The 71,566-nt window shown below is 50.4% G+C and overlaps 3 protein-coding genes across 7 annotated transcripts in view; 2 read left to right on the top strand and 1 right to left on the bottom strand.

Moving 5' to 3' along the window:
* Window positions 1–3,737, top strand: part of Surf6 (Surfeit locus protein 6) — an 8,880-nt gene extending 5,143 nt beyond the window's left edge. For all 3 annotated transcript variants that reach the window (XM_037223824.1, XM_037223823.1, XM_037223822.1), the window contains 3 exons: window positions 483–618; window positions 1,262–1,342; window positions 2,813–3,737. In XM_037223824.1, coding sequence (XP_037079719.1) covers window positions 483–618; window positions 1,262–1,342; window positions 2,813–3,447 — 852 coding nt within the window. In that variant the 3' untranslated portion in view covers window positions 3,448–3,737. The remainder of the gene's footprint in view (window positions 1–482; window positions 619–1,261; window positions 1,343–2,812) is intronic.
* A 1,752-nt stretch (window positions 3,738–5,489) lies between these two features.
* On the bottom strand, window positions 5,490–28,383 carry LOC119100731 (N(G),N(G)-dimethylarginine dimethylaminohydrolase 1). 3 transcript variants are annotated; one of them, XM_037223826.1, is made up of 7 exons: window positions 28,198–28,383; window positions 21,320–21,795; window positions 15,741–16,029; window positions 15,210–15,312; window positions 7,635–7,831; window positions 6,881–7,009; window positions 5,490–6,295 (listed from the first exon to the last, which is right to left on the bottom strand). In XM_037223826.1, exons 2-7 carry the CDS (start codon window positions 21,382–21,384, stop codon window positions 6,173–6,175), a joined length of 906 nt encoding a protein of 301 aa, XP_037079721.1. In that variant the 5' UTR covers window positions 21,385–21,795; window positions 28,198–28,383; the 3' UTR covers window positions 5,490–6,172. The 3 variants fall into 3 exon arrangements, with proteins under 3 accessions (XP_037079721.1, XP_037079722.1, XP_037079720.1); XM_037223827.1 differs by lacking the exon at window positions 21,320–21,795; XM_037223825.1 differs by lacking the exon at window positions 21,320–21,795 and having other exon boundaries at window positions 15,741–16,318.
* Window positions 28,384–48,256: 19,873 nt separating this feature from the next.
* Window positions 48,257–58,782, top strand: LOC119100175 (U5 small nuclear ribonucleoprotein 40 kDa protein). The gene is made up of 7 exons (XM_037223285.1): window positions 48,257–48,337; window positions 49,029–49,164; window positions 50,636–50,809; window positions 51,396–51,604; window positions 51,765–51,968; window positions 52,346–52,511; window positions 58,456–58,782. Exons 1-7 carry the CDS (start codon window positions 48,257–48,259, stop codon window positions 58,503–58,505), a joined length of 1,020 nt encoding a protein of 339 aa, XP_037079180.1. The 3' UTR covers window positions 58,506–58,782.
* Window positions 58,783–71,566: the final 12,784 nt, after the last annotated feature.

Below are 71,566 nucleotides of genomic sequence, written 5' to 3' on the forward strand. Positions count from 1 at the left end.
TCCCATTGGACCTACCATTCCTGTATCATAATCCAACCTAGCCTAACAAAGACAAGCTTCGATGGACATGGTTGTGTGCTTTCTGGAATGTAATTTTGCACTGCAATGTTTGCTCAGATGATTTCAACTGTGATTCTTTCATGTGCATCAATGCCAAATTAGCTTTTAACAGCAGGCATTCTATTAATGGTAATTGGCATGAACAGCCAACTATGCCCAATTTGTGAGTCACTGTGGAATGTGATAAGCTGATGTATGGTGCACTGTTGGTGGGTACAAAGCATGCAGAATTTAATTCCTGGAGAATGACAGGATTATAAATATTTTTGATTCATACTGGTTCATATAAAGATGCATAGCTTTTGATGTGCTGTTTTCTCTGTATTACTAATTTTTGTTTATTTAATTGAAGGGAAACCTGAAGTTTTCATATTTTAGTTGTGTTTTGTATTGTGGCATACATAACCATGTTGCTTTTTCAGTCCAGCCATGGCGACCAGACAGAAGCCATAGCTATGTTGACGGATGACAGTGACTTTATTTGTCGGGTTCTCAACTTTTTACCCAATGAACTGAAGACAGGATATGGGAGTGATGATTCTGATCTAGCTGAGCATGGTAAGTAAAAATTTGCTGCATCTTTAGGAAACCCTAATGCCTTTAAGGAATAGTGCATTGAGGCTGGATTACTTTGGTATTTTGTTTGAATTGCTTGCAACAGTTTTGCAAAGTTGCTGTCCAGGTGGGGTGCTGTCTAGAGTAGCAGTATGATACTGCAATGTGTGGTTGATGCAATAGGCTTGGGGCACAACAGCCATGTGGGGGTTGGACACACCCAAGGAAAACGAGAAATTAGGATATAACTACCATTGGATGGTTATGTTGTTGCATTGCGTGTGATGCCAAAAATCCCTGGTTCTCTCTGGCTGAGGCAGGTTCACAGTTTGGACCAGTGGAGTGGCCAGGCCGGTGTTTGCACATGCAGCCTTGCTAAGTGTCGCTTCTGGCCCCAATCCTATTACGGGCCGCAGTTCATGCGGCTGAAGCAGTGTGCGGAGAACAATATCACTGTACATGAAGTGTTGTTTTGGAATATTTAGCCGTAATTTGTTATAAGCAAAAAATTACATTTCTTAACTAATGTCACATCTTTTGACTGATTCCATCTGCGCTGAAAACCTCGTGGCTTAATCGTCAGTAGAATTGTGGTGTCCTTTTCCTGCTTGTTTCACATTTCTTGACAGCCTCTTATTATTTTCAGAAGATGAAGCTCCCAAATTTGACGAAGATCGGCAAGCTGAATTGCGTGACAAGCTTCAGGCCAAACTGCAGATACTGAGAGGTTTGTTCTTTTGCGCTTCCCTCACCATCTCTTAGCTGATAACTAAAGCTTTGTGAGGCGGAGGTAATTATTGGAAACCTATCCGTTGCTTTGAAACACATTTTGTCTTTGACTGGCGCCTTTTTGGTTTGAAAATGTCGATAAGTATATTGAATAGACAAGATAAGACTACCCGCGGTACCCGTCTTTCTTGCCGGGGAGGAGAGGCAGGCGACGTCACATAGCCTCAGCTGCTGAGTGCGTCCTAAAGCCCCAATGACAATGGCAACGACTGACTGGAAAACTTCGACCCTTCCCCTGACCGGACCCCACCCCACCCACCCGACCCGAACGGAGCCGAACACATCGAAACAAACGGGACCAAACGGATCCAATCCTATCAGGCCCAAACACAATAGCCCTGACCGATTTGGCCCTAAAAGAGTAGAAACAAAACTTTCTACCATGTGTCTAACGACTGGCATTTTCGTAATTGCGAAAAAGTCGACCCAACATATGTCATCAGAGAGTATCACGAAGCTGTAGGAAGTGCTGCCGGACAGAGCTGCCCCATCTGCTTTTGTGAATGCTGACCATAAACCATATGTTGCTGCTTGAAAAAAATAGCTGAAAAGGCTGTGGGTTACCCTTTGGTGGGGAAGTTCTTTTGCCCCTTGACCACATTTTGTAATATTGTCACTTGTTGGTAGATATTGGACTTGGAAAAAAAAAATATTGGACTGATTCATTGTGACCTTCACCCATGAGAAATTGACTGTACGGCGATTAAATTGCCTGCAACGATATATTGTACTGAACACGTATATTTCTGGGACATCAGTGCTGTCAGAAAGCCACATGCCAGCTGGTCGTAAAAATTCAGTCCGGTCGCCATGACGAAGCGTTGTATAGCGGTATAATTGTCGTTATGACGAAGCGTTGTATAGCAGTACAATTTGGGTAAAAGTGCATGTCGTTGCGCCGGCGTGCCCGTAACACTGGCAAATACTTTGCTGTTGCGCTCGTAACGTTCCGTGATGGCCAGTTTGTAATGGACGTTAATGGAGCAGTAAGCCCGTTGCGAGGGCAGTTGTAGGGTAATGTTTGATAGAAAGCATGAACCCTGTAACCGAACGTTTCCTATTCGTCACAAGATGGCAAAATTGAAAAAGTGTGCTTCTGATGCTGATCTGATCGTGCTGTTGCTGTGCGTATGATGCTGATCGGCATTCTGCAGTTACACGTGCAAGTGAACAGCACTCATACCGTATCGGGCCCCGCCTCCATGTGGATGTGCCACTTGCAAGCCTGACACAACCGACAAACTGCCATTCATAAGCAGGGAATGCCCGGCCAGATTCGTGACGCTGTCCTGATGTGGGTTTTGTTGGGTGTGTTTTACGTTGCTCAATTCCTTGGCTTATCTATGCCGCCCGTCAGACCGCATTGTGGCGTGCCATTTTGATCCTAACACATCTATTCGTGTTTTAGCCCGGAGTGGGAGTCTGAGAGCACAAAAGAATATTCGGAAGCGGCTGAATAAGATGGAAAAAAGAAAACTGAACCAGAAGCAACAATCTGGCAAAGGTGGAGCCGTCAACTCTAAAATAAATGCCGTTAAGACAGCGAAGAAACGGAAATTGATAGAGCGACGATCGAAGCCTGCGCTGCCTAGTAAAGGCATGCAGTCAAAGCCCGTATTCAACACCGAGGGCAAAATGGTTTTCAGCAAGTTTGATTTTGCCTCCTCGGAGGATCCCGGGAAGGGCAAAAGAAAGAAAATGAGCTTGAAGGCGGAACTATCCCTGGCCAGAGAAAAACGGGCGAAGAAACGAAGCCAAGGGACCGGCGCCGATGACAATGAAGCCTGGCAGACTGCCCAGAAAAAGGCAAAAGGTGAAAAGATTCGAGATGACCCCAAGCTACTAGCTAAAAGTCTGCGCAGAGAACAACAGAAGAAGAAGCTGAGCGAGAAACGGTGGGAGGAAAGGATCCAAAACGAGAAGCAGAAAAGGGAGCAGCGACAAAACAAGCGGCTTGGCAACATCAACGACAGAAGAGATCAGAAAAAGAAGAAAGTTGTAGAGAAGCTGAAGAAGAAAGGTAGAATCTTACCCGGTTTTTAGCAAGATGGCTGCCGTATGCCTCTCGCTCATACCATTTATGCGCACCTTGCTTTCCATTTTACTGTCTTGCGTTCAACCATGTGGGTTGTGTCAATGCTAATTGAGAAGGTACCTGCGTGTGCGAGTTCAGTGTTTGGACGGTGCAGCGGTTCTTCATCGGTGCGGTGCAGGCTGGTATTTGGTATACAGCTGACCGGTCATGTGTGGCCGGCCCTCTGGATGGCAGGTCATTGATTGGTGCCCCCGCCTAAATGCTGACTGACGACGAAATATGACAGGCGTGGACGAGAGTCGGGTGCTCGAGTGCCTGAGCCGCTGGCCACGGGCGCCAGGGGAAGGAAGCGTTTCGCATCGGCATGCAGAAATCCACTGGCACTGGCCAGACACTGGCGAGCGTGGACGTTAGGTTTGGCAGGTTCTCTGACCGGTGATATCAGTTGGTGTCGGGCTTCCAAACCGGAGACGCTAAAACGTATGTAACGTGCCACCGCATCCGCTATTATGATTTACCTTGCCTCGGTTCAGCAATTCGGTGGTCGGGTATGTCCGGCCGGGTCATGCTCATATCACTGTCTTTGTCCTCAAAATGACAAAAATCGTTCTGAACTCAAGGCGGTGGCCATGCGAACCACCGTTGTACCTGGGGCCTGAAATGCTCAGCACGACAGATGCCTGCAAGCTCCGCCAGTTCGCCCAACACCCGACATACCCCGCCGCGTTCTGACGTGGCATGCTGGCGCCGTACCGAGGCGGTCACATACATCGCTCCGTTCCGTTTACATGAGATTAGTGTCCCGTGTGAAGAGAGGGAGATCCATTTGCGAGTTGTGGTTCGAGTTGAACATCAGATGACCCCCCCCCCCCCCATCGGGAAAGTTCCACCTGAGATTGATGTGTCGCTATCTGTCATCACGAAAGGGGCAGTTTTGCCAAATGAATTCCAATAGCGATGTCCTGTTCTTTACAAACTACGTAGCGACATGAACGGATGTCAAACCAGTAGGTATGGTGGGTAAGATGAGCATTTAGAATCGGCCAAAACCACCCAGATCATTTACGTTACCAGTGAGTGTAACCGGTTGCACCTCTGAGCTCGTGGCGATCCCAAAATACCTTTGTTTTTACATAAACTTGTGATATTCGTTGTTGCGTGATTTTTACCGATTCTTTGAGAAGCCTCCCGGCGCTAGAAGAGGTTTCAACATAATCTTATACAGAATTATATAGTTTGCTATACATACTCTATATTACCATACATAATTTCACAATAAAATCGTATCAATAAACTTCGGCAGGATGGCAAGACTACTAGTGCTAAACGGATACTTCGTCGGATCTCAGGCCACGTAGGAATTCGGGAAGACGAGGTGGTACATGCGGCGGCTAATCGTGCAGCGTTCGTGCCATGCACGCGCTCGCCGCCGCTTCCTGACCGCGGTCATTTCTGAGCGGTCGCGTCGTCACTGGTAAAGGCATTGGGACGCTCTCGGCACCAGCGTACTCGGGAGCCACAAAGCCTCACATAAAGCCATGGGCATCATGCTCGCGCAGATGGAGGTGAAATGGGGTTAGGCTGTGCCGTATACACATTGGGCACGCCTATACCATCTCGCAGCCCCCTCCAATTGGAGAAGAGCAGACATTGTGGGCGCGCTGCGGAGAGCTTACGATGGTGGACCACGTTTTGATCCTTTGCCAGGCTATAGTGTCACCGTTTTCTAGGCCCGGCTCTTGCTCCCACATATCTTGCTGAAGTTCTGGAGACAGCTTACAATACAATGGCCGTGTGTTTAGTCTCACAACCATCGGTTTTCAAACGATTTATTTTAAGCGATCGTTTCCTCGCTTGCTCCGCAATAAAGACAGCCTTGTGATAGTTTTGATCAGGGACTGTCCGTGTTGGGACATCTGCTCAACTTGTAAACCCCGCATAAAAAGTACCAGCTATGGGCGCTGAATAGCCAAGAACTTCGCCTGTCTTGTCTGCCTCCACCGGCCTGTCGTGCCCTTTCCCTTTCGTCGTACCACACGCTCACTTGTCTGAAGCTATATTCATAGAACTCGGTCATGCTGCCCACTAAACATACGGTGACGATACAGAAACACACCCGCGCCAAAGCGGACACAGACATGGCGGCGAGCTGGAATGCGATGCGGGCGGGCGGGGTGGTGATCCCGCTTGGAAGCAGCAGTGACTGTCACTGATGGTGGCGCGGGACGATGGTCACGGCGCAGCGCGCGTGAGACTGCAATGCTCCTCGGCCGGACTTTGTGCACGTACTCGCGGGTGACAAGCCGTTCGTTGGGATTGATCCAGTGACACGCAGGTCGACAGACTCGAGCTCCTCGCCGGGGACAACCGCGCCGAGGGTTGCACAAAGCTGAGCGGTGCGCCGTCCTCACGAAAACGAGATTCTTTCAGTACACCTGCTATCATGCCTGCATGACTAGATCAAACGCTCCGACAATAGCTAGCGCAAATCAATTTGCTCTGGTGGGCATTGGCCAACCAACATAAAAGGCAACGCCTTGCAAAATACGAACGGATTTAGGCGGCGAACTCAACACACCGCACGAACCTGCGCACTGACCGGGACTCTCGCGAGCCCACGTGCTGGGCACGCCGAGGCGAGATTCTAGTGTGAGCCTGCCGAGCCGCGCCCGGTCGTGAACATAACACCGCCGAAGCTGCAGACTGAGCGGGGCGTCCGGCTGGCCGGCTCCATCATAGCTGCGGCCGCTTGGACTTGCGGATGAGGATGGAGCAGCACGTGAGCCCTGCGTCCGCCTTGGCCAGCTCGCTGATGCAGACCGGGTGCAGGGCCGTGCTCAGGCGGTCCTCGAACACCTGCGGACGGCGCCGCGCTCGGTCACGGCTGGCGGCCGTGACGCGCCTTTCGTCACACGCCGCCGCACCGCCGGTCCCGTCACAGCGGCGCCGAGAGCCGCTGCAGAACAGTGCGACGCCGCCGAACCGGCGCACCATAGCTGTACGCGGGGGGAGCACCCAGGGGACGGCTCAGCCATGCAGGGAGGCGGGCCGGCAGGGCGGCATTGTCACCAGTTAGCGCCAGTACGGATGACTGACCTTAGAGCAGGGAGGATACAAATTGATTACACGGATCATGGAATGTCTGAAACATTTGATTTTTGACATCCCATTTGATGGAACATTTCACTTTTTCATCAATATTTGAAGATCATACGATTGTCATAAAATAGCCACAAAATATCACAACTCTGTAGTGTGCCCCAAATATCCGCCAACACTGCCATCTAACACGTGCCACGCGGTGGGATACTCGCGCCACACACAGGTCACTGATGTCGAAGACCTTGGGATACCCATGCCCCTGGCGTCGGGATACATCACAAGCGTCCTGACATGTTCCGGACTTCAGGACACCTATGCTACAGACATTGAGACACTCACGTCACAGGCATCCGGACACTCGGAGCGCGGCCGGTGGATCAGAGTGCCGTTGACGAGCACGCAATTGGCACCCGCCGGCTCCCGCACCGTCAGCGTCTGGTACCGGAACGTCGCCTCCCGCTCGATGCGCTGGGGACAGCAGCGCCGCCGGGCGGTAACGTTAGTACTCAATGGTATACCATCTCCCCGCTGGAGTGCAGCACTATCGGACGCAGAGCAGCAATGCCCGGTCAGAGCCCACAGGCATGGCTACGCCCGACAAGCATACGCGAGCCACGATCAACAGTAAGTGTGGGAGCAAAACCGTCAGGTATGTGGAGCACTGTTATTAAGTGCTTACTTATTACACTGCACCACTGTCACAAACCCTGAATATGCATTTTTCGAAGGCAAAGTAGCCCACTGACAAGGGTATAGGTGCGACGGCGAAGTCCAGATCAGTACGAGCGGAAGTGTGAACCATCCGCAGATACTGCATTGAAAGAAAATCCAGTACGTTTTTTTCAACTCGCCCAGCCCCCACTGTCTTCTGGGGGAAACACCCACCGACAAGGCGGATGGGACGCCCAAACCAGTGTGAATTATGTTGTGTGCACACGCGCGGTCCATCTGTCCACAGCATGAGCAGTTCTCTCCGTGTTACTACTGCCCACCCTCCCGAGCCCGCCGGTCAGGGGAGGGGAGGAGCTGGGGAGCCTCGCCCTGTCCGCCGGCAGGGCAGAGATGTCTCGTCCGCCGCCGCCGCCCGTCTCACCTTCAGCACGGTCTGCGACTCGTCGGTCTCCGAGACGCAGAGGATATCCGGCCCCGCCATTGTGACCAGCGACTTGAGGTGCAGCTCGCCGGCTGGCACGCGAACCGGCGTGCACGAGAACTCGGGGAAGGCGGCCGCCACCGCCGCCGCGCCCGCCTCGTTGGTGCGGCCCGACAGGCCGACGAAGAACTCACGCCCTGGCGGCGGTGCACGCCACGGGAGTGTCAGGCCACGCCACACCCGAGTACACCGAACTCCCCTGGCGGCGACGCGCGCCACGGTAGTGTCAGGTCACTGGTCACAACACGCCCGAGTACACCGAACTACGCCAGGTGGACAGCAGCCACCGCCACTCCCAGCACATCGAGATCACTGCTCGAGTTTGAGGATCGATTGCACAATCAAAACAATGCTCAATGAATGCTACATTTCAAAACGAAGGCAAAATCAAAGGGGACAAATGAAGTCCATAGGGTGCACCTAGCTGTTCTCATTCAACTACCAAGATAGGAATCACCATGACCAACGATCTTGCGGTCACCATTTTTGACACCCCCATTGCAAAACTACCAAGCAAGCGAGCAATGATTTGCCGTCCTCCACGCAAATCATTGCGTGGAAAATGTAACGAGTACGCTCATCAAACCACGAGATGTCAAAACAAATCGGAATCAAGGACAACTTTTCACCCCAGATTAACGGCATGGACAAACGATAAATTAAATCAATGGTCATTACAAATAGATCTGACATCACCCAGTGACGTAAGCGGAGGGCGCAAGACCCCGCCCCAACCCCGAACCCCGCCATTTGGTCCTGAGAGGCCCTCCGGACCCTTCGGTTCGGGCCCCTCAGGACCGGTGATCACAGGACCGATTTGAGGGCCCAAAGAGCTTCTCGGAGGTCATATTAAGGATCCGAGCCCTCAAATGGCAGTCAGAAGACTGCGCCGATCTGGACGCCTACTAGCAGTACCGAACAGTCGGTTTGAGCCTGAGGGTCTATTTCTCAAGTAGGGACAAAGGTGGGTCAATCATTGATAGGGCCCCCACTGACTCAGGTCAGCCCTGAGTCAATGAGGGGCCCTGTGTCCGTCATGGGCCAACAATGCTTCACGGGAGGTCTCGTGTTGGTAAGGGGCTCCGAGTCGGCAGGGGGCGATGTTCGAAGAGGCCCGATGGGGCATTTGGGACCGACGATCCAGGGCCCAATTGAAAGGCTGCAGGCCCGGCGGGCTGGCTGTTAGTCGCATTGAGGCTCCCGGCCCGTAGGGCCCTGACCTCAAATGCCATTCAGAGAGGCTCTTGCACCGAATGAGAACTCCCTGTGACAATGCAGGTCCCTGTATCGGCCAGATGCTACCAGCACCGATCTGGTAGGCTTCGTGTCGGTCTGAGCCCTGGTGGCCCATCTCTCGAGCAGGGCCAACGCCGGGGCCAGCGATTTGCATTGGTCGCGTCCCTGACACAGGGAGGACCCCTTGTTGGCAGTGGACCCAGTGATCGACAGAGGCCCTGCGTCGGCAAGAGATCCTGAGTCGGCCACATTTGCTGAACAAAGACCGGGACTGGACCCCGAACTCCGGACGGCCCTTCCGTTGATTGGAGCCCTCTAGCAATGAAGGAAAATGTGAGAGCTTACGTTGAGTCCACAATGAAACGATGGAGGGGCCATGAGTAAGTCAGGGTATATAGCACGGCACGGCGGGGGGGGGGGGGGCGCTACACACCATTTAAGCAAGGCCCCGTTAAGCCACGCTGGAGTCTCTGTGCCAATTATTAGGCCACATGCGGCGGTAAGGTATCTTGTTGCGTCAAGGAAGGCTCCTGCATCGATCTGGGGTCAAGTGCCTGGGTCAGAGGGCTTCCCGCGTTCAGGAGGGGACCAATGTATGATGCATCCCTCCAAGGGCCTCAAGATTGCCTACGGAACCCCGCTCCACGTTGCCAGAATGGCAGTCGAAAGGAACCTCGCGATGGGACGGAATGGCCCTTCAACCGTTGGCCGGGAGCAATGATGCGCCCCTGTGTTCTACGCATGGGGTCCCTTGCCCAGAAAGGGTAAAGGTTAAAAAAGTGTCACTAGCGTTAAAAAAGTAAGCCGAAATGAGGTTAAAAAATAAAGAAAAAGGCCATTCCATGTTTGCCGAGACCGCCCTTCCATTTGCAGAATCGACTTGTAAAATCAAATGCAACTTTTGATCCCGCGTACTCGCGACTTAGTAACAAGAATAGCCGGGTCAGGGCGGCAGTTTCCGCAAAACCGAACAGCCTTAACCCCTGCAGATAACACCATGCGGCGGGCGCCGGACGCGAGAACGAATGTCGTGAGATACTTCCGAAAGCATTTTAAAATCCGTTTGTACTGTCAAAAGATTCGACCCTGGCGTATCTTTCAGCTGTGTGATTTTGAGGTTGTCCTCACATGAACAGATAAACAATCGTAGCAATACGAAAAATGAATATCCTGCCCTTGTTCTTCCAGGTTCACCACCAGATTTCAGCACCAGTTCGCGGTGCCGTCCAGACGAGCATGGGTTGGCCATGTCGATAAAAATGTTCCATCCCATTCCGATCTATGATTGTAAAAAAATATCGCCGGATGTTTATTCCATGCAGTCATTTAACGCCCGACTCATTCAGTTTGTTGACTTCAAAATACGAACGGAATTCCTTCTTTCGGTACCTTCACTGGCTCCCGTTTCAGCTAGATAAGTAAAAACTGAAAATAAAACGAAAAAATCGTGCCCGTTCGAAATCCAGTGGGCCAAATTCGGTAATTTATCGAGGGAAGGGGCTTTGTGAACCGCTGCCCCTACAAGGATTTGACTGCGCCCCTGCGCCCCTGACATCATCTGAAGCCGTCCCGGCCTGGTTATGGCGGTCGGTGACGGCGCGGCTCGGGCCGCGGCGGCCGTTGCGGTGGCCGCTGCGCTGGCCCGGCTAGACGTGTGTCGGTGGCGCATGACGACAGGATGCTTTATCGATATGCTGCCATCTGGGACAGGCGCCGTCGGCTGTGTTACGTTCGACTGAGGGCGTGTCCGGTGCGGCAGAGGAGATCCGTACAGCTGACGCCGCGGGACGGTCGGCACGACCGTTACACCGGCACACCCCGACACCGACGCCGGACCTTTCCGGGCCGGTGCACATCACCCCTGCCGTCGGCCCTCCCTCCTCAGTCGACTGGTTAAGTTCCGTGTCGTCGTGTCCCTGTCCCCTCCCCTCCCCCCCATTCGGGGTGCTGACACCGCCTGTGTCAACAACGCCTCACGCCAAGCTGTTGTGCGTCTCTCGACCTTCGTAATGCAGGGCGCTGACACCGCCTCTGCCGTTAGCTTTCCCCTTCAGGGCGCCTACCGACCTCCCCAATGCGGGATGCTGACGCCGCGTGCCAACCTCCCAGCCTGTTCATCCAATGTCTGTTAATCCTCCTAGTTTGAGGCGCTGACGCCGCCTCTGCCGGGGGCGATTTAGTTCATCAGTCGAGATACGCGGCCCACCCCATTCCACCCACTCGGTTGGCACAAAGACGTGGCCTTCCGGCCCACTTGCCGGGCCGCTCCAGTGACAGCTCGCGCCGGCTCCGGTGGCTGCTGACGTCCGCTCGCTGGACGCCACTGGATTAGGGTGGCCGTATGGCGCTGACATCAGCCAGAGCTCGCCGCTGGAGTGAACCAAAGGTCTCTTCAGAGGTACCCACAAATGGAGGTGAAATTGCAGACCCAGAGACTAGGAATGCGGAGTCCCATGTACCTGGCGATCGAAATGCACACAACGATTTGAGCTCGATGCCGGAGGCGATCACAGCACTTGGCCAATTTACGAGTGCCCGCTGCTCTGTGGCGGGATATTTTGCATAAGTATGCATATGATCTACCATACCGACATGAACATTTAACAAACTGAGTCAACGAATGCCGCATACTGCAGGCAAATCATGAAATACACTAAACGGTCATATGCTGTAACATTCCACCACCGAACTGAAAGACGTTAATTACACCATTGCCCCTGCCGTCTCCAAGTGTCCTTCAAGAGAGAATGCACCTGCGACACACTTCCAAAAGCATAATTCACTGGACTGTTCCATTTCCATTCCGAAACTATGAACAGACAAGTAAAAAAAAAAAGAAATCAACAACAACGCCCAAGAGTTATGCCAGTTAATTGTGTGCACCATGGCTGACAGTAAACACGCCCGAAAACGAGCAGCATTCGTTGTCAGACACAATTATCCCTAGCGCGTAATCTAAGCAGCGATATCTGTGCGGCGCCAGTGCAGCACCCGCACCTCGGATTCGGGCGCACTTTGACGAGCGAGGCCGCACCCAGAGCACGTCGGCATCAACTGGCCAATGCGCAGCAGCCTCTGCGTCCCGGGCGTGCCGGCCCGCCGCGCTGTTCACGGGCTATGCCTTTGCAACCGATGATCACAACGCCATCAGGGTTTCAGCAAAACGAACCTGAGCTGTTTGAGCGTTGTGCTGTAATATTCCCAATGCGCTTATGTTCAAGTTTATGCTTGGTTAGGCGGCCTGTTCTTAAAACAATACCGTGCCACTGCATTTTCACCTCCCAATTCCGTCAGTATGAGCAACGGAGCTTTTCACGCGCGAAGAAGCCGAAAAACACGCTCTGAGCGCAGACGCACGTCTCAACGGGGCGTCGCAACGGCACGCCGCAAGCTGACAACGCTGGCGTCCGTCACGCGCTGCTGCCATCGTATCAACCGCCCCATGCTTTTGTGCGTGTTCCAGATAAATAAATCACGTCGATTACAACTGTCAAGCCGATCCGGACCCAGAGCTAACTACCGCTTTAGTAATATCAGTTGTACATGCGTACGCTGACGCCCGAGACCGGCGTCGATCCGCCTACTGACTACATGTCACGAGTATAGTAAAAAGCAGCGATGACGCTTTTGATGTTGCTGTTCACACCGGCTCCCATCGACGCCAACCTCCATAGGTCTGTGTTCTGGCCATCATCTGCATCGGCAATGGTAACCATCACCTCGCTCGTCGTGCGCCCCAAAAGGATCCTTCGTAGTGATTCGTGTGCACCAATAATGCACCAAAATCGCTTGACTGGCAATTCACGTGTGCAAGGGCTGCACCGAACTGTGACGAGAAAGAGCACAGATTGGTTAGTGGGCAACGATAAGGCCGAATAAATATGGTAGAATGCTTCGATTTTTGTTGACATCCGGGAATCTTTCGCTTCGTATGACATGCTTCAACAATGCAATGAGGCAAGCCGTCAAACGAACATAATCACAGATAAGTCACGTCTCTATGTTTTCTTTCGCACATGGACAACACAGAAGACGTTCTTCTGCGACAATACAGCCTGGCGCAAAAACCGCTTTTTCACATTTCATGGTGGACTGTTGCTAGCAGCTCAGTCCTAGAAACCCTATGCCCATACCAATAAATGACGATTTTGGCAGCGCGAACGTGCATAACATCGGGATCCAATTATTCAAGGGGTTATGGGTCCAAGCTCCGCCCATGAAAGGGAATGTCCTACATTTGAATATATTGAAGCACGCTTCACATACAATGAAGCAAACTCTTCTATTAAAGGGAGTGTTCCACACTCGTGTGTGATTTTTCACTGAAATAGCCATCTTGAGGATCATTCGGTGCAGTTCACAGCCGTTCTTTCTAAAACATAAATCCCTCTAGTCTCTAAGCTATGTGTTCGCGAGGATGTGCAGACTATTTCGGGAGACTTCTTCAAGGTCACTCAGGCATTCATGACACCATGACAACAGTCATGGAAATTTTGCCATTCTATTAGCCATGTAGCGATCAACACAAAGAAAACATGACTGTCGAGTCATTTATATCCGGCGCTCTTGGGCACCATTTCCAGACATACCAGCCGTCAATTGACTTTCACTCGTTGTGCAAGGTAAGATGACGTGATCAAACAATGGTGTATTCAGGAGCATATCCACTTAACAGAGAAACTGAGTTGTCTAGATCATTCTTTTCCGCTTAAAATTATACCAATAGTTATAAGTGAGCTTATTTCCTCATATCCGATGCTTGCTTCCATATCCTCATATGCGGAACAACTCCCTTTAAGTGAAAAGGCTGAACTAGATAACACAATTTCTCCACGTAGTAAATATGCTCCTTAATACGCTACTGCTTGATTGCATCATGGAACGTATGTATGACGTTGAGGTACTGCCGAACTCGCCACGCGAAATTGCCACTTACTTGTAGTACCTCAAATTCGTCGAGAGATGACAGCACAGCTGGACGGACGCGCTAAGCTAAATACTGTTATGTGCTCGTGATTTGGCCCCATCTCAAGGTGTTCTGGAATATCTATCCGTCAGTTTAAGATACCTGTATTCATCTACTCTGGTATGGCGTTACGGGTCTTATTTCCGTAATAACTAGCTAGTGAAGAAACCAGGCCCAACTTCACATAATACGCAGCACAAAACGTGTTCCGTAATTGATACTTGTGGAGTTTGCTCAAACATAGTTTGGAGCCAATTGATGTCCACTTTAGTTGGAAATCGTGCTCACGGACGCTAAATCTGAAAGGCCGGACGATAATACCCTTCCTGGCCTTGAACGTCGCCTGGCTTATGGGGTGGTAGCAATTCAATGACGTTGATACGGCGTCATACATGCCTGAATGGCCTTGAAATAGTCTGCACGAAAAAGTATGTACATCTTCGCAGGCGTGCAATTCAGAGGACTAAGGAGTTTTAGATCTTAAGAAGGGCTGGGCTGTGAACTACACCGAATGATCTTCAAAATGACTATTTCAGCTCAAAACCCGAGACAAATGTGGAACACTCCCTTAAAAGTAACAGCCTCAAGCGTATCTGGTAAGTGCGGCATACGCGTCTATCAAGGACACCTATGAGTCGAAATGTGGGCAGCAAGTAGATTCAGCCGATTCGGTCAATGGGGACATATAATGCGCAGCAATGGGCACTGGAATATGATTCCATTGCACAGCTATTGGCAAGCCGTGTTGTCAAAAACATCGCTGTCAACAACGCTGTCCACAAGCGGTCGAGAGTTACCCACTTGCTAGACACGCACGACCGTCAACAAAGTGTCGACCGTTGTTAGGCGACGCTATGTAAGTAGAAACGGTGCACGCAAATGTACTTGCCTTGCCTATCGGCCAAGTGGGGAATGGGCTTGGGCCGTGACGTCAAAGGTAAGGAATGGGCTTACCGTGAAGTAGGGAATGGGCTTCCATTTGTCAATGAAGAACGGGGACCAGATGCACAGGCCGCGCAGTCCAGGTCCACTGATACTCGCACGTGCGCGGACAACGACGTTCCACCATCAAGACCGGACCCCAACGAAACGTGGCGGCGCCGTCTGGCGGACTTGGTACTGCTGGCACTGACTGGCGGCTGGCGCCTGCGCCAGTACGACGAGAGACAGACACCCTGAGACGGGGAGCGCGGGCTAGACCCGTGTCCAGCTGCGGCCGACGGGGTGATGGGTGACTTGAGACCACAGCCCGTCCCCCTCCCTCGGGACGCGGCTCACAACTAGAAAGAGGAGAGGGGGAGGCGGAGACCTACCGGTGAAGAGCACGTCACCACCGTCCAGCGTCGCCTTCGGGTCGAGAACTTCGACGATGGGCAGCTCCAGCTCCTTCTTGATCACGGCACGGATCGTGTCCACCTGGCGGCCGACACAGCACACGCACTGACGTCACGACGCTCCCTCACAAATCCGCGCACATCTACGGCCATGTGTACCGTATGCACCACGAGGCAGCTCGCTGCAGTAGCAGCTACTGAGAACATATTGTCAACTCCACATACAGGATTAGCCCGTATCCAGCACCAGCTGTTGCCTCCGTCTACTACAGCCGAAGGGTTCCGCACGCGGTCAGCCGAGACCGCCGCCGGCTGCCGACATGCGATGGGCCACAATGCAACTCCTGCGTCGGTCCGAGTGTCCGTGTGCTCGGGCTCGGACGCCACCGCCACGCCTCATGCACCCCGCCCCGGCCCATCGAGCTCGCCCACATTCGTGCGGCGGCCCCGCCGCCCGGTGTCACCCCTCCACCAGCCGCCCCGTCCCACCCCTCCCCGCAGCCGCCGTACCTCGCCGCGTCTGGACGCGTGACCCGGCCGGCAGAGCAGCGCGATGCCGTTGCAGACAACCGCACAGTCCTCGACAAACACACAGTCGGGGTGCTTCTCGTCGGAGGGCAGCTCAATCACGTCCACGTCCAGCTGGCGCAGGGCGCGCACGTACGCCTCGTGCTGGCGGCGCGCCTCGTCCAGCGCCACCGGCCCGCTCAGGCCCAGCGCCGACTCCTTGAACGAGTTGGGCACGCGGCACACGATGGCGTGCGTGTAGCGCCCGAACGTGGCCATGGTCGGCGGCGGGCTGCGGCAGAACCGACGCACCGGTGTCAGGCGCGCCTGGCAGGTCAGGCGGCTGGGCGTCAGGCCGGTCCGGGCCAGGGCACTCAGGCAGCGGATCAGCATGGCGGCGTAGATACTGGCCGACGGTGTGGACCAGGCCAGCTGACGGCTAACGACTGAGTGACGTCGACTCTGCACGGTGGGGCCGCGAGCTCGACACGTGACCGCGGGATGGTACACAGACGGGCGTCTCGGCGGTGCCAGAGGCGCGCTCAGGGGACGGACAAGTATTCATCGAGCTCTGCCATACCCTGCGGAGGGACCGGGTTCAGATAAACATTCCCCGTTCTCAACACTGATACAAAAAATAATGTCAATGGTTTGGTGTCAAGCGGTTCAGAAACTGGTGTGTTTCCGCCAGATTGCTTCGCAAGGCCTGCTGGGATCCTATGTCACCCATCAAAATGTGTTCCCATTTTCCGTCTGCCCTCCCGACTGTGCCTGACAGGGATTCCATTACACGGGGTGATTCCGACATATGCTCGCGCCTGATCGGGGAGCGGATCGGAATGGTAGGCCGCACCGGCCAGTGGTCAGCGGTGACGCCACCGCTGCTTCCCCTCTCCCCCCCCCCCCCCCCCGCCCCCCCCCCCCCCCCGGGACGGCGCACGGCAACCGTCCGAACACAAACAGTCCGTCCGAGGGTCCGACACCAAACATAAGCAGTCTGTCCGAAGGGCCGAGACCGAACACCAACAACCCGTCCGAGGGGCCGAGACCGAACAGCAACAGTCCGTCCGAGGGTCCGAGACTGAACACCAGCGGTCCGTCCGAAAGCGAGACCGGGCGCTCACAGTCCGTCCGAAGGGCCGAGACCAAACACCAACAGTTCGTCCGAAAGCAAGACCGCGCGCCACAGTCCGTCCGAGGGTCCGGGACAGAACACCAACAGTCCGTCCGAGGGTCTGGGACAGAACACCAACAGTCCGTCCGAGGGTCCGAGACCGAGCGCCCACAGTCCGTCCCAGGGGCCGGGAACGAACACCGCCAGTCCGTCCGAAAGCGAGACCGAGCGCCCACAGTTCGTCCGAGGGTCCGAGACCAAACACCGACAGTTCGTCCGATGGGCCGAGACCGAACACCAACAGTCCGTCCGAGGGTCCAAGACCGAGCGCCCACAGTCCGTCCGAGGGCCCGAGACCGAGCGTCCACAGTCCGTCCGAGGGTCTGATACCGAACACCAACAGTCCATCCGATGGGCCGAGACCAAACACCAACAGTTCGTCCGAGGGTCCGAGACCGAACAGCAACAGAAACAGTCCGTCCGAAAGCGAGACCGAGCGCTCACAGTCCGTCCGAAGGTCCGAAACCGAACACCAACAGTCCGTCCAGGCGGCCGAGACCGAACAGCAACAGTCCGTCCGAAAGCGAGACCGAGTGCTCACAGTCCGTCCGAAGGTCCGAGACCGAACACCAACAGCCTGTCCGAGGGGCCGAGGCCGAACAGCAACAGTCCGTCCGACGGTCCGAAACCGAACACCAACAGTCCGTCCGAAAGCAAGACCGAGCGCTCACAGTCCGTCCGAAGGGTCGAGACCAAACACCAACAGTCCGTCCGAAGGTCCGAGAATGGTCTGCACAGCTTCACCGACACCAATGCATGATGTCTGAACACCGCCAGTGGACAAAATGCACACGTTTGTATTACTAATGGCTGCAGACAGCTCGGACACCACCAGACACCACCACCAGACACCAGGGAGCTGAGGAGCTTTCAGTATCAGATAAGCTGACATGCCGCTGGGCATGTTCCAGATGACTCGCTGTGAGGTAATTTGCCCCAACCTTTCATCCTTCATCCGACCTTCGCCAAATTTAAGTGGCTCTAATAATGCACATTTTTTGTCCCAACTATGAATTCCAGAGCTCTAAAAATCCAAAGCACACGGCTGGGTGCAGTCGACCAGCACAACATGCGTTCTGGTCCTTACTGTCCTTATGCCAAGTGAGGTTATGTGACATCACGAGGTTACCTTACCCTTTTGGCTCGTAACATTATGTGATCCCCTCTGTATCTCTGACTGCACCTACAGTGACGGGTCGTTACATTTGGTCTGGCGGCACCGCTAATAGAAAGATAACAGAGCACGGCAAAGGGAACGTCACCAATAAGACTTACGTCATTACACTGACCTAGAGAGACCTTGAAGTTCGCTCTTTAAGGAATCCCCGAAGCTCTTAATTTTAAGACGCCGAAGCGTCAGGCTTCTGCTTGGAGTGGTAGGCCGTCGGACAACCGTCGGACAACTAAAGCTGAGGACTCCCACCCACCTCCTCCAGGCTAATGACTAAGTCACTAGACTGTAGTACGTAAGCCACCGCCGGGCGGCGCTCCGAACCCCGGGTGTTACGGTGCCAGGCTAATGACTAAGGACTGTAGTACGTAAGCCACCGCCGGGCGGCGCTCCGAACCCCGGGTGTTACGGTGCCAGGCTAATGACTAAGGACTGTAGTACGTAAGCCACCGCCGGGCGGCGCTCCAAACCCCGGGTGTTACGGTGCCAGGCTAATGACTAAGGATTGTAGTACGTAAGCCACCGCCGGGCGGCGCTCCAAACCCCGGGTGTTACGGTGCCAGGCTAATGACTAAGGACTGTAGTACGTAAGCCACCGCCGGGTGGTGCTCCCAACCCCCGGTGTTACGGTGCCAGGCTAATGACTAAGGACTGTAGTACGTAAGCCACCGCCGGGTGGCGCTCCCAACCCCCGGTGTTACGGTGCCAGGCTAATGACTAAGGACTGTAGTACGTAAGCCACCGCCGGGTGGCGCTCCGAACCCCGGGTGTTACGGTGCCAGGCTAATGACTAAGGACTGTAGTACGTAAGCCACCGCCGGGTGGCGCTCCGAACCCCGGGTGTTACGGTGCCAGGCACCATACCCCACATCCAGCTTTTTAATTACGGCCACGCAGCAAGCACCTGCGAACATTTCAATGTCGAAGGAATAAACAAATTATCCAGCTTGACCCCTGGAGGTCAACCCGCACCACTCCAAGGAACTTCAACCAACCAGTCGGTGCAACCTTAATCTTTGGGAAGAAATACAAGATTGCAGTCTTTCGAAGCAACGGACGGCGTTTTTTCGTCTGATACTGGAAGAATTGTTACTTGAAGACAGCGCAAAACAGCGGTATGCAACCGAACGTAGGTTAAAATCGTTACAACTCAAAGGTTTTTTTACTCTGAAATAACACTGGCCGGTACAAAGTGAACTGCTTCCTTGGGAACTATTATTCTGAAACCAACGTATAACCAAAGCTGGCAGGTATCACCGTGGAACATGGAAACCCAACCTGTGTCATGAAAATCGCTGAGCGAGGCATCAGAGACAGCTCTTTGGCTTTGCAAGACCTAATAGCATTCATTTCTTTCCGTAAAAATGCGTAGTGGATATACGGCTAGCTATACCAGAACACGAGCCCCTATCCGTGGCATTTCCCCAGTCCGCAGGGACCGTTTATTAGTGACAACGCCCCCCCCCCCCCCCCCCCCTGTGATGGGTGACGCGGCCAGATCAGACACCTTTACGAGAACCTTGACTCTGATCACGCGACAGGGTTCAGCTGCTTGAAATCTGACCACACGATAGGGTTCAGTCCTGCCGCCCTGAGCGCAGGGACTGCTTAAAATCTGAGGTCAGCGCTCCGTTTGGCTGAGGTCGCGGCCTGATACGGATTGCGGACCTCTGGCGGGCGGGCGGCCGCTGCGTGCCGGAAGTCAGGCAGCCGTGTGAAAACATAGGCATATGTGGGACAAAGGTGGTGCTATGACAAACTAGCAGGATACATTGGGACCGCAGCCGTGTGAAAACATAGGCATATGTTGGACAAAGGTGGTGCTATGACAAACTAGCAGGATACATTGGGACCGAGTCATGGAACGCTTTCGGCGGGCGCAGACGGAAGGGAACTACAGGATTGACCGATGGTCTATCGAACCGGAAAGGCAAACACCGCACCACACGTGTGTTCTATGACAGTTTCGTACAGAAGTGGTTCGAAATATGTCCAGCTGATGCGTACTGGAGAGCTGGCTGCATGGCGTCCAGTGACTCACTGGTGCTGCAGCTCGGGAAACGGCGCCGGCCTGATGCCGACGCCGGTTGTGGTGTGCAGGGGAGAGGGGAGGGGCGGGCGGCTGGTCGTTAACTCGAGCAGCGGCCGAGCGTGCAGACGGGACCTAGGACAGGCAGCTGTGCGGCTGGATAATAATCCGAAATCTATCCACGAAAGCAAACAATGCAAAACCTTTGAGTCGGGCATGCTGGGCCTGCAATGGATCGGACCGGTTCAGTAATCCGCTACGATAGCGGCCTGTTTGCAGGATACGGCCCAACATGCCTCGTGTAACTGCCTTTCACCAGCAGCTCTCATATTGCCTAGCTGGGGACTGGCGCGGCCGGTCCCGAAACACCCAGAAAATGAGCTGGGCACCCCATCGCAACCGCATGAATGGGGCGTCCGGGACGGCACACCGTCTCGCTGTACATCTGTAAAATGGCCACGACAGTACCGCATGAATGGGGCGTCCGGGACGGCACACCGTCTCGCTGTACATCTGTAAAATGGCCACGACAGTACCGCATGAATGGGGCGTCCGGGACGGCACACCGTCTCGCTGTACATCTGTAAAATGGCCACGACAGTACCGCATGAATGGGGCGTCCGGGACGGCACACCGTCTCGCTGTACATCTGTAAAATGGCCACGACAGTACCGCATGAATGGGGCGTCCGGGACGGCACACCGTCTCGCTGTACATCTGTAAAATGGCCACGACAGTACCGCATGAATAGGGCGTCCGGGACGGCACACCGTCTCGCTGTACATCTGTAAAATGGCCACGACAGTACCGCATGAAATAACTGGTTTAAAATGTCTTCCAATCACACCAACCTCTTGAAACGGTTCGACGCCTCTGTGCCTCACGACGAGACCCCCATGGTTGCCAGTCAATACATTTTCTCTTTAACTGCATACGGAACGACACTACACAAAATGAGGCCATCATGCTCTCCATTTTGCTGAAGAGATATCTTTAACGTGCCACTGGAAACCAAACACGTGAACGCCTTGTCCAACAGAGGAGAGCGAAGACGACGTCGCGTGGCACGTCAGTGATCCAGTCTCGCGTCGCGCCGGCTCGACGTGGCGTCCTTGTACACCTCGACGCGACGGCGCTATTACGACAGCTGGCTACCGTCGGAGAACGGTCTCAAGCCGCTCCGGCTCGAGGGGCCACCCTGATCTCACCTGGCTTCGGTGGTCTTAAGAATCACGCAGTCTTGCCCAATCGGTCCTGCTTTTTGTGCGGCCATTGAGTTAACCTTGCCTTTTGTGCGGCCACTCAGTTAACCTTGCTTTTTGCGCGGCCATTGAGATAACCTTGCATTTTGTGCGGCCATTGAGTTAACAAGCTGATCCACAAGGTCTTGGTTTAGGGGAATTGTCGAACCTAACAATTTCCACTCAAAGAAAACTCCAGAGCCGTTTGGGGACACAGAGAGACACAGATTTGTGATATCCAGCTTCAGAATCTAAGGGGGTAAAGAAACCAACGAGCCATACATTTTTTTCAGACATTTATGTATGAATCCACGAGTGCACATGGGACTATAAATACTTATGCGAATGAAGATATTCCATTTATCGCTGACAGACCCTGTCTAAGGCCAGATAGTTTTTCAGTCTAATAATTTCAATATCTTCAGAAGACTCTTGGATGCAGTCTGAAACTCGAATAGCACATAATAAAAACAATCGACAAAATACACTGTATTTTGGCAGACAAGCCCTTTTAGATGAGTTTTAACATTTGGATTATATCTTGGGCCAATGGTAAATGATTAGTGATGTCGCTAGTCACAGTTGGAACTGTAACAGACGTTGATGAAACCTGCACTATCTTGAGGTATGCTCTGGCCTCGAAAAAGGCACAGTCAGCCAAACTGTAAGCTATGGCAAACATTCTGGAATGCCGCGCCTGGCGAACGCCGCGCGCGCAAGAGCCCGCAGCGCTCCCGACGGCCTTTTTCTCCGTAGTGTACTATCCCAAATTTATACTTCCAAATGGGTTTGGGTCACATTCTGTTTGCCACGTCACCGCAATATTTTTTTAGCGCTCGACTGAAATAAAAAATTACTTGGTCTGGACTGACGGAAAGATGTCATGTAGCGAAAACTATCCGCCGGTTGGGATTACTGATACAACTGGTTAACATCACGTATCCGCCGGTTGGGATTACTGATACAACACGATAACAGCAGCTGATAAAAGCAGCAAACGTGGTGCTGGGCGGGCGCCCGCACTCGCAATGTCAGGAACTCGCGCCGACACCCGAAACTAAAGAGATGTGGCTGGCTAGTGTCGAATGTATTGTACGATTGTAACAGTACCGCAGCAACGAAACTTACAGCATAGCATGATAACACCGTCCTATGACATGATACCAGTGCCGACAGCCATGACAACGCCGACTTCTGCTGCAAAGGCCCGCAACCATGTCAGCGCGGGCCCAACATTGAGCCGCATGAGGCCCGCGCGCCCCGCTCCAGGATCCTCTGGTTCTCGTCAGCACCCCGGCCCATGACAACAGTCCACCGTGGGTCACGAGCGACGGGCCCACGCAACGACCCGAGCCATGGTGTCAGTGAGTCACCGATTAGCGCTCTGCAACGGACCCCAAGTCCAGCTGTCACGCAGGGACAACGGGACTCCTCAGAAAGCAAACAATAAAAAATAGATATTGCCGTTCATGAACATAAAGTGAACTAAATCGATGAGAACCAGGCATTTGGGGAAAGCAGATCAATAGACTCCTGGTTTGGCCACAAAAGCAGATCAGCAGACCCCTGGCTTGGCCACGAAAGCAGATCAGCAGACCCGTGGTTTGGCCACGAACCACTCTGATCACTCGGTCTCCAGATTCATACCACACCTTGGAAGGGCCGCAGCCATTTCCGATCAGTAAGGCGTCAGAATACACACTGATATTAAACAGTCACTATCATCATTTTCCAATCTGACCAGACCTAAACCCCTTGCTTCGCCTTCATGAACACCCCGCGGGACAATGGGTTCAATCTGACGTGCTCGGGCGGGGAGGGGGCAATTTGACCACTTGTGATTTCGAAACGTAGGAGAGCTTAAGAGAACAAATCGGTAGGGCGGGTAGGACTCTATGACAAATTAGCTATGTTGCATTTTTAGGTTTCTAGGTCGTGATCTTGATATCAAATAAGGTCAAACAAGATCAAAATCGACATAGGTGTCTAGCGTGACTTCAAGTTTAAACCTCCTCACAGGTATGGGGAAGAATCCAGCCATCTCATTTAGAATTCGAATCTGAAGCCGAGGCAATTTCACGAAGCCAAAGTCGAAGGCGATACTGATGGTTCTTTACTCTTAAAACGCGAATCTGAATCCGACGTCAGTGGGTGTGGGCTTTCTACCCGTAAAGTCGAAGCCAAAGCCAGCAGCTTCAAAATCTGGAAACATGAAGCCGAAGCGAAACCAGTCGGGTCGAATTAAGGCGAGGTTGAAGTCGATCCCTTATCTTGTCTTCAGCGTTATTTTGCGGAACAATAACTATTCTGGCGTGAGCTTCAGCGATATTGGATCGGGAGATATCATAACAATCCCGCGGAATGATTGGGAGAAGCTGTTAGCATGGTGGATGAAGAATTTGTTCTGGAATATTGTCTTTCTCTTGTGCGTAAGCATATACGCAACGCTTCGGACAGTTATTTCTCCAGCCGTCCTCAGGTGTGAGCCCTGAGAATGGCCGACTGGCTTTGGTTATTAGTCACGTATGCGTCGCAGCCCTGGAAAGCTGTGTTGCATATTGGGGTGGGGGCACAGGCATGGCCGCTTGTGTGAAGAAAAACCGCGAATGATGTGAAAAATAACCAGGAAGAAGCAGGAATTGACAGCTCAAGTTTCATTGGGAGCTTCAAGTTTCTGAAGCCGCAGCCATTATTCAAAACTTTTTCGAAGCCGGAACTGAAGCCAAATCCACTGTATAAAAATGCATTAGAGCCACAACCAACTAAGACGGCTAGAGACAACAAATTTACTATGTGTCTTGACCTGTACGTGAACTCACTTAGGTCAAAGTTTGAGCTTCCTAGGTCATGACCTTCAGGTCAAATAAAGTGAAACAAGGTCAAATTTTATGTTGGTCTCTAACGTGCCCTAAAAACCTAGGCAACTGTTTCTAAGCAAAAAGTCACCAGCCTATTTATGTTCAGTAACCTGGTTTGACCTTTTGAAGGTCATGGTGACCAAAAACATACAATACTGCTCTGGGTTTTGCATTTGAATAAGCGACAAAGATTACGCTAGGCAGTATGTTCCTAGAACAAAGTGTCGACCCGGGTCATCTTGGGTCAATGACCTGTTCTGACCTGTAAGAAGTCAACTGAACATGTATAATGCGGTTCCCGTTGTCAATAAATTCCAAATGAGCACCACAAACTATCCCATACAGCCAACCCTAGAAAAATAAATCAGGTTGGTTTTGACCTTGGACTGACCTTCATACATGACCATAGGCCAACGTAATTTACTCATTCAGTACTTTTGACGCCTAAGAAAGCATCTCAGAGACGTATGGCTTCGTCAAACACTTCATTATTGTATCAGATTGGACGATTTCCTAGAAATTGCGTTCGCTGAAACCATGACCTGACATTCACCTGCCATAGGTCAGCGACCTTACAAGATGCATCTAAATTTTTACGTCAAACGATCCGCTATTCAATTGTCTACAGCTCTGCAAAATTTGGCGCGGCTGCGCCGTTCGGAAGTTCGGAAACCATTCTGGAAAAACCTTCGGGGTTCAATTTCACCCCCACCCGGGCGCGCGCTCAGAAAACGCGAAACAAAAACCAACGTCAAATGAAAAAAAAAACACTCAAAGTCAGTGTCATAGCTCGAAACACTCGAGGAAAATTCTGGCTTCACAAAGCTGAGGCTGAGGCTGAGGCTGACGCTGAGTGCAGTTTCGTCCCCATGACTGCCCCCCCCCCCCCCCACACACACACAACCAACTTAAACCTTAAACTACACAACCACACAACCAACCGACCTAAACCACACAACCAGCTTAGACATTATATGACCAATAGAAAATCAGGATAAACAGAAACCCTCCCTGAACAGAAACCCTCAGTGTCATGAATTACCCTAGACATCTTGTTCCTTAACGGGAGTTTTTCACATTCATGTCGGGTTTTGAACTGAAAAAGCCACCACGAAGATCACTCGGTGCAGACCACAGCCCTGCACTTCTTAAGACCTAAGCTCCTCTAGTTTTTGAGCTACACACCCACGGAGATGTGTAGACTACCCAGGCACCCGTGACGCCACATAAACGCCATTTAAATCCTGTTGTTCCATTAGCCATGCAAGGGTTAAGGCCAAGACAAATATGCGTGTCGAGCCGTCCATATCTGGCGTTCGTGAGCGGCCGTTGACTAGAATATAATGGCAGTTAATTGCCCTTAATCAATGTCGTGCGGGGTACAATGACGTAATCCAAACAATGACGCACTGAGGAGCATATGCACTAAACAGAGAAATCGCGTCGTCTACAGCAGTCTTTGCACTTTAAAGTACAACAATATTTATAAGCGAGCTTGTCTCATCATATCTGATACTTGCTTCAATATCTTCATATAGGGAACATTACATTTAAAATGAAAGGCTCGTTGTGGTCATTTTAATCCTCGCCCTGATTCACCGTTTGTCATACGCATGCTGGGAGGGGGTGCGATGCCAAAATGCGAGACGTCTCCCGGGGTTTCCAGGTTTGTATGGATAGAGTTTAGCATAAAACATCAGAAGATTGGTCTCGACCGCGCGATTAGTACTGGTTTTATGCTGTTCGGGCAACAGCTGACGACGTAAAGACAGATCAAATGTCGAATTTTGCAGAAAAACGTACTTTTAGCATAATATTTTACCTTCAGAATAGTATTCTAACAACAGGTGCAGCAAAGTTTGGATGGCATTTTGGCGACACAAAATATACACAGGAGCATTTCTTGCTCATTCTTTGAACAATGATGTATATCTTTAAGCATTTTTAACATACATTTATGATATAAAGCTCCGTTAATGTAACAATGTCGGGCGTGGCGCGCGTTCCGCGGCATCATCGGTTACTGCCCACCCGCTCGCCCAGGCCGTAGATCGCCGTGCAGTATTCATCAAAAATCGCCACTGCCCCAAAACAAGAGATGCTAGGAACACCTTTCTTGTGTCAAAGCACCCATAATGGTCGCCTCATAGGCTACTGCAAATTTGGGAAGTGATAGAACCACATGCCAGAGAAATGTCCTAAAAAACCTTTGGGGACTGCACCAATCCTCTCCCATCCCCATCAGGATAAGGCCTAAATCAGTGACCTTTTCTGACCTCAACAAAGTCAGAACAAGAGATCTCATTCATGTGGTCAGGAAATTCAAAATGAGTGTGAAAAACTAACCCTCACAATCAAAGCGTCAAGTAAGAGATCTGTGTTATTTTGATCTTCATCTGACCTTTATACCTGATCCCTGGTCAAAAGGACAAGTTCTTTACCTTAATTTATGTTGTTAAATTGTTTAAGAAACCACTCAAAAGCTGTATGACTGGGAAGCACTCAGGTGTTCTATCAACTTGAGATTTCCTTAGATTTAGCTTTGTTGACAAGCATGACTTGCCTGTGATCTGCTATGGATCAGTGACTGTAAGAGGCATATCTAACATTTAACACTCAAAGATCAACTATCACTTATCTACAGTTATCCAAATTTTGCTGCATGCCATTGTTAGAATGTTATTCTGGAAAAACTTGAATAAGACTATATGGGAATCACATGTAAGGTGTCTAGATATGGTCCTTACAGTTTAAGTTTAGGATTACATGCTTCAGTTTAAGGCTGTCCCACAGTTTTAAGTTGAAGCTTTAAACTTCATCGCAAAAACCCACACTGACCCACACTGTTATTATCACAGCAGCACAGAGCGAATTAAATTCTCTAGAAGTGCCATCCACTCTGGTTCAAAGGCTCTATGTGGCAGATGCCACACATAGGGCTAGATTTCACCATTGGTTGCATGCAGCTAGGCTTGCATGCCCAATATTTCAAGAAATCAATGTTGTCTGTGGTTTTCACTAGCAAAAATAAGCACATAATCCATTTGGAAAGGTGGAACATGAACACACACTGCAGTAAAACAAATGATTAGAATTGAAAAAGCATACAGAGCCCAAAATGCCAAATGCAGTATATTTTTCTTAGCTGCATCATACTATTCATTATCACTGTCAACTTGTCCTGTCTGTTTCTGGAGCCAGCTACTCCTGCAATTGCTATGTGGCTGGAGAGCCACCACTTAAATCAAAAAGCTTGAATAATTAATGTTGATGTTGTTGATTGGAATTTTAGGGCATGCCAAATAATTAATATTGCAAAACAGGCCAAAAACATTGTTCAAGTCAAAAATAAGCAGCATGTTGCTGGTACCAGCTTCCGCTGCTTGCACTGAACAGGTAAAATGGCAGCAAAACAACTGCATGCTTAACACTTGATAACAGCTGCTGATACCATTAAAACATAAGGATCAAAACTTAAGAAATGTTTGATGCATGTTTGTATGCTGTAACCTAGATAACATCAATACATAATGCAAAGCTCTGAAACATTGGATGGTAAGCTCAGTGTGATCCTGACCCATCTTGAGTGGTGCGGTAAATGTAATTGGTTGTCAGTACATGCAAATTAGATTGTTATGAGAATGTTGGAGACCCCCATCCATGTCTCAAATCATCAGTCCCCATGCCAAACAGGAGTTTGCTGTACCATATGGGGCAGGATCACACCTCCTCCCAAGATCTGGAATGGTCCACCACCTTCTGCAGTCTGGCTCAACAATGCATTATATACTCATCTATGGAGCGATGCAAAAGCCATAGCTGAGTTTCTAGTTGATCATTGCTGCACACTTAGTTGATCATTGCTGCTCAGCAGCACTGTCAATACCCATGATGTATTTTAAGAAGGCTACTTATTTGAACAGAATAAAAAGCATGGTAATGATTTAAGCGAACAATGCCGAGACCAGCGCAGTGTAGCGTACTTACCTTGCAAAATCAATGAAATGACCAGTACCAGTAGCCCAGCGGCTTCAGCCGGGTGCAGCACAACTGCTAAGAGTCTGAGGAAAAATACAGATAGGCCAATTGCCCGCGCTTGTAGGCTATCTGTATGTGCCTCGCACCAACGCAACCGAGCGCAAACAACCGTGCCCAAATCAGCTCTGACGAGTAGCGACAACGCCCACGTCGACGCCCAATGCGCGTGCGGTCCCAAACAGACGCATGTCAACAAGGTTCACGTTCGTAACAAAACGGGGAATAATTTATTTCCTTGCTATTTATAAAAAAATTATGTTACAAAATTACCATTTATTGTACTATCTGCTGCCTACATTCCGGCATTGTCACTCCCTTGTACTATTTCTTTTGGAACAGGTGCTGCCAGATCTGGGAGAATGCTTGGGATTACCTTCTCCGCTATGTTCGTGCTGGTATTGCATTTTTCGCTCGCCATATGAAACAAGGGTGTAGTTTCCTATCCAGTTGGAGGACGGTGATCATCAAGGACGCAGCCTGAGCTTTGCTGCCGGGAGTATATGTATATATATAGATATATATATATATATGAATATTTTGGCACAATTCTCTCCGTTATGCGCGTTCGATTAAAAATAACTGCTGGCTCCGCATTGACGAGCTTTTTGACACATCGCTCAAGTTTCTGAGATTTTAACTCTGCATTATGGTTTATGTTTAAGACGGTTATAGTTATTAAGTTATACTTACATATTCGTCCCTCTTTACAGTAGCTTGTAGCTCTTGTAGCGTTTCGAGATCCCATCCCATCGTCGGAGAACACTGAATGGCACAAGAAATGAGTTTTCAGTTTTGCAGGATAAAAAATTGTGCACTACTATCGGAAAACATCTATTGGTACGGAGAACACAACTGATGCATGGCTTATTGAAATAAGACAGAATCCTATTTTCACTTTTTTACAAACAAAATACAGTCATAATGGGAACACTACAAAGACACCATGGGGACATTATTGTCACACTCACGTCAATAGTGTTCACCTCTCAACACCTAATAGCTCAAGGGTTGCACCAAAATTTGTTCGCATGTTTGGCTGTATGTATGGCTGGAGACAGTTCGCTAATGAATATACTTTCCAAAATTTGAACGCGTCTTCTGTCATTGCACGCCCGTAAAATATTAGTGTTGTCTGTCAGTTGTTGCGTTAATGTCCTGTCGTGTTCGTGTCGCATGTGGTCCAGAGGTCCCCCGTCACGTAAGTGCATTGTCAGTCGTCGTGAGAGTGTCGTTGTGGTCACACCAATGTAGTGTATGGAACAAAGTATGTAGCCTTCGATGTTGCATTTGAATTGATGTACTATATTTCAGTTTACCGGGTTTGTCTGGGCTGTTTCTCACAAGAAAGTTGGAGATTTTCTTAGTACGATAATAAATGACGATGTCTATTTTGTGGTCCTTCTTGCCTTTGACATGTCGAGGGATAATTTCCCATAGATCTGTTTCGTCTTGTTTGTGGGCAGATGTTATTTGATTCTGATGATATAGTTTGGCGGTTGGTTAGATGTCTTGCCTTGGTTTGCTATCAAAGGGCCTTGTCATATGTCGTTGTATTTCGTTTTCAACGTCAGAATGTGAAAAACCGTTGTTCCCCAAGATCTGTCTGATTCCTTTCAATTCTGCATGTAGTTTTGTTGTTACGGACGGCGGACTTAAGGACTTTGAGACGTTTGTGTTTTTTCTTACATGCTGTTTTTGTTTTTGTTTCTGAAACAAACAAAACACTGTCATCTAGTGAAGTAAGCACCCTGGCATACGGGGCCAGAATACAACACATCCAGAAGTGAGAGCAAAGTTATCGATATATAGATATATATATATATATATATATATATATATATATATATATATATATATATCACTTTGCACAACGGATGATAAATCATCCCAATGCATTTTGAACTAGACGAACTACGCTAACACCGAAAACATATAAGCACTCAAACGACGTCCCACATATGTCTAAGTTTGACCTAACGTAGATTTACCCAGCATGCATTGCACAGCTAGCTTTTGTGCTACGAGTGTTACATGTTAAAGCCAGAAAAGCTCGATAAAAAGTAAAAATAGCTCTTTTACCAAAGTTATTCCTACTATCGCCGTTGCCGAAACAGGCGGCTTTCAGCGGTGCAAGTCAAACCACGCGCTACTCGCCACGTCACCTGACCCCGAAGGGTTCACTGCTAACTACACTAGCGGCCGCACAGCGAGGCGGCGCCACTTGCCGGTAGTCCTTGTCGCTGCACTATCTACCGTCCCTGTTCGGGTGCCATCTACCGAACACGCAGACTCAACCATTGTGCACGCAACACCTATCCAATCAGAGCAACACTTTAATGCACATCTAATGAATGACCTTATCACGCTCATTTTGTAGCGTCGGGGACACTCACTATCAGCATTTAAGCACCGTCCGTTATTAGTCTGCTTTTGGCATACCGTCGTTTTAAATCGCTGTCCTAATCCATCAGTAGTCAAGTCAAGAAAGGGTATTATGTTATGCACACTTCATTCTTTTGTGAATTTTGAACCAGATTGCTCTTTAAATGTGTTTTTGGGACGTTCTAGTTGGTCAATGTCTCTGACTAACAAAGACATCGTCTACATAGCGACAATAAACGTTCGATCCTATGTCGTCATTTTGTAGTGTGTTGGTTTCTGCATGTTCCATAAAGAAACTAGCGAATAAATGTCCCAGCGGTGAGCCCATCGCAACACCCTCAATTTGGCAATACATTCGTCCATCAGGCCTGCGGAAAGGAAATTCCAACGTACAGGCTTTTAGTAATTGTTCAAGAAGGCGCTTTGATATTTTGAGAAGAGGGATTTCGGGATGATTATACACGAAGTCAAGGATGATGGATATGATTCTCTTCGTGGGACCGCCTGTAAATGGATTTTCAACATCTAGAGAGGCTAGTAGATCCCTAGGCTGACGAGATAACAGTATATCGATAAACTCATCCCTTGACGATAAGCTGTAGGACATTGGAAGATATGGGGACAGAAAACCATTAAGACGTTTTGCAATTCTATAGGTTGGTGAAGGGATCTGTGAAATTATTGGACGAAGGGGTTTACCATTTTCGTGAGTTGTTATAGACCCATAAGCACAACCACGCGCAAATTCACCTGCTATCTTGAAAAAGTGTATGTTTTTGCCATCAACATCAGCCATCATATGTTTATGCCATCATTATATGTTTATATCATCAACAGCAGCATTGGCAGCAGTGATTAGTTTGTTAGGCTTAGTCTTGAGTTTGTCTGATGAGTCTTTTGTGATGTGCCAGAACTTGTTGTCGTCGTTCAAGATGCAGTTAGATTCTCATGATACTCCTTTTTGCCAAGTATTACGTGGAGCGATGATTTGTCCGCTCACCGAATGATGGTATCCTGTTCTCGAAGTTTCTTTGCCGCCGTCCTGAGTTCTTGCGTGAACATTTTGCTCCTGTCATTTCCACACCTTTTCGTGCTCTCTCCCAGTAAACTGTTCTTTAGATCCTTGCCTACGATAACCTTGTCTTCTTTTTCCAAATTCAAGATATCTTGATAAAGAATTTCGAGTTCTACTTTCTTCCTAAGTTTATCATATTTTGACAAAATATGACAATCAAGACCAAGAGTAAGCATCCCTTTTTCCCTCGGTAAAGTCATGGTGAGATAAGTTGACTTAATCATCCGCAGTTTCCTGTTATACCAGATGTCCAGTATGGAGCCTTGAAAGTTATTTTTCAAGATTCTGTTCATAGAAAGACATCTAGCATCACATTAAATCACGTCAAATTCGTCAAGTACTTTTTCATGTTCACGGCAACATACCTGTAGCTCTTCTAAAACTTTTCTCTTTTTCTTCAGGATTTCACAGGTCGTTTTTTTTTTGCTGCAGTTGATGATTCACAAGTCGTTCTCTATACCTTTTGGTAATACCCTCTTCTTAACTGTCTGGTCGTGTACCTTTACGTTGGAATTTTTTGGCAGAATCATTTCTTTTATAGCTGTTCGATTAAAAGTAACAGCTGACTCAGCATTGATGAGCTTTTTGACACATCGTTCTAGTTACCGGGCTTTTGACCTGGCATTATCATTTAGATTAAAGATGGTTCGCACAAATTTACTCATATATTCGCCGCTCTTCCCATTCAAACGTTTCGAGATGCTTTCTCGCCGTCGGAAAAGACTGAGTGGCACAAGAAAAACTTCAAAACTTATTTCTTGCCAAATTGAGGGTGATGGGATGGGCCCACCTCCGGTACCTTCATTTGCTAGTTTCTTTATGGGACATGTAGAAGCCGACACACTAAAAAGTGACGACATAGGACCGGACATTTGTTGTCGCTATGTAGACGATATCTCTATGCAAGTTAGGGACATTGACCAACTATAACGTCTCAAAAACACATTTGAAGAACGGTTTGGTTTAAAATTCACAAAAGAACGTAGTGTGTAAAACATAATACCCTTTCTTGACGTGACTGTTGATGGACAGAGACAACAATTTAGAACGACTGTATACCGGAAACAGACTAGCAATGGGCGGTGCTTAAATGCTGACGGTGAGTGTCCCCGACGCTACAAAATGAGCGCGATAAGGTCATTCCTTAGATGTGAATTTAAGCACTGCTCTGATTGGACAAAACTACATTTACAATTCAAAAGAATCAGACAGATCTTGGTGAACAACGGTTTTTCAAATTCTGACGTTGAAAACGAAATACAACGACATATGACAAGACCCTTTGATAGCAAACCAAGGCAAGACATCTAACCAACTGCCAAACTATATCATCAGAATCAAACAACATCTGCCCACAAACAAGACGAAACAGATCTACGGGAAATTATCCCTCGACATGTCAAAGGCAAGAAAGACCTCAAAATAGACATCGTCATTTATTATCGTACTAAGAAAATCTCCAACTTTCTTATGAGAAACAGCCCAGACAAACCCGGTAAACTGAAATATAGTGCATCAATTCAAATGCAACATCGAAGGCTGCAAACCTTGTTCCTTACACTACATTGGTGTGACCACAACGACACTCTCACGACGTCTGACAATACACTTACGTGACGGGGGACCTCTGGACCACATGCGACACGAACACGACAGGACATTAACGCAACAACTGACAGACAACACTAATATTTTACGGGCGTGCAATGACAGAAGACGCGTTCAAATTTTGGAAAGTATATTCATTAGCGAACTGTCTCCAGCCCTCAACATACAAACAAATTTTGGTGCAACCCTTGAACTATTAGGTGGCGGGAGGTGAGCACCATTGATATGATTGTGGCAATAGTGTTCCCATGGTGCCTTTGTAGTGTTCCCATTATGGGTGCATTTTGTATGTATCGAAGTGGAAATAGGATTCTGTCTTTCTTCAATCAGCCATACTTCATTTGTGTTCCCCGTGCCAAAAGATGTTTTCCATTAGAAGTGCACAACTTTCTTTATTCTTTAAAACTCAAAACATATTTCTTGTGCTATTCATTCTTCTCCGACGATGAGATAGGATCTCGGAATGCTACAATGTAAAGAGCGACGAATATATGAATAGTTCTGTGCGAATCATCTTCATTCTCATTGACAATGCCAAGTCAAGCGCTCGGAAGCTAGAACGATGTTTCAAAAAGCTCGCCAAAGCGTAGTCAGCAGTTATTTTTAATTGAACTGGTATATATATGTATATATATATATATATATATATATATATATATACATATCTATCTATCTATCTATCTATCTATCTATCTATCTATCTATCTATCTATCTATCTATCTGTCTATCTATCTATCCATCTATCTATCTATCTGTCTGTCTATCTATCTATCTATCTATCTATCTATCTATCTATATATATATATATATATATATATATATATATATATATATATATATATATATATGTACCGGACACATTTACCTTATAAAGCCGGAATATAGGCCAGACGCGACCGCGAGATCCAGTCTGCCTTAAGTTTACCATAAATAAATTGACAAATGATCCAGTGACTCTTTTAAATGGACACAACTCTGAAAAAGCTACTTTTGAAAAAAAAATCTGAAAGAGGAACTTCTGAGCGCTTTTGGACACTTATTCGTATATTTAGAGACATTTTTGCATATATTTCGCCTGTACGCTGACAAAACGTATTGGTCTTAACAGCACCGCGAAATGATGCTGGAATCTGGCGGTAGGATTGGAAGAGTGGGGTAAGTCTCTATTTTCCGTATTACTGTAGCTGTTAACTTGTTCAAAGGACAACCTGAACGTTGTAAAAAAGATTTGCCCAGTGTAATCTTTGAACCGCACGAATTAACTTTGAAAGACATTTAGAAGCGTTATTTTACGATGCTCATTGTTGCGCGCACCGCGCCCGCCCCCCCCCCCCGTTAGTTGCAGTGGCCAACGCCGTTGCTTTTGCGAAAACTGCGACCCAAGCCATCGCTATCCTTGCGTCCCGGGATTACGGGCGTGTCATTGGGGCTCTATGACGCACTCAGCTGCTGGGGCTATATGGCGCCTCCAGCCTCTCACCCTGGCGGGAAGGGCGTGCATTGTGGGGAATCGAACCCCATACCTGTGGTTTTCCAGTGGTTAACGCCGTCGCGTTAACCACTACACTAGCGGCACCCAGCGCGCAAGCTCAAACCTTTTAATGTAATTTGTTTCACTAGTCGATTCTGCAAAATAATCAACGTTCTAAGGGGAACATGAGATGGCCTGTGCGTTTTGAACACATTTCGACCCATTCCATTCAACACTAATGATACCTCTGATTTCCGGTAAAAGGGCTCCTCTCAGCACAATACTCCAGGGCCACTGTTGTTTCCGGTCAAGGGCTGCAGGGCCATTTTGTCCCACCGCGGTGCATTTTCCGGCCGTCATTCTGGCGACACGGGCAGCATCCCCTGGCCGATCCGGAGGCCCCTAAAGGGATACATCATATTCCATTGGTCCGCTCCCTGACGCGGAAGGCCTTCTGACTAGTACAGTTGACCCCGGATCGACGCATGAACCGTCACTAACACAACATCCCTGCTCAGCGCAGGCGGTCAAACAATTGGCACATAGACTCTAGCTGGGCTTAACGGGCCCTTGCTGGAATAGAGTTGGAGCGTCCACCGTTCGGTACGGGGAGTCCTGAATGGCACAGGATTTTATATTACCTCAAGGCGAACACTCATCACAAGTTTTTATGTTTCCTTCATTTGTCAGAGGGCCCCAACCAACACAAGAGACCCTCTGGCATTCGGCTCCCGTCCCCGTCCCTATTCAGCAAATCTTTCCCTGACCGAATCGAGGCCCCTTGTTGACACAGAATTCCCTGTTAGGCACTTTGAGCGACCAATGTAAATCGCGGGCCCGGCCTTATCCCTGGTTGGGAAATGGATCCCAGAGCTCATACCAACACAGAGCCGACTGTTCGTTGTTCGTGATCTCTGGTCGAAATAGAGGAACGCCCAGTCTCAGTGGTTTGTATCAGTGCAAGAGATGATCTTACTGACATTTGAGATCACAGCCCTATGGGCGGAGGTCCTTAATATAACCTACAACCAGCACTTCGGACCCTTCAGCCACCCCATGGGGCCCTTGATCTTTGGTCTCGAGAGACCCTTCGGCCATTCTTTGGGCCCACTCAAACACCGTCCCGACTCGGGGCCACTTGCCACCACAGGACTCCTGTTCGACACTGTGGCCCCTAACCGACACAGGAGCCCCTCATTGTGGCAGTGACCCCGAAAATTGTAAATCGCGGAACCCGACCTCGTTCTGCTTGGGCATTGGGTCTCAGGAGCTCAGACGGACCAGCAGACTGTTCTATTTTCGTGGTCTTTGGCCGATTTAGACAACCGCATTGTCTCAGGAGTTCCTCAAACGGTCCAAGAGGACCTCTGACTAATATTTCAGGCCACTTATCTACGGGTTGTGATTCTTTATGTGATCTACAGCCAGTCCTTAGGGTCGTTATGCCCCCCGACTGGCCCTTTGAGCATCAGTTTCGGTGGGCCGCCCGGGCCCCTCTTCGGGTCCCATTAAACACTGCCCTTGGACGGCGGGGGGCCCTTGCGAGCACAGGACCGTCTGTTAGACCCCGTGGGCCCGTAACAGATGCAGAGAACCCAACCAGTGTAAATCACTGGTCTCGGCTTTGTAGCTGATTGGGAAGTGGGCCCTCAGGCCAATACCGACGCGGGGCCGGCTGTGCGGCACTGGTAGTGCCTGACCAAGATATAGGCTGATATCGACTCGGGAGTCCCCAATCGGCGCAAAGGGCCCTCTGACCGTTACTTGAGGGTCCGTCTTTTCAAGACAGGCCCCTGAAAAAGAATTTGACTAGCCCTTTATGCCCTTAGACCCTCCAATCAGGCCCTTGATCGTTAGACCCGTGGGCCGTCTAGGCAACACTGCCTCTGGCCGACTCGGAGCCCTTCACAACACAGGGCCCCTGTTAGGCGCTATGGGGCCCCGAGCAATATAAATTGCAAGCTCCGGCTTTGTCCCTACTTGGGGAATCGGTCCTCAAGCCCATACCGCCACGGAGCCGACTGTGAGTTACTGGTGGAGTCGGACCGAAGTGTAGGCCCTTATGGACTCAGTGGGCCCCTGATCAGCGCGCAGGACCCCCTGGCAGGTATTGGATTGCCCGGCCCTGCGGACCGGAGCCCCTGAATGAAACATCCGGCTGGCTTTTCGGGCCCTTCGGTCCCTCAAATTGGGCCTTTAATAGCCGGTTCCGAGGGGGGAGGGGTACGTGCTCCCTGCGCACCTTCCCCTTTCTGCCTGCGCTACTGATGGTCATTAGCTTATTGTGGAAGTCAGCAGAAATAGGCAAGTTGGCGCAAAGTGATTCTTTTTAGCACACGAGGCTCCCAAACCCCAACTTGTATTAAAGCAATGAGCGCTGTGACTACTTGACTGACGTCACTGACTGATAATTTAGGCGTTGTTCCTGCATGTCTTGAAGTTACGCGCTCGCACATGACGTGTATTGCAGAATATTTTGAATACGGCTACACGTACTTCATACATTCACCGTCCCATACAAGCATGTCACTGGTCACATTAAAGGGAGACTTGTTGTGTGGTCGCTACACACAGTACGCACATGTGCAACGATCAGGCCCCCATAATTTTGAGCGGAAACGTACAGTCATACACCAGGTATACCTCGGAATTTATCCCCCGTAAATACTAGCCACCTGATGTAAGGTTCATCGCGCTATGACCACGCATCCTCCTCCCTCTATCTTTACTGAATTGTGCCCCACCACACGCCGGCCCGCCGGAATTTCTTATCCGCTATAATGCTTAGTCGTCGGAATCCTTCATCGCCTCACAACACTTATTTGCGGGAATCACTCAAGTCCCCGGAATTTCCCGTTAGCTCATATGTGCGAACCTCGCCTTCTGGAGTCGCTGGAATGGTTCTCACAACGGAACCCTCAGTGACCGAATCCACTGTCAGTGCTGGTCAGCTACCCTTGCCATCTGAGTTAACCCCCTTCGGTGGTCGCAAGCCAATCCACCTACGAAAAATTCAAACAACGTTTCTGACAGCCCAGCACCCTTTTCTGACCTCCACCTTCTGAGGGTCGCAAGAAGGCAATTGAAAAGCGAATCTCACGTTCTGAGGTTCGCAAATCCATTAACGGTGCGCTGCACGCGAAACTTCCGCTATCAATAGCGGCTAGCGGCATGTCCAAATGCGTCCCATCTCATCTCTGAGTCGCGGAGAGATCGAGCAGCAGTCAACTCCCTAATTTTTGTAACAAGTGGTGCCTTTCAACCTACAGTTATGACAACTGCCTACGTGCGGCGTAGAACTTCCTCCGTCGCTACTCGCGAGGAACTCTTGTCTATGTGACGCGAAGGCCTCCCTCCGTCCCGGCCCGCGAGGAGTCATTGAGCAAAGCATTCGTGACGCATTTAGCCCGTCGTGACAAAAATCAATCGATTGCACTCGTGGAAAATCTGGTCTACTGGTCGAATAGACCGGTCGAATAGACTGGTCGAATTCCAAGATATACGCAATGTGTAAAACTATGCGAGATGGAGATATTGACACATAAACATGGACTACGGCGCTAACAAACATGGCTAAGGCGTGGCGGTTTCGTGCTGCGTGATAATATAAGAAGTGGCGCGGGGCTTATCACACGAATAATTCAATAAGGTAGACATATGTATGCCTGTTATTATGGAAGTAAGATTTGCAATCGAACAACTAAGAACGGCGCTACAACCTAACATGTGAATACAGGCAAACAACATAAACTCACGAATAAATATGCAAGGACACTACAAAAAAGGGTCAAAACATGAGCTCATAACGGTAATTGTTTCAGCAAACACGCCCAGCACCGCCACCGTCACCTCTCGACAAGTTGAAGTACTGCAGGTGAGTGCTAGAGTGGCAATTTCGCACGACCAGTTTGACGGCATCTCCAACATCATGCAAACGTTCCAGGACACAGTCACGACAATTATGCATTGAAAAGCACATGTACTAAATAGAGAAAGTTTGTTGTCAGGCACTTGGCTCACTGAATGAGATGTATGGTCACTCAGACTGCCTTTTGCCTTCTGGCCATGGCCGGAAGCACGGGTGTCAATTTGTACTCTTTTGTGAGGGTCCTGTCCACCTCCTAATGTTGAGCTGTCCCCTACCCCCCCCCCCCCCCCCACAACGTTGGCTTGGCCCTCCCAATGTTTTTGGTTGGAATGCTACAACAACAATAACAAAAAACGTAGACAAAAGATGATCACAACACAAAGACTATCTTCTTTGATCTTTCTGCGTAGTGGCGTCTCGTACCACTTTCATTACAAACATTTATGGTTGCTCTCACCACCAGATACAAATCGTAACAGCCGAGCGAATAAACAATGCAATGCATTTCACATACCTAGCGCCGTAAGACACGCAATGGTTTGTGAGGTTAAAGTGAAAGGCTCTGGAATATGGGAATGACCTAAGCCCTTCATGGCTAACCCTGTCCCTGTCCCTCCAACCACTTGCGCGCCGCCTCCCATGACCGCCATAGAAGAGCACCATCGGGCCCCGAGGTGGCCTCTAAAGGGGCGCCTTCACGTGCCGATCAGAAGAGATGCGTGCGTCCTGTGCCTGCTCCCTGGATCAAGCCCTGCGTGACTTCCATACTGCTTAGATTAAAGGCTTTTATAAATTATGCCAAGATTAAAAACATTTATTGCGTTTTATCAAGACAATGTGGGCTTAATCCGATCAGAAAAAAATTGGGAGAGGCTGTCGGGCCTTCGGTTCGCCCCCCGCCCCCATAAGTTACCGAAATTGACACCCCCGGCCGGAAGCCCCCGCTCATAAGGATGCTGACAGTGGTGATGACTTCCGCAATGAATAGCTGACATTCATCCCCCCAACTCGAAAGGAAACTGGATCCTTGCCCAATGTAGTGAATGGGAATGTACATTGTGAGCAGAAGATAGTACAACGAAGGGAACTCTCGATCGTTCTCCCAGATCTGGCAGCATTTGCACCGAAAGAAATAGTACAACGAGATCGAACATATATACAGTGAGCTTGGATAGGTAAAATATGATAACGCAAAAGAATGCATTTCGTACTAAATACATCCGAAAATAGTGAGGAAATACATTATACCGTAGAGCTGGCCTTCGTTCATCGAAATGCTCTTCGTGCGTCAATATCGTGTCATCGTTCTTATAGACGGGCGCGTGTCGAGTTGGACCGGTGTCTGGCGGTCGTGTTTCTGACTATCAAACTTTGAAGGTATGATAACGTGATGTTATTGTTTTATTTTTTGTATCATGGTCTCTGTCTCAATGAAACGGATTTACGTTCGATGAGGGCACTTGTACTCTTTAGTGTATGTAAAATGTGGTGCAAGTGTTGGCCTTCACCGGTTGCCTGAAATGTTTTTGCGGTCAGGGTATACATTGCTACCTCATGTTAAGAAAGAGCATTGTACATCAATCGTCGTTTTTAAGGCAGAACATATCGTAATTAATCGTGAAACAGGTCATCTAAGCTGTTACCTTGGAACTTAAATAACTACGATAGTGAACATCCGAGCGCAAACACGCAGCAACCACGACCCGGGCGCCATTGCTATGCGTGATTGCAACATTACCGCGTGATCACAACATTACGGTGCATCAAGAACCACAAAAATGTACGAGGCCAAGGTAACAAGAATTCAATAAAATGTGTTTCTTGCGTATCCAAGCAGTCTTCCATATTGTTTGCAGACTGATCATGGGGAAATGGGGAAATACATGGGGAAACATGGGGAAATACGACGTTTGTGCCTGGGAATGAGGCATGGAACATGGATGCCAATGGGACACTGGGTTCGAAGGGGATAGGGTGGGGGTTAGGTAAGGTTAGGGTTAGGTTAGGTTAGGTTAGGTTAGGTTAGGTTAGGTTAGGTTAGGTTAGGTTAGGTTAGGTTAGGTTAGGTTAGGTTAGGTTAGGTTAGGTTAGGTTAGGTTAGGTTAGGATAGGTTAGGTAGGTTAGGTTAGGTTAGGTAGGTTAGGTTAGGTTAGGTTAGGTTAGGTTAGGTCAGGTTAGGTTAGGTTTGGTTAGATTAGGTTAGGTTAGGTTAGGTTAGGTTAGGTTAGGCTAGGTTAGGCTAGGCTAGGCTAGGCTAGGCTCGGCTCGGCTCGGCTCGGCTAGGCTAGGCTAGGCTAGGCTAGGTGACTTTTTTACTTTGGTACCTGTATGGCTGGCGGAGGGAAGAGCATGCCGGCTGCAGGGTTCATGTACTGTCATTCTGGGGAAATGCTGTGAGGCGTCAGCTGACATTGTGATGTCACTGAAAGTGGTTTTGCATTGACCTGGGTTCTTTTGGGCTGAATGAAGGCCATAAGGCATTTGCTGGCGATATGCTGTCACTGGTATTCAACTGGGTATATGGTGTCACTGGTCGTGAGGTTTTAGGGCTCTTTCGGGTCAAATGCATGCCATGGGGCATCACCTGACCATATGCCCTCGCTGGTATTTGATGAAACATCAGGCGCAACAGGCCTCATTCCATCTTTGCCTTTCGTACCTGTCTGTTGCAAGCATTTTTGTGCCGAATAAAGGTTTGACCGAATCACCTGAATGTATGATGTCACTAATTATCACTTGATACCAGTGCACTTAGGTCCCACGGCCACGGTGTATCATGTTCCGTGAAGTACCATCGGATAGCATGACGCCACTGATCTTCGACTAAATATTGGTCGCAGCAGGCCATGTTTCATTTTTACCTTCATACCTGTCTACTGCAAGCATTGGCGTGCTGAATGGAAGCTACCAAATTGCCTGAGTGTGTGACGTCACTGGTCATGAGTTTCACCGGTGTTTTTGGGCCCATTAAAGACCACATGGTATCAGCTAAGGACGTCACTGCTATACAACTGATTGTGTAACGTCAATGGTTGTGGGTTTTCACGCGCTCTTTTGGACCGGCCGAATGCCGTAAGGCATCAGCTGATGATATGACGTCACGGGTATTTGGCTGAACATCGGGTGGCAGGCCATGCTTCACCTATACCTTTCGTACCTGCCTGCTGCAAGCATTGGCGTGGTGAAGGGAGGCTCTGCCGAATGACCTGTGTATGTGTGACGTCACCGGTCATGAGTTTTTATGGATTTTTGGGGCCAACGGAAGGCCATAAAGCATAAGCTAACGATGTGGCGTCACTGGCATTCGACTGTATGTGATGTCACTGGTCATGAGATTGGTCGGCCTCTTTTTGGCCGACGAAAGGTCATACGGCATTAACTGACGATGTGACGTCACTGGTGTTGGAATAAACGTCAGGCGCGACAGAGGCTCTGCCGAATTACCTCAGTGTTTTAATTACCATGAATTTATATAGACTGTTTTGAACCCACGGAAGCCCATACCACATCAGCTGACCATACGACGTCACTGGTTTTCGAGTAGACATCATGCGTAACAGGCCATGTTCTATCTTTAGCTTTCGTACCTGTACTGCAAGCATTCGCGTGCTATATCAAGGCGATGCTGAACTATCTGAGTGTGTGACGTCACCGGTCATGAGTTTATACAGGTGCACGTGGGCCGCCCAATGTGACAAAGCATCACATCCCATGAAGCATCGCGGGATGATATGACGTCACTGGTATTCCACTCAACATCAAGCGCAACGTTCCATGTAGCATCATGACCTTTCGCACCTGTCTTTTACAAGCATTGGCGTGCTGAATGAAAACTCTGTGGAATCTCCTGAGTGTGTAACGTCACTGGTTAAGACTTGTGGGCTTTTTCAACCCGCTTTATGGTATAATGCATCAGCTGACGATACCACGTCACTGGTGTTCGACTTAACATTAGGCGCAACAGGTCATGCTCCATCGTTGCCTTTCGCGCCTGTTAAACAATTGGTGAGGTGAATGATGGCTCTGCTGAGTCACCTGAGTGTGTGGTCATTAGTTTTTACAGGCTATTTTTGGCTGAGTGAAAGCCAAAAGGCATCAGCTAACGGTATGTCGTCACTGGTAATCTACTGAATGTGTGACGTCACTGGTAATGAGTTTTTACGGACCTTTTTGGGCCCACCTAAGGCCGTTAGGCATCATGTAGCGATATGCCGTCACTGGTATTCAATTAAGCATCAGGTGCAATAAGCCACGTTTCATCTTTACCTTTCGCACCCATCTACTGCAAGTATTCGCGCGCCACATAAAGGCTCTGCCCAATCACCTGAGCGTGTGATGCAACTGGTCATCAGTTTACACGGGTTTACTCGGGCTGATTGAAGGACATCAAGCAGCATCTGACGATGTGACGTCACTGGTATTCAACTAAATACCAGGCGCGGCAGGCCATGTTCGTCTTTACGTTTCGTGCCGGTCTATTGTAAGCATTGGCGTGCTGAATGAAGACTGTGAAGTCTCTTGAGTGTGTGACGTCACTGGTCATGAGTGTTTACGGGCTGTTTTGAACATCCCATAGGGTTAAATACATCAGCTGACGATATGACGTCACTGGTATTTGACTTAACCTCAGGCGCAACAGGCCATGTTCCATCTTTACTTTTCGTACCTGGCTACTGCAAGCATCACGTGCTATATGAAGGCTTTGCCGATTCACCTGAGTGTTCACCCACACTCAGGAGACTCGACAGAGCCTTCATTCAGCACGTCAATACTTGTAATAGACAGGTACGGAAGGTAAAGATAGAACACGGCCTGTTGCGCCTGATATTAAGTCGGACACCAGTGACGTCATATCGTCAGCTGATGCATTATGCCGTATAGGGGCTTGAAATGAACCCGTAAAAGTCATGACCAATGACGTTACACACTCAGGAGACTCGACAGCGCCTTCATTCAGCGCTCCAACGCTGGCAATAGACAGGTACGAAAGGTAAAGATGGAACATGGCGTGTCGCGCCTGGAGTTTGGTCGAATACCAGTGACGTTATATCGTCAGCTGATGCTTTATGTGCTTCAGTCAGCCCGAGCAAACCCGCGTTAACTCATAACTAGTTACACCATACGCTCAGGTAATTCGGCAGAGCCTCTATGTATCGCGCGAATACTTGCAGCAAATAGGTGCGAAAGGTACAGACGAAACATGGCTTATTACATCTGATATTTAGTTGAATACCATTGACGTCATATTTTATCTAATGCCTAACGGCGTAAAGTCGGTCCAAAAAGGCATGTAAAACCTCATGGCCAGTGACGTCACACAGTCAGTGGACTACCAGTGACGACACATCGTTAGCTGATGCTTGATGGCTTTCACTCAGCCAAAAATAGCCTGTAAAAACCCAAGACGTCGCACACTCAGGTGATTCGACAGAGCTATCATTTAGCTCGCCAATAGGTTTACAGGTACGAAAGGCAAAAATGAAACAGGACCTGTTGCGCCTGATGTTAAGTCGAACGCCAGTGACGTCATATCGTAAGCTGATGCATTATACCGTATAAGGGGTACAAAAGATCCCGTAAAAAGCTCTTGACCAATGACGTTACACACTCAGGAGATTCGACAGAGCCTTCATTCAGCACGCCAATACTTCCAAGAGACAGGTACCGAAGGTAAAGATGGAGCATGACCTGTTGCGTTTGATGTTAAGCCGAATGCCATTGATGTGATATCTTCCCGTGACACTCCACGGGATATTATGTTTTGTGGACTTGGGCGGCCCAGGTGAACCAGTATAAACTCATGACCAGTGACGTCACACACTGATATGATTCAGCATCGCCTTGGTGTAGCACTCGAATGCTTGCAGCACACAGGTACAAAAAGTAAAGGTAGAGCATGGCCTGTTGCGCATGATGTCTAGTCGAGACCCAGTGACGTCATATCGTCAGCTGATGCCTTGTGACCTATAGTGGGCTCAAAAGAGTATACAAATTAATGGTCAGTGACGTTATTCGTGTCGACGGTAATTCGGCAGAGCCTTCCTGCAGCACGGCAATGCTTGCAATGGACATGTACCAAGGGTAAAGGTGGAACATGGCCTGCCGCGCCTGAAGTTTATTCGAACACCAGTGACGTCACATCATCAGTTAATGCCGTATGACCTTCGCCGGCCCACAAGAGGCCGACCAATCTCATGACCAGTGACATCACGCACAGTCGAATGCCAGTGACGTCACATCCTTAGCTGATGCTTTATGGTCTTCAATTGGCCGCAAAAAATCCGCCAATACTTGCAGTAGACATGTACGAAAGGTGTAGATGGAGCATGGCCGTTACCTGATGTTCAGCCGAATACCAGTGACTTCATATCGCCAGCTGATGCCTTACGGCATTTCGTCGGTCCTAAAGGGCCCGTGAAAACCCACGACCATTGACGTCGTACAATCAGTCATATGGCAGTGACGTCGTTAGCTGACACCTTGTGACCTTCAGTTGGCCCAAAAGCACCGGTGAAACTCATGGCCAGTGACGTCACACACTCAGGTGGTTCGGCAGCTTTCATCCAGCACGTCAGTGCTTGCAGTAGACGGGTTCAGAGGAAAAAATGAAGCACGGCCTGTTGCACCCAGTATTTATTCGAATACCAGTGACGTCACGCTATCCGGTGATACTTCGCGGACCATAGCACACCGTGGCCGTGGGGCCTAAGTGCACTCGTATTAAGTGATAATTGGTGACATCACACATTCAGGTGATTCGGTCGAACCTTTATGCGGCACGCAAATGCTTGCAGTAGACAGGTACGAAAAGTAAACACGGAATGAGGCCGGACGCGCCTGATGTCTAATCGAATACCAGTGACGACACATCGCCAGCTGATGCCTTACGGCATTCAGTGGACCCAAAAGAGCCTTAAAAACTCACGACCAGTGACGTCACATACCCAGCCGAATACCAGTGACATATCACTAGCAAAAGTTTTTTGGCCTTCAGTCGGCCCCCCCCAAAAAAACACGATCCCGATCTATGCAAAACCATTTTCAGTGACGTCACAATGACAGCTGATGCCTCAGCATTTCCCCAGCACACCAGTACTCGAAACCCTGCAGCCAGCGTAGCTCTTCCCTCCGTCGGCCGTACAGGTACCAAAGTAAAAAAATTACTGGCTATGCTAGACTGGGTTAGGTTAGGTTAGGTTAGGTCAGGTCAGGTCAGGTCAGGTAGTCAGGTCAGGTCAGGTCAGGTTAGGTTAGGTTAGGTTAGGTTAGTTGTTAGGCTAGGCCAGGTTAGGTTACATTAAATTAGGTTAGGTTAGGTTAGGTTGGGTTAGGTTGGACTAGTTCAGTTTAGGCTATGTTCTGGACTATTCTGGCCTGTCCGTTTCATAAACGTACCTAGACGCGATAAGAAACATTTTTCATTGCATTATTGTTACCTTGGTCCCATACATTTTGTATGGTTCTTGATGGACTATGCTAGACTAGGTTAGGTTAGGTCAGGTCAGGTCAGGTCAGGTCAGGTTAGGTCAGGTTTGGTTAGGTTAGGTTGTTAGGCTAGGCCAGGTTAGGTTACATTAAATTAGGTTAGGTTAGGTTGGACTAGTTCAGTTTAGGCTATGTTCTGGACTATTCTGGCCTGTCTGTTTCATAAACGTACCTAGACGCGATAAGAAACGTTTTTCATTGCATTATTATTGTTACCTTGGTCTCGTACATTTTGTATGGTTCTTGATAAGCAGAAACATTATAATTATGCAGCGGCAACGCAGAAACAGCGCTGGGGAGTCGAGGCAGTGGGGTGCGTGCGGCGCTCGGGAGCTCGCTATCATAAATGTTAAAATGTGAAGGTAGGAGCATGAATCTACCTGTTTTTAGATTACTTACGGTCAGGGTGTACTTTCCTACCCAACATTAGAAAAAATCATTGTACACCATTTGTTGTGTTTAAGGCAGGACATATCGTAAATGATCACAAAACAGGTAGATTCATGCTCTTACCTTCAAATTTTTTTATAGTTACAATGGCGAACTCCCGAGCGCCGCGCACACACAGCGGCCGCGACACCGGCGCCATTACTGCGCGCGGTCACATTGCTGCGCAGCAAGCAGCATCAAGAACCATAAAAATGTATGGGGCCAAGGTAACAAGAATGCATGAAATATTTTATTATACTTTCAGCAATCCTTGATATAGGAAAGAGGAAGTTGAGGCATGGAAAGCACATGTCAGCATTTGGGAGTTAAATTGGGCAGTCCATGAAGTGTTACACATTTGGTGCCACTTTTTAGCCATTTTTCTTGTCACTCGCTAGTAATGGTTTTCCTTGGTAAACCTCCTTGTACCTACTCCTGTTTACTCCACAACTGAGATAAGTGCAGCATCTTAAAAGGGGGTGGCTGTCAACCCTTAACTGGGCTAGAGAAGCAAGAAAAATAGTGGCATGGCAATAGTGGCAAATAGTACCTATCATGAGAGAAAGGCAACAATGTCAAGGTTTGCAGTTTGATTTTTTGTTGTTGAAGATTTCAGCATTATCTGCAATCATGTCTGACTATCTATAGGCTTACATTAACCAAAGTGCCCCTTCCCTCTCTGTTATGTTTCTGTAATGCTCCATCAGTACCCCCTCTTCCCCTCTTTGTGTATCATAGTTATGGACAACCCTGATGTAATTACTGTCATTCATCATGGCTACAATACAATGCCTTCAAATTTTAGTTACCAGTGCTCTCTTGAGTGCCCAAAGCATGTTCTTTCTTGTCCTTATTCTCTGCTATTGCCTGTCATTATTACAGTATCACTGTTTTGGCTGGTTTCAGGTTTAATTGAATGATGTTATTTGTTAATTTGCATTATAGATGTGCATGAGTGATGTAGGTCATATTGTGTATTCTATGTGCATCCAATCTGTATGACTTGAAACTCCTTAAGATAGTGTTTATTATGTTATGGAAAGGCATATCTCAAATCTTGCATACCCTAGCATATCTCACATAACCCCACACTATGCATGTTTGAAATCTGCTGAGTTTTGCAGACTGTTTTGCAACGTCTGCTCTTTTTATTTTGTAAGGCAAACATGGTCTCACTTCATAAATGAATGTGTTAGCATGGGTTTTGATGCATACATTTGTGTATAAGTGAATAATTAATTTGCCTAATGTAAAATGTAGTTGAAACTCTACTTCAGCTTTGAATTAAGTAAGTGGGATAATATTTCATGTCCTTATTTGATTTATGAAATCATTTGTGATCATTCATTTATATTATTTGCTGTGCATCTGTCAAATCTGCTGAGTTTCATCAACTGCTCTGCATAAAGCCTGTTCCACTTTATCTTTGCATATCAAACAGGTCCCACTTTATGGTACTGATGTGGTGGTTAGGGTTTTTTTAGGTATTACCAATCAACAGCCTCTTTCCTGTTCATGGTAAAATCATACCAAACATTGCTTTAAAATAGAAAGAGTCCCATCTGTCCCACATCTTCATCATCTTCATCAAACTGTCCACTTGTCTGACTCCTGTTGTGTGATCTGCTACACAGGGGAAGCCAGTTCCATACAATGACTGAGAAGAGAAACGGGCAAATTAACTGCAGATGGTGGCAGCCAAGAAGAAAACACAGAAGACTGGCATACTGGCCACATCTGGTGCCAGTAATGAGTGGGCCCAGCCCTATGTAAGACTCCAGAGAGAGAGAGAGAGAGGAGAAGAGAGAGAGAGAGAGAGAGATTAGAGAGAGGGAGTGAGCGGGAGCGGTGGAGCGGGAGCGGGAGCGGGGCGGGGCGGGAAGCGTGAGCGGGAGCGGAGCGGGATCGGGAGCGGTGATCGGGAGCTTGAGCGGGGCGGGATCGGGACGGGAGCTGGAGCGGGAGCGGAGCGTGAGCGGATCGGGAGCGGGAGCGGGAGCGGGAGCGGGAATCGGGAGCGGGAGGCGGGAGCGGAGGGAGCGCTGAGCGGGAGCGGAGGGGGATGGAGGAGGGGGAGGGGAGGGGAAGAGGGGATAGGTAGCGGGCGTAAGGGCGTGGGGGCCTGGGAGTGCAGAGAGCAAGAGAGAGTGACATACCATACATACCAATACATACCATAATACAATATCCAGGTTTGCTACAATATATTGTGTGATGCAACTGCAGCAAAGGCATGGGGTGTATTGATGCTGATGCCCATTTGGCTGTCATCAGTGTAGAACCTGGAGAAAACCAAATAAACCATTGTTGAAAAAATAGTTTGCTCTTACTTAGTTGGAATTGACTTAGGCACCGAATGCACCAGCTGAGTATGCATGCCACTGCTGCTGCCGCCGCCGTTGGTGGCCGGCCTAGCGGTGTGTACCGGCGCTGACTGGAGGTGGGTGTCGGTTCCATCAGACGCAGGGGCCAGCGCGCACCTCCAGCCTGCTGGCGCCCATCATGCTGCTGACCGGGCACAGCGGCGACATATTTGCAACTAGGTTCCACCCGGAGGGCCAGTTCCTCGCCTCCACAGGCTTCGACCGACAAATACGTGAGACACGCCCCCGGCCCCGAGCTCTGACGCCCCCCCCCCCCCCCCCTCTGGGGAGGGCTATTGCGTTCCACCGGGAAGTGTGCACAGAGCAGTGATGGCCGCGAAATTTTCCATGGGTCTTCTGATGCGTTGGTCACCTGCCCAATAATCCTTGATGTTGTTGGTTCGTGTAGAATTTCCCCTAGACGTGTAAAACAGTGAGCTAAATTCGTATTGCATTTTATACTCATCTATAGACACGTATCTGTAGACAGAATTTATGATGCCGAACGTCCAGAAAATTAACAGATTGCCAAGGTGAATATTGTGGGGATGGGCTTGAACTGTGCCATGGCTGCCATGCAGCGCACTTAAGGTAATATGGTGACTATTTTAGGGCGTTAGAAAGTGCGTTTTAGAAATGCAAATTAAGGTTATCACGATGAGATTAGTAATACGCTTAGCTTCATATTCCGTGAAGCTGATGTTGGGGTGTGCCGGCAGTCGTGTTCGGGGTGTGTTTGTGCTGTGCGTCCCAAGATGACCTGTGAGCAGGCGACTCCGCCATGGCTGCCATCTGACCGTACCGCCGCCACCTGACCGTACCGGACACGACTGACCGCCGCCACCTGACCTGTACCGCCGCCACCTGACCGTACCGCCGCCACCTGACCGTACCGCCGCCACCTGACCGTACCGCCGCCACCTGACCGTACCGCCGCCACCTGACCGTACCACCGCCACCTGACCGTACCGCCGCCACCTGACCGTACCGCCGCCACCTGACCGTACCGCGGCCGTTTGACCGTACCGCCGCCACCTGACCGTACCGCCGCCCCTGACCGTACCGCCGCCACCTGACCGTACCGCGGCCGTTTGACCGTACCGCCGCCACCTGACCGTACCGCCGCGACCTGACCGTACCTCCGCCACCTGACCGTACCACCGCCACCTGACTGTACCACCGCCACCTGACCGTACCGCCGCCACCTGACCGTACCGCCGCACCTGACCGTACCGCCGCCACCTGACCGTACCGCGGCGTTGACCGTACCGCCGCCACCTGACCGTACGCCGCCACCTGACCCTACGCGGCCGTTTGACGTACCGCGCCAACCTGACCGTACCGCCGCCGCCTGACCGTACCACCGCCACCTGACCGTACCACCGCCACCTGACCGTACCGCCGCCACCTGACCGTACCGCCGCCACCTGACCGCACCGCGGCCGTTTGACCGTACCGCAGCTGTTTGACCGTACCGCGGCCGTGTGACCGTGCCGCCGCCACCTGACCGTACCACCGCCGCCTGACCGTACCGCGGCCGTTTGACCGTACCGCGGCTGTTTGACCGTACCGCGGCCATCTGACCGCACCGCAGCCGTTTGACCGTACCGCGGCCACCTGACCGTACTGCGGCCGTCTGACCGTACCGCGGCCGTTTGACTGTACCGCGGCCGTTTGACTGTACCGCGGCTGTCTGACCGCCAGTGCTGTGGAACACGTACGGAGAGTGTGAGAACTTCGCCTGCATGGCGGGCCACACGGGGGCCGTGATGGAGCTGTGCTTCTCCACCGACGGCGACCGGCTCTACACGGCCAGCACCGACAAAACGGTGGCGATCTGGGATGTGGTCAGCGGCCTGCGTGTCCGAAAACTGCGTGGTGAGCGCCCGGGGCCGTCTGGGCGGGGCGGGTCTCTGCCAGCCGGCGTGGCGTCTGAGCGCTGGCGCCGAGCGGATCCAACGGCGCGCCTCGCGGTCCCGGTAGTGAAGAGGTTCAGCTGGGCATGTAGGAAACCAGAGGTTCGTGGTCCGATTTCCCGCGGTGCCCACCCTTCCCGCCAGGGTGAGAGACTGGCGACGCCACGTAGCCTTAGCCCCTTAGTGCGTCGTAAAGCCCCAATGGCAAATGACAGCTGGGCTCGCCATGGCGTTACTGGCACTGAGGTTAGTTGCAGTTGCATTCTCCGTTACTTGCTCTGGTCGCCAGTTGTGTCAGTGTCGGCTCGATTTGTGACATTATGTGGCCGCTCACTTGCTTTGTAGCCGTCCCAGCCCAGCCTGTCGTCCCCCTCAATCCAGTGGCTGTCCTACCCCACTCAGGCGTCCGGAGCTAGAGGGTCCCTCGGTTGGAGCTGTAGAGCAGGCCACGGTGGTCGGCGCAGGCGGCGTTTAAGCTGCGTCGGATCTACCTCTGCCTGACTGGCGTTTCGCCCTCCCCCCCCCCCCCCCGCCCACACCGTGGCCAGGTCACACGACGTTCGTGAACGCGGTGTCGGCGGCGCGGCGTGGGCCGACCCAGCTCTGCTCAGGCGGCGACGACTCGACCGTGCGGGTCTGGGACGGTCGCAAGAAGACGCCCAGCGCCACCCTCCAGACCACCTACCAGGTCACGGCCGTTTCCTTCAACGACACTGCCGAGCAAGTGTTCTCCAGCGGGCTCGACAACGAGGTCAAGGTCGGTCGGGCCGGGACAGCGGCGACCCTGCGGGAGGGGTGGATTCGCAGCAGAGACTGCTGACGCCTGTGGCCGCTTTATGTTGTTGTGCACGTGCGGTTTCCATGGCAGTGACGTCTGCCACACGTCGTTACTAACGTTTGGGGTGTCGGCCGCCCAGGTGTGGGACCTGCGCAAGAACGCCGTGCTGTACCGGATGAAGGGACACTCAGACACAGTGACGGGCATGTCCGTGTCGCCGGACGGGTCGTACCTGCTCACCAACGCCATGGACAACTCGCTGAGAATCTGGGACGTGCGCCCGTTCGCGCCCAGTGAGCGCTGCCTCAAGATTCTCACCGGCCACCAGCACAACTTCGAGAAGGTCGGCTGTCCCGGTCCGGCGATGGGGCGGCCCGTCCACCGGACTTACAGCTCTGAGATCGGTGTTCTTTTTCCACACGTGGCCGGCTGTAAATGTAGCAATGCTGTCTGTGTGGTGCGTGTTGTGTAGCTGTGACCGGGACCAATTATTCAAAGATTACATTTGCGGCTCGTATTGTGTGGTTCGCGAGTGTGGTTCATGCTCATCCAATTTGGTGCTCTCATTGTGGCAGACTGGCTTGATGCTTTGTATCGTTGCTGAAAGAGGTGTTAACTGTTATGCGTCGGCAAATGGCGTGGATGAGGAAGAGGCCTACATGGTCAGGCCTGAAAGCCACAGACCGTGCGTAGCACCTGACACCTTTTGTCTATTTTCAGAACTTGTTACGGTGCGACTGGTCGCCAGATGGCAGAAAGGTAACGGCCGGTAGCTCTGACCGCTACCTGTACATCTGGGACACGACCAGCCGGCGAATCCTGTACAAGCTGCCCGGTCACAACGGCAGCGTCAACGACTGCCGCTTCCACCCGACAGAGCCCATCTGTGAGTAGACCAGAGCGGAGCGTGCCTCCACGTGGTCACCCGCGGCGGACCGGACCGGGCTCCTCCGGCCAGGCGCCGGGCAGGCTCCGACACGCGCCGCAGCGGCGCAGGTGAACTTGTCCGGGATCCCCGTCACCGCATACTGCAGCGCGTGACGAGTAAACTGTCCGGTTTGTTTTGTTTTTGTGCTTCAGATTGTGTAAACATGCACCACTGGGTTGCTCAGCACGCCAGATTCTGACTCCCGGATTTCCGTTTTGGGCCAGCCTTTATCAGCAATTTGATTTCGGCCGGCACATGTTGCTATTCGTGCTTTAATCAAACTGAAAGCATTGCCCGCTTGATCGTGTGGTGGCACAGTTATGAAATGCAAATGCGAATTACACCAGCCGCACTTAGGTCCTACCCGCAGTCACCTAAGCTACTTCATGACGCATGGGACTGCATGCCAGGGCGTGCTGAGGAGTGCTCAGGTACAAAGGCGGGCAGTATTCGAGGAGAGCTAGCAATGCAAGACTGACATGGTGTGACCATTGTCACTCAACGCTTTCGCTGACCTCACTGAAGTCATCCTTAGTTGTTGCGTAGTGACTGCAAATATTTGCCTCATAAACAGACAAGAATTGAACTGAAGCAGATTTGTTGTTCACTTTTTGCAGTAAAGAAGCAGCTTAATGTCATTATAGATTAAATATAAATGCACAACTGCTGGCATTGGTGTCACAGTGAAAGAACAGTCATGCTTTAGCGTGATGTTACTTATAATGGTGTTATGAGCGTGCATGCGTATTTTGATGGCCAACAATAGTATGAATAGTAACGCTGTAGGTGGGTGGGCAAACCTTCCGGTTGGCTTGTGCTAGTGCACTTGAAGCTGCAGGCAGCTGTCAAAATTCATGCCATTTTTCGTCACTCAGGTGGGAAACGAAGTGGACGAAACCTGGGTGCATAAACTAGGATATTGCAACTTCCTGCTGGTTATGAACAGGTTACCGTAACGGACCTTTTCGGACAGGATGACTGGATATTGCAAAGACAGCACCAATGGACCGGCTGGCTGAATACACGTGAGGATTTATGTCTTCATGTGAAAGAAAATGCTATTAACTTTTGACTTATAAACGCATAAGACATTTTTCTTGAGTCACTGAAACGTTATTGGCGGTTGTTTGACTGGCGGGCGGGCCACCGATTGTTGTGACGTCAGCAGGCGGAGACAGGAGTCGGCGGTTGGCCGCCCGGCATCAGATTCCGTGGGTTATGCTGCGCGTGTGCTGTGTGTGGGTGTACCGGCCACCGATTGTTGTGACGTCAGCAAGTGGAGACGGGAGTCGGCGGTGGGCCACTCGGCTTCAGGCTCTGTGGGTTATACTGAACGTGTGCTGTGTGGGCGGTGGGGATTTGTTCAACGATTTGATTCCCGAAACGGGTATTGTTCAATGGAAGAAGGAAATCCTCTTAGGGAGTAGAAGAGTCAAAATGCTGTAAAGGGAAGAATCAAAATGTTTTCTCCACATATGGGGATAAAGCTCTTTTGAAACTATTGCTTGACGATTAAAGGGAATGCTCCACATTTGGAGATGTGAGGAAGCATTAGATGTGCTGAAAAAGCTCTCCTATAATTTTTGGTAAATCTGTTAGTGGCAAAACTAGACGACGCAGGTTTTCTTCTTAATAAGTATGCTCCTGAATACGTCATTGATCGATTGCATCATGGTACCTTGCACAACATTGATTGAAAGACGATTGATAGCCGTTATATTTAGGCATTGTGCTAACGAACGCCAGCTATGAACGGCTGGACAATTTGTTTGTCGTAGCCTTGATTGCCGCATGGCTAATAGAATGGCAAAATTTGCATGCCTGTTATGATGGCGTTACGGGTGCCTGGGTGACCTTGGAATAGTATCCCGAAATAATTGCACATCGTGATCGTGTAGCTCAGAAACTGAGAGGGGGGGGGGGGGGGGGGCTTAGGTTTTTAAGAAGGGGAGGGCTGTGAACTGTACCGAAGGATTCTCACGATGGCTATTTCAGTTCAAACCCTCATACAAATACGCAACACTCCCTTTAAGAATGGATCATATTCGCAAATGGCATTTTTAGAGACGATTTCTTCGTCCAGGAGACAAGCACAAAGGCGGCCGGTATTGAATTGGCCACCGAGGAGGTGTCCACATCTTACGGTACCAGTTTGTCATTGGCCCAAGGTCTGGTCACTGTTTTGCACAAGGTGAAGATTGTGCAGAAAACCCTTGAGCTTGGCACCGGAAATCAAGGCTGCACTGTAATACAGGAAGACATAATTAGTAGTGCACATTTAATTTTGGTATGATTATATGCTAAACTGTCACACATTAGTTGATGGGCATGTCTTTGTAATGTTTCGTGGCCATGTGTTCCAGCGCGCAACTGATATACATTTTGTTCTGCAGTGAGGAGTTTCCAAACGTTATGTTGCCAGTGGGAACCAGACAAAAAGCCAGCGATTTCAGTGCTTGTTCCTACTCGAATGATCTTAAATTTGAGCTTAAATGTTAGTTTATATACTTTTTTCCAGTACTGCCAGTGTAATGTCAGCATGCTAATGGTATAGCTTGGAGAACGTGTTGGGGTCTCCCCACTCGTTACAGATAACATGCCACAAATGTGTTTACAGTGCATAGTTGACACCTCGTCCATGATATTGAGCCATTGCAGTCACATACAATTACGGGAGTGTCGTTTAATAAAGCGTAGCAATGTCCGGTTCAGCCGGCCAAAGCGCAGCCAACTGCTTCAACATGGCTTGCTGCAATTCTGACTGGCAACTCATTGGAAGTGAGGTGACGGAAGCGCCTGTAATTCACTTGGCGATGAGCATCATCGCCAAGTAAATTACAGGTGCAATTGGCCAATGCATTTGGTGCAATTGACTAATGTTGATATTGGCTGAATACCTTGTAAATATTGGATTAATGGCATGCATCTGAAGGTGCCTGTAAATAATGCATGAATGGCATGCATCTGAAGGTTTCTGTAAATATTGCATTAATGGCATGCATCTGAAGGTGTCTGTAAATATTACAATAATAGTATGCATCTGAAGGTGTCTGTAAATATTACATTAATGGCATGCATCTGGAGGTGTCTGTAAATATTACATTAGTGGCGTGCATCTGAAGGTGTCTGCAAATATTACATTAGTGGCATGCATCTGAAGATATCTGTAAATATTACATTAATGACACGCATCTGAAGGTGTCTGTGAATATTACATTAATGGCATGCATCTGAGGGTGTCTGTAAATATTACATTAGTGGCATGCATCTGACGGTGTCATGACGGAGGCTACTACAAAATGAATACCAATCTGTCTGTGGCAGTACTTGCGTTTTAATTCCTCGTGGGGTCTCTAATGGTGCATTGCTTAAGGCATAGTCCAGGGTCGAAGGCTCAAGGTGTGGAGTCTCACACGGATATTACAACAAAAAATAGATTTGTTCATGCTGTTGTGGTATTGGGTCCTCCACGCCCCAACGTTGAAAACAAAGTGGGTGAAATCCGGGGAAATACCCGTTTGTTGGCGTTTTTTTGTGGGGGGTTAGACTGAACTATTTTTTGCTGTTCATCCCACCAACTCATTTTGTGTAACCTTGCCCCAAGTGATAGGCGTCAAAAAACGAAATACGGTTTTACTTTTTTGACTCTTCAGTTTATACCGGAATGTAGTCTTAACCGGGTGAGGTGTATTCCTGGTCAATGCAATTGACGATACAGGGATTGGCACGACTTAACTTTGAGCTCATGCGTGTGTTAAAAGACGCCAACTGCACTGGTACTAGGTAGCAATGTATTGGCGTATGATTGTTTATTAGTATGTTGTTTACTTAATGTCATAAAGTACTGAGCCAGGCGTTGGCTATTTTCATAAATCGGTAGATCTATGCTATCCTCTGGACTTCATCGAGCTTCTTGCGTGTAACGCTTCTAACGTAAGCTAGTTCACAGAAATAGCCGACATGAGTCGCACGCCGTTGACCATTGATGCGGCTCAGCCGGATCCATCGCCGGAAAAAGCGGTCGCCACCATGTACAAACTACATCCGCCGGCAAACGGACGTTTAGGATTGATTGCGTGATGATGAAACCAGATAAACATTTGACGATCTTTCCATGTTTCTGGTACGGCTGCTCGATGTTCACTCCTGCACAGCCATCGGCGGCTTATTACCGTTCCGACATAACATTTGGGTCAGGATTATGAGCGACAAGCGCTTGGGGACAGAAGTGACGATCACCGAATGGTCGCGGCGGAAAGCTGATTTCCCGTTCAGCGGCTGTTATCGCAACATAATCCGAGTACCAGCAAGCATCCATTATTCAAAACGCGCAACAATTCTTCATGACACGGGCAACAAGTGGCTGCATTCGTGGACTGAAAGTTGATTAAAGTGTCGGTGTTATGCTTGCCTGTGCCTTAGCGCCTCTTACCGGCCTTCCACACACCCAGGATCGAGGACATATTCGCAGCGACTTGAATAACAAAGACTGTGCCGTTGACGTACTTCATGAATTTATGCCCCAAAGATCTTGCGCCTTTAGGTGTTTGCGGGGACCCGGACAATAAGAATTCTACCTGACGTAACGCATGATCTGTGTTGGGCGCGAAACTTCTTTTTCGTAGCTTGGTCAAGGTGAGACAAAGGGAGCAGCAGATTCATTTACAGACAGGTTAGTCTGTGCGCCCACAACTGAAGATGGATGAAGGAAAAGCGTGCCATACGCTAGAAACAGCGTAGTTTTGGCTTAATGATATGATTGAGACGAGATATTAGTATCATGGATGAGATAACTTCGGACCATCGTCCCCGTCTCGTGCGTTGGTGTTTACAGAACGTTTCAGTCAGTTGATTCCCAAGCCGTCGCCAGATGATATGGAGTCCCGGGAAGGGCGGGATAGTGCCGCGAACTTGGCCTTCAGCCATGTGCGCATCTCCATCCGAATGTCCTCCTTGTAAATGCGGGGATTCGGGCCGGCTGTGATCACAAGTCTAGTGCTCTACCACTGAGCTAACCGGAAAATACTGACCCACCCTTTTTGCCTTTCCGACAAACGCCGTGGCAGAGGAGGGGTAAATTAGTGGTAGAGACTCATAATCAGAGGACCCAGCTCATATCCCAACAACTGCAGAGAGAAAAGTCTGGTTGTGTCGTGCGCATGGCAGAAAGCGAAACCCCACCCAGTCTTTCGCAGGATTCAGCAACAGCTGATGACAGGCGAAGAGGCAACGGCCGGAGCGCCGTTTGCTTACGATCTCACCAGACGAGAACAGAAGTCACAACAATCCTTCCATCCATGAAATACCGTGGTTTACCGTTACCATGGGTAAGGTGCACGCGTCGTCGGGCGAAGAAACTTGCTAGTACCCCACATGTGCTTTTATTTTTCTAGGTTTACGAAAGTGTAAACAGAAAGCGGCCCGCGCCGCGAACGCGTCCGACCAAGATCATATGTGCCGTCACGTATTAAGGAATATCTACGTTGCAACACACCCCCGATATCGGCGGATGGTCCGTCCCGGCCGGTCGGCGGCGCCACGCGTGCCCGACGAACCGTCAGGCACGCGTGGCGCCCTGTCGTCTCTGCCGTCAGTGGCGTCCTGCTGCAGCGACAAGCAGATCTACCTGGGGAAGATGGAGTAACGCGGCGGGGCGGATCGCACCCCCATCCCCGATGTCGGTGGATGATCCGTCCCGGCCGGTCGGCGGCGCCACGCGTGCCTGACGAACGTACCCTCTGCCGCCAGTGGCGTCCTGCTGCAGCGACAAGCAGATCTACCTGGGGGAGATGGAGTAACGCGGCGGGGCGGATCGCACCCCCATCCCCGATGTCGGTGGATGATCCGTCCCGGCCGGTCGGCGGCGCCACGCGTGTCTGACGAACGTACCCTCTGCCGCCAGTGGCGTCCTGCTCCAGCGACAAGCAGATCTACCTGGGGGAGATCGAGTAGCGCGGCCGGGCGGATCACTGTCACCTCATCTGCATCATCGTGTGCGCGCTGGCGGTGTCGTCTCATTCCCATCATGTCGGCCGGCCAGGGTGGCCGGCGTCAACCGTACCAGCGGTGGCGCTGGTCGGCGCGGCCGCCGCCCGCTCGTGCTCCGCCAACCCGGGCTTTGTACCGAGCGTGTGCGCCTGGGACGCTGGCGCTCCGAGGAGCTGCTCCCGGCCCCGGCGCCCGCTCCGGGAGCACCGGGCGACCCCGGCCTGTGGCCTCCCCGCCGACCCGCCGATGCCGCAATACACTAATTGAAATCAATCGAGCGTATGGGAGCGGCGCCAGGCCGAGATGGGACGCGTCTGTGGCGGAACATCGAGCGCGCTGCGAACACCTCGCGCCCGACGGGGCGGCGGAGGCGGCGGCCAATCAATGGTGCGGCGCGCCGCCGCCGCCGCCGACTCGTTGTAATGCGGCCGGCGGGCGCCGCGGTCGCCACTGACGTCGTTCCACGCCGCCGCCGTGTCTCGGCCGGCGGCAAATCTCCAGCGGTGTCGCCCTGCGCCGCCTGCGCCGCCACTCCTTCAAGTTTATAGCGGCCGTTTACGTCGGAAAGTTAACTTTATTCCAAGTTGTTCAATCGTGCGCGGCCCCCGCGAGTGCTTTTCTTTCTACTCAATTTGTTTCCGGAATATATTAGAATGACAATGTTGGGGGCGTGACGGCGGGGGAGGGGCCTGCCGCCGGCCGGCGCGCCGCCCCACCGACGGCTCGACAAATTGGACGAATCAATCGCGCCGCTGAAAACTTGATGCCGCCGTGTAATTGAAATCGCCTCCCAGGAGAAATTCTCGCATCAACTAAACATGAGACCTGTTAGCGGACGGCCGCGCGAGCGCCGGATTGATAATCACATCTCCGCCGGGGGACGCCGCTAGTTGGATGTTCCGCCGACAGATGTCCCTGGGGGCGACTAACAGATTATAGATGCCTGTCTTCTGGGGCGTCGGCCGACGGGCTGCTGGACATATTGCGCGTCTGGTGCCGATGCCGGGCTGGCGGTCGCGTCTCTCTCGCATTCGGCGGGGTTAGGGGCTCCGCGGCGAGAATGGAAGCAGGTCTAATGATTTTGCCGGGATCATCAAACCTGGGTTCAAGTAGTGATTGGGTCCTGAATCATGTTTGACGTGCCCGGCGGTTCCGTTACATTTTGGAACTGCCTGTTGCGGAATTTGTTTCCTAGTCAGAGTCCGTATCTACTTTAATTCGTATTGTTCCGGTATGGGTTGTTCCTTCATCGCCTCATTTTCTCACACACCCACGTCCTGAGTCAACGGATGCTGCTGCTGCCTGTCTGCAGTCATTCGGCAGAATGGTGGGGCAAGCGGCATGCGATATGAGTGCTGAGCGCTGGCGAGACTGAGCGGAAGCAAGATGTGATGCGAAATAATTTCTGACAGGAGCATGTCTACACTTTGCCGAGATTGTGTTTATCTAGCGTATGTAATTACTTTTTTCTCGCTCTCGTTCCTGCATGCATTATCACGCTAGGGTGGCAGGAGTAAATGTAATGGGAACAGGAGGTAAGGTAATAACAGACAGGCCCTCGTATTGCCTGAGGAGCGTCAACTGGTGGCTCGTGCGGTTTGCAAAATGAAACGTGAGTCGCGGGATGCTAGAAATTATGTTACATAATGGCGTGCAATATTTCCTCCATTTATGTTTATTGTCCGGGCTGCCCGACGGGGACGGACGACAAAAACATACCCAATGTTCTTTTTTACTCATATGTTGTCCCTGGCTTAAAATTGTTGGTCATGGTATGGCGTCGCCGGTAATTTGCCTCGCATTGGCCGGTAGCGTTTTGCTAACCGCAAGCAAGTGCTAACCGCAAACCTCTTTTTGCGCCACCCATATCGATCTCTGAAGATAGCGAATTCGTTTTGCCCATTCAAAGCGAAATATACAACCCTGGGTTCCGTGATCCCGAAATATATAGCCCTGGGTTCCGTGATCCCGAAAAGGTGTTGGCAACATTTCAGGGACGCCTATGGCGTCACGGTAAAATTGAAGTGAAAACGCGTCGGCAGACTTGCAATATTCTCTTAATTACTCTGCAAGCTAGTTTGAGAGCCAACAAGTGACCTGAGTACCGACAGGATGTCTGGCTGGGATGCGCGAGTCGACGTTTTGAGGACGGCTGGCCTTCAATCGGCACATACAGGGCGGCGTTTCGCAAGGTGAGATGGGTTGGGGCTGAATCGCGAAAAGTTATGAATTCTGCTCACAAAACTCATTAGCGAACGAATTTCTCCCGCGTTTGGCCCACCTCTCTCTCAGAATTGGGATAGGGCGGCTGGGGGTCCAAGTTGGGGAGAGGGCTAAAGGCCTTCCCCTCCAGTTATCTTTAAAAAAAATTTTATCTGAACCTTTTGAATGGACGGATTTCTGGGACCAGAGCTTACGCCAAGCAGTGCTTGTGTGACATTCGCCATCCCTGCCAACGCCCATCACTCGGGCGTGCAATTCCAAATCAACGGCAGCATGTGGTGGCGAAAGTATATCGACAATGCTCGGCGCAGTCTGCCCTGCCCTCTTACATTGCCTGACCTTGAGCGCGACCGCTGCCACCGGCCGCAGGCCACAGCTGGCAACGGTTTTTTTCTTGCCACTATGCCATGAAACAGGTCAACGTTCATGTGAAACCTGCGAGTCGGGCGTTGTCAAATATTATTTCCGAAAAATGAACAACGTATATTCTGGTAGATAGACTGGCGTCTGGACCTAGGAAAACGCATTCAAAGGGTGAAGTACTAGTAAAGGGACCTGGAGTACTAGGTTAGCCGTATAATTTCAGTCTGTAAGTAAGTAAGTAAGTAAGTAAGTAGTAAGTAGTAAGTGTAAGTAAATGTAAGTAAGTGTAAGTAAGTAAGAGGGCCTCCAGGTACCATAACAACCTGCTACGCATCAAGCCCGCATCAGGCGCCTGACGTACCACAAAGCTGTTGTAGGCTGACCTGGCAGGATGGGTCACAGGTCGGTGTGTCTGTTATGCTTCATGTTGGATGGACGTAGCCTTCGGCTGCATGACGATATCATTTTCACCACATTTCAAGGCTGCGTCATGAAGTAAGTAGGGGAGAGGCGGGAGAATTGGGACACTTGCAACTTCAACTTTGAAGAGTTATTGCAGCAAAAGTATGAAAGCTAGGTAACATTGCACCATACTAATAAATAAATTGAATATTTATTTGCACTGTACTAATAGGTAAATTTCACTCTGTGGTAGGATGCGACTCGCGTGGAGCAAAAACAAAGGCCTTCATTTACAGCAGAATCGGGACGAACACAGGAGAATCGGGACAGACGTGAATATGAATTGAGACATACTAAGTAGCATTGGGACAAAGTTTCCACTTGACTACATGTCCTATAAGTAAATTGCAAATGGTAAAATGAGCGGACTGCACTGCCATCTACTTGCGTTCAGGAGCTTGTCAATGGTCGTGGCAACGTTTCCTTCCGCTGAAAATGGTAGCATATCAGATTCATTCATCTCGTGTTAAAACTGAGACACATTTTAGAACGTGAACTCAGTATATATTTTCCACCTCCAAATAACCATTCTGTTCTTGGCAGAAGAACCCCAACAACGGGAAGGTATTTCTAACATAAGATCCGGCTAGAAGTAATGTCGGCAGTCTACACAGCCAGACAACACCGCCACACAACCTGCAGTCGTAATAATCACGTTAAATTATCACAGCCAATGCGCTACTTGCGGCACAGCGGATCATATAACTATCAACCTTGGCAGTCTAGGCACATACTAGCAGCGACAACGGTCGAAAACTTCCTACACATCGCATAATCACGTTTCAGCACATCCAATGTAATACTTGTAGCACGGCGGATCGTAGGACTCACAGTCTCGGCAGTCTAAGCACCAAACAGGCAAAGCAACTGTCACGACACTTCCTGAACATCGTGCTACTCACGTTGAATCTGCACAGCCAATGCGTTGATGGCAACACAGCGGATCACATGACTAACAATATCGGTACATATCCTAGGCACCCATTTAACAACGTAAACGGTCACAAAGCTTCCCACACATCGTACTAATCACGTTAAATCAGCACAGCCAATGCGATACCCGCGACACAGCGGATCATATCGGATACAGCGGATGAGTGGATCACCAGTCTCGGCAGAGGTCACATACAAACTGTGCCTGTCAGGCTGTTGGGTCGGTACACGGCAAGCACGCCCACTTTTTGCATGTTGTACACTGGATGCACGATTCACAGCTGAGCCTTTACTGCATCCCACAGTACAGACACGACGCTTTATCGTCAGCCTTTGGCAAGTCCTTTGCACCTCCCAGCTTTCCCTTCTTACCTTTCGTGTCAGCGGTGTTGCTCTTGGCATCGAACAGTTGCTTTGACACACGCTCGTGTTTGGCCTGCGTATTTCGGGTCTTCTTCTCCTCTTCCTCTTTTTTCTCTGCAGCTCTGGTGTACTCGAAGCTATCATGGTCTTTCCTTTTTTCGCCCTCGACGACTCGGCTGCACCTTGGGTCCTGCCTTAAAAGATGGAGGACCAGGAAGTGTAAGGATACGGTTATGGAACATAGGCATAGGCATTGGACAACATGGCCGACTGGAGGATACTTCGAGTTACAAAATTATCCATTAAAAAACTATATTTTACGGAATTACACCATAACTAACGAACATAGGAAAGGTGAAAATGAGAGGAAATTTATAATCACGAAAATATAAGGCAGTTCAACAATGAACAATGTTTTCTAAAGGATCGTATGGGCGATCTGGGGTCTGTTTAATGTTATTTTGTCATTGCTGCTTTATCGGTTTAAGGAAGAAATTCGGATAAAAAAACTCACTTTCGGATATCCAGGAAACTCCTGCGGTGAGACAAGCCGGACTGCGCGAGATGCTGGGCTGAGTGGGTCACCTCCTCGGACCTCAGCTGGAGCCCGTGACGGTCCATAAACTGCACCCGGTTCGTTGCTTGCAAATGGTGGCCTTTCCAGCTGCAGGTCAACCGGATCAGTCGGCCTCCTTGACAGGGATGGAGGCTCCGGACTCTCGACGCGGTCCTCTTCGTGTGTATCCGCTCCGTGTGTGTCATCTTCGTGTGCGCCCGCTTCATGTGTGTTTGCATCGTGTGTCCGCTTCCTGTGTGTCCGCTTCGTGTGTGTCGTCTTCAGCCACCCCGGACGCTCCTGCAGTCGCTGAGGGAGCTGGTCTGTCGGTAACGTCTGCGGGAAGGTAGTCATCCCTGGTGAAGACTTCAGTGGCCAGCGGACAGATTCCTGTCGTTCGAAAGCCGGACAGGATGTTGGCTGGGGTGGCCGAACGGATCAACGCCTGCCCCATGAGCTTCTCCATGTTCAGAAGCTTGATGGGCTTTCCCGCGTTTTGGAGCGTCCAGCTGCCTGCCTGCTTCTTGAAGCCTGCCTTCATCGGACCGAAGACGGTGACATTGAGCGGTTGCAGCCTGTGACTCGTGTGAGGAGGTAGAGGCACGATATGGACTCCACTGTCCTTCGCCAACGTCAACACGTTCAGGCTGACATGACTGACGTGATTGTCGAGCAGCAAGACGACTGGATTGTCCTTGCTTGCCTCCATGTGCTTCACAATGTGCTGCATCATCTTCTCAAAGTTTTCAGGCGTCATCCACCCGCTGCTGTGACACAGCTGCAGCGATCCTTCCGGGGTGCCTTCCATCAGATTTTCCCGAAGAGTCTTCCTTGGGAAGATGCAGGCAGGGGGAAGGTATGCTCCAGTGGCAGTCACAGCGACACACATCGTGACAAGTTCACCCCTCTCCGCGGAGGTGACTCTCCTGACCTGTTTGTCTCCCTTTCCAGGAATGACTTTTCCAGGCTTCTGTGCAGTCGTGAATCCAGTTTCATCTAATCATCGCACCTGAGACTCCCGTCTGTTTCAGGACATCAGACAGGTTTCCGAAGAATTCCTCGACATTGTGCCTCTTGAGGGCTCCAGCTCGCGCGATGGATGTAGCTTCAGGTTTCCGCAGTGCCAGCTGGGTGTTCCTTTTCATGAAGACCTTCACCCACTCGCGTCCCGCTTCTTCATTTTCAGCCCAGGAAGCGGGAAAATGTTTGTCATTTTTAACTGCCATTTGGTGGGCGATTTCACATGTTTGCTTGTGCGTCAAACCATCGAACATCTTCGAGCACTGCATCACATATTCACTGAGTGTTTGCTCCTCGTCAGCAGCGAATATCTTCGAATGACTGTAGTCGGGCTCAAGACGAGCTGCAGGATCGACACTGTGCTTTGCGACATACCTTCCAAGGACGCTTTTGCTCACACTGTGGGCTTCTGCAGCTTTTCTCAGACTCACTCCCCCCCCTCTGCAACATCTTTGACAGCCAGCAGCATTGAATCATGAGATACGTCCGCGTACCCCTTTTCTTATCCAATGTATACACGTGGTATGGTTCTGAAAGAAGAAAATAGGTAAGTTTCGTTAAAAACAGTTGCATCAATTTATAGGTATGTATAGTATTCTGCACGAGTGACAATGGTTCCTGCAGGAGAATCGGGACATCTGCATAACAATAGGGACGGGCGTCCCGATTCTCCTGCAGCGCACGCTAGCTACTAGACGAGTTATCCGCCGTTGGTCAATTGGCTTATATAATTTTAAATGCAAGCAGGAAGACTAACATTATGTGAGCTTACAACGTGAAATAGTTAAAAGAAAAGATGGCTTGACATGAACAGTGCACACAACTTGAAATAACACTCAAAAGGTAAAGTTTTTTGGCACTCACCCCGCACAGTGTTCCTGTGCACCGGAAAAGGACAGCTGGTATTTTCCAGCGTTTCGTGATACAAAAAAGAAAAACAGGAATGTGTAAGTGATGATCCGGAACAACCCATCTCTAAAATATTTGCGTGTCCCTATTCTCGTTCGTCCCAATTCTCCCGCCTCTCCCCTACATTATTGAGCTGTAATAGTCGATTTATTGATACCTGTCGATTTGATTCCGAATTGTTGGAGTTCCAAAAACTTCCAACATCCAATTTTGAAACTGGACAATCAGGGACACAATCTGTAGATTTTTAAGACAGCCGATGCCAATGTGTCGTGTCGCAAATTGGTACGCATCTCAACTTATTTAATGACGATCGTTTTCAAACTCATTTATTCTGGATCTGGAAAAGTTGATAAACACACGAGAGAATACTTTTTTGAAGCATGTGAAGAAAGTTTTGAACAATATGGGGTATCGAGGTTATTGTCTTCAGGAGCGCCTGTGACGCTCATTGCCTACCTGGTTACGATCCGCTGCCACTCACCATTGGATTAGCTGCCGTTGTCAAGCTTAGTGATAGTCAAGCTTAGCGCATATCGATGTGAGTTGGCAATTAGGGGCGCTTTTCGGAAGCCTGCGATACACATTACAAACCCACGATGATTGGTTTTCTATTCATTTCATTTGAGTAGGGAAATGCATCGACGTAAGTAGCGGCTGGAGTTGTTTGGACACTTTCCGGACGGAAGACTGGTCCATCCTTGGACCTTGGACTGAGCTTTAGGCAAGAAATTCTAGAAAACGACAATTCTAGTAATAACCCAACAAGGGACGTTTGAACCAGTTGCAACAAAGGTCATGGCATACCAAACGCTACCAAGACGGTATGAATTTTCAATTTGATACCTGCAATTGCCTCAGTGATGTCATTTTGACTTGTAGCATGCTTGTGGCTGTCGCATGGTTAGTGTTCTTTACACCTAAATTCGTACACGAAAAATAAAGGGAAGGGAAGTGCCTCAATATCGCGCGGATTAACACGCGCTCGGGTGAGGGTGGGGGGTCAAATTGACCCCCCAAAGGTTTTTCCAGAATGGTTTTCGAACGGCACAGCGTAGCCTCGCCAAATTGTGCATAGCTGTAGAAGACTGAATAGCAGATCGTTTGACATAAGAAATTTAGATGTACCTTGTAAGGTTGTTGACCTATGGCAGTTAAAATCAGGCCATGGTTTCAGCGAATGCAATTTCTAGGGAATCGTCCAATCTGATACAGTAACGGAGTGGTTGACGGAGCCATACATCTCTGAGATGCTTTCCTAGGCACCACAAATATTGAATGAGCCAATTATATTGACCGAAGGTCAGGTATGAAGGTCAGACCAAGGTCAAAACCAATCAGATTTATTACTTTAGGGCTTGCTGTATGGGATGGATTCTGGTGCTCACTTCGAAACTATTGACAGCGGGAACCGCATTATACATATTCCATTGACTTCCTAGAGGTCATAACAGGTCATTGACCTAAGATGACCCGGGTTGACATTTTGTTTTAGGAACATACTGCCTAGCGTAATCTCTGTCGCTTATTCAAATGCAAAACTCAGAGCGGTCTTGTATGATTTCGGTCACCATGACCTTGAAAGTGTCAAACAAGGTCACTGACGTCAAATGGGCTTGTGACCCTTTGCTTAGAAGCAGTTGCCTAGGTTCTGGGGGCGCATTGGAGACCAACCTAGAATTTGACCTTGTTTGACCTTATTAGACCTGAAGGTCATGACCTAGGAAGCTCAAACTTTGACATAAGTGAGTTCACGTACAAGCCAAGACACCCTGTAAATTGGTGTCTTCAGCCTTCTTACTTAACGAGATCTCAGAGGGGCGCTCAAATTGACCCCCCCCCCCCACCCGAGCGAAGGGTATCTAGCCGGCCACCCTGGCGCGTGTCAAGGCCCGACGAGTGAAAATGATGATCTTTGGCTTCCAAACTGGTGTTCTGTAGGACTGAACTGATGATTTGGAGAACGACACCTGGACCAAGCAACTCCCCCCCCCCCACACACACCACAATTAGCGTAAGGCATACCCTTGAACCTGGTGAACAGACACGCCTTAAGTGCAGTCCCACGTGGCACATAAGAGCTCGATCAGTAACGTGTTTTCCGTGGACAGGTGCGTCATATATCTGCGGGAGGCACATCTGAAACAGGTGGAGCTGTCGCAGTATGTGGCATGCTGTGCACGAGCTGAGCAGGCACAGCTTGATAACGTGGCGAGGGCTGCACTTGCGGCTGCTGTGGCCTGCTCTCTTTCTCTGCGAGTCCAAAAACGTGCAAATGCTTCGCTCGGGATAAGCGAACGGACGCTGAGAGAGCATTGCTCAAAAACCATTGTGCGCGTGTCTGATGTGATACGTAAGCATGCTAGCGCGATTTGTGCCGAGAATTTATCGATGACGGATTGCAAGCACCAGCAACAGAAGGCACCCATGTGCTGGGCTTGAAATGGCAAGCATGCACTGACGACAAAGTGCACGGTTTTGATTGGTCTGGTCCAATGTTGTTCACGAAAGAATAAATCAGACAAACAGCGTCAAATATGTTATTTCCGAAGGCATATTTCACACACTGAGTCGACGGTGTTCGTTTGCGGAATCTTCCGACAGCGGCTCGGCATAAGCACGCTGTCAGCGGCCACGTGGGAGTGCCAGCCGCCACAGCTCGTCAATGGGGCCGGCGCGGCCAGGGCCATGCCAGATCAGCTGGGATGCCCGCACCAGAGCATGCGATCCTCAGCCCCGTCGAGCCGTGCCCACGCCTCTAACCGTCGTCACATTGGCAACCAGAGCCGTGGCGATCGTCGTTTAGACTAGGAACCTCGCCTTCCGCGGGCTTTGCGCATTGCATTATAGTCTGCTGGCAGTTGCCTGGGATCGGGCTGATCCTAACGGCGGCATGTTACCAGACGGGTCATTGTGCTGGGTCGACCGATCTTCATACCCTGTGTGCGGTGGCATGGTAATGGAGCTCGGGCACCGAAGGTGGTTTGCGTTTTTCGTTTTCCAATCTTAGCCTTTTAGCAAATGATGAAGTGAGTTCGTATAAGCCAGCGGCGGAGAAACCTCTGTTGCAACGGGTGAGGGAGGACAAGCGTGGTTAATATTAACCGCTACCAAGAGTTGACGGGGGAAGGAGGCAGGTGCCCCCCCCCCCCCTTGCTGCCTCTAGTTTGAGCACATGACTGGACAAAAGAGCATTAGAAAATGAGACCCCGTTTTTACGTGGATGCATTCCTCTCTTCGCGACGGTTTTAGCTTGGCTTTATTTCATTAGAACATCATTTCATGGCGGCGATTTTCGCGTAAGAGTGGGGGCGTCTCAGAAAGCGGAAGGGGAGGGGGCGGCAGTGCCAAGTCTGAACTCGATTTTTTCAATGCATTGCTGTAGGGTTGATGTTAAATATCTAAAACATGGGTCGATGGCCTGCTGCCCCCGCCCTGCCAATGAATTTTGATCACTGGGCGGCGGCGTCAAAAACGCATGGTCGTACTGTAGTTGGCTGTAATAGTAGTTCGTATAGTTGCGAAACAAAGATCGTCTCCAAGGATATGGGCGTCTCTCATGTATGCCGTGTCTTCTGTTACAGCCTGGTAACCGATCAGGCAAATTGGACGGCTTTCAGCGGCGGCTGGCCCCTCAGCGCGGTCGTATTGGCCATCTCATGCATGGCAAGTATTATTGGTCGCTTCTTGAAGCCATCGAGGAAGGTCTTCTTCCGAGCAATTCGGGTTGACGATCGTTACCAAACGTTACGACGCCGCTGCGAGCGTACAGACACGGCCGGTGCGCCCCGGCATGCCTGTTTCAACAGACGGACACGGAAGAATCACATGCACTCCAAATGACGCACGCGCCTGTACAAACGACATTTGCCACTGTGCTCACAGTCGAACGATCTGGCCATGCAAAATCCTGAGCGCAACTGCACTTGCGTACACGTGTGTACTTGAGGTGCGAGTGGCGAGTAATATGCCAGTATGTGATCGACTTTATAAATTGTCGCAGTACTGGATGGGCGACCTAGTTCTCAGCAGTCTGCACGGCACGCCCGAGCTCCACCAGCGCAATCACTGGCTTGTGATGGTGAGCGCTGACCTTATGCCGGCGACCTCACCTTCGCTCCCTACCGGTGACCTCTACCGCTGATCACTGCCGGTGACCTCTCCCGGTGATTCCTGTCAGTTATCCCTGCCGGTGATCCTGCTGGTGGCCTCTGCTCCGCGTGCCACGCTGCTGCTGACCTATCACCCGCGGCAGATGCCTCAATGGGGCTCAAACAGGCTTGACGAGGGGCGGCTCCCCCGCTTGGCAGCGGAGGGAGTCCCCCGTCGACGACTGCCCCGCCATTTATCTCCCGCCGCGCCGCACCCGCCACGGTTCCCGCCAACTTCCAGGGCGCCATTTCCAAACCGATAATTGAATTTTCATCTCACGGCTCTCCGGGGGGCATTTTTCAAACAGAGACTGGAAAATTGTCTAGCCCGGCCGACAATGATTTGCAATTCAATTTCTCCCAGCCGATGTCGGAGCACCGGGCGTAAGTGAGCCGCCTTGCCGCCGTCTGCCGTATTTATGGACGTGTCGGCGGCGGCAGCCATGATTGTTTCGGGATCGGACGAGCACTTGGCGACGGCGACGGCGCCCGGACGGCCGTCAGTTTAATAAGGCCGTTTGGCGGGTGGGTCGGCGCGCCCGCGTCGCCGCCGGCCGTCGGCAGAGGCCACCGCCATCGATCCGCCCCGGGTCGGCCTCCGTCGCCGAGACGCTCCGCCGCAGGGGCGCGGCGCTGGAGCGGCCTGGACGGGCACGAGGCTGGGCTGGGGCCCACCTAGTCTGCTGATTCCCAGGCGCCCGTCAGAGGCAGTGTCGCCGGGCCCGACGAACGCGCTGGAGGGAAGCGGGGAGGGTCATGGAACGAACCTGCATTATATCATCTATTCCTGATCGTGGGCTGATATTAATTCAGCACCGCTGTCCCGTGCGCGAGCCGATTGGGGCCTTGCGAGAGTGGCACTGACGTCGGTCTTCAGACCGCGCCGTCCCACCGCTGGTGGAGGCGGTGCGGGGCGACACTGACGTCGGTCTTCAGGGCCGTGCCGTTCTGCCCTGATAGAGCGGTGCGAGGCCGGCACTGCCGCGGTCTTCAGCCCGCCCCGTCCCGCCCTGGTGGAGCGGTGCGGGGCGGCACTGACGTCGGTCTTCAGACCGCCCCGTCCCGCCCTGGTGGAGCGGTGCGGGGCGGCACTGACGTCATCTTCAGACCGCCCCGTCCTGGTGGAGCGGTGCGGGGCGGCACAGACGTCGGTCTTCAGACCGCCTCGTCCCGCCCTGGTGGGAGCGGTGCGGGGCGGCACTGATGTCGGTCTTCAGCCCGTGCCGTCCTGCCCTGATAGAGCGATGCGGGGCGGCACTGACGGTCGGTTTTCAGACCGCGCCGTCCTGCCCTGGTGAAGCGGGACGGCTACGTTTAGAGTGGTGCGGAGCGGCTCGCCCGCTCCTGCGACTGCTCTTAGCATCGGGAGGATTTTCTGGCTGTCTGACGGTGTTTTATCTCAGATTCGCCGTCATGACTCCAGGAATTTCCGCAACCAGTGCCGTCCCGCCCTGGTGGAGCGGTGCGGCGCGGCACTGACGTCGGTGCCGCCCCGCACTTTGGCTTTGTCGTGGTCGTGTTGCAGTGTGATGTTTTACATGACGGTCCACAGAACATGGGGATGGTATGAAAAGGCCACGAGCTCCCAAGCTGGAAAGAGATACATTTAAGAGCAAGAAAACTTGTCCAAGATTGGGGATGGGGTGGGAGTGGGGGGCTAAGGGGCATTTCCAGTCGCTGCTTTCTTTGCACCGCCATATTATCCCAAATGTTGGGAGGGCCTGAGCTCCACAAAGCCCCCACCCATAATGCGATAGCTCCCGCGTTTATCTATTTGCCTATCTTGAAATGGTCATGTGGCTTGTAAGTCACCCTAATCCCATGCATTCCATCGGACGGCGCAAGTTTGGCACATTCTTAGATATGATCGTCTTCTTTAAACATCGTCTGCAGCTGGCGGCGGAAGGTTATACCCGCTTCTTTGCTCCGTGACCGACGCGAGCCACTAATGCTCCATACAATCACAATGGACGAACACGCTGCCTAAAGCCAGTCATTCGGGTACTCCCACCGCTCCTGCATAGGTGCCCCATCTTGTTGTCACT

Source organism: Pollicipes pollicipes, unplaced genomic scaffold (assembly GCF_011947565.3).
Source record: "Pollicipes pollicipes isolate AB1234 unplaced genomic scaffold, Ppol_2.1 Scaffold_4881;HRSCAF=5763_pilon_pilon_pilon, whole genome shotgun sequence".
Classification (NCBI taxonomy): Eukaryota; Metazoa; Arthropoda; class Thecostraca; order Pollicipedomorpha; family Pollicipedidae; genus Pollicipes; species Pollicipes pollicipes.

Bases quoted from the DNA above. Each gene is read 5' to 3' on its own strand.
- LOC119100731 (XM_037223825.1), bottom strand. From the start codon at position 16,130: ATGCTGATCCGCTGCCTGAGTGCCCTGGCCCGGACCGGCCTGACGCCC. The intron at 7,832-15,209 runs GTAGGTCTCCGC...CACCGCCGCCAG, and splicing joins TGGTGACGTGCTCTTCACCG to GGCGTGAGTTCTTCGTCGGC. The intron at 6,296-6,880 runs GTGAGTGTCTCA...CGCCGTCCGCAG, and splicing joins AGTGTCCGGATGCCTGTGAC to GTGTTCGAGGACCGCCTGAG.
- LOC119100175 (XM_037223285.1), top strand. From the start codon at position 48,257: ATGGTGGCAGCCAAGAAGAAAACACAGAAGACTGGCATACTGGCCACA. The intron at 50,810-51,395 runs GTGAGCGCCCGG...CACCGTGGCCAG, and splicing joins GCGTGTCCGAAAACTGCGTG to GTCACACGACGTTCGTGAAC. The intron at 51,969-52,345 runs GTCGGCTGTCCC...GTCTATTTTCAG, and splicing joins ACCAGCACAACTTCGAGAAG to AACTTGTTACGGTGCGACTG.